Source organism: Oryctolagus cuniculus, chromosome X (genome assembly GCF_051225735.1).
Source record: "Oryctolagus cuniculus isolate XC-2025 breed Fujian yellow rabbit chromosome X, ASM5122573v1, whole genome shotgun sequence".
In the NCBI taxonomy this organism is placed as follows: Eukaryota; Metazoa; Chordata; class Mammalia; order Lagomorpha; family Leporidae; genus Oryctolagus; species Oryctolagus cuniculus.
In genome coordinates this window covers 71,467,617-71,538,599 of record NC_142888.1, presented here as the reverse complement: position 1 = coordinate 71,538,599, position 70,983 = coordinate 71,467,617, and the positions used below count along the sequence as shown (strand labels likewise).

General features: G+C 44.0%; 2 protein-coding genes and 1 pseudogene across 3 annotated transcripts; 2 read left to right on the top strand and 1 right to left on the bottom strand.

Moving 5' to 3' along the window:
* The first annotated feature begins 23,428 nt into the window (after positions 1-23,428).
* On the top strand, positions 23,429-42,391 carry PGK1 (phosphoglycerate kinase 1). Its single transcript, XM_002720132.6, has 11 exons — positions 23,429-23,596; positions 29,272-29,322; positions 31,691-31,846; positions 31,963-32,107; positions 33,581-33,684; positions 34,243-34,362; positions 39,018-39,132; positions 39,365-39,544; positions 41,072-41,249; positions 41,495-41,593; positions 41,907-42,391. The coding sequence occupies exons 1-11, from the start codon at positions 23,532-23,534 to the stop codon at positions 41,945-41,947; spliced, it is 1,254 nt and encodes a 417-aa protein (XP_002720178.1). The 5' UTR covers positions 23,429-23,531; the 3' UTR covers positions 41,948-42,391.
* Positions 42,392-47,236: 4,845 nt separating this feature from the next.
* TAF9B (TATA-box binding protein associated factor 9b) lies at positions 47,237-55,744 on the bottom strand. Of its 2 annotated transcripts, none has more exons than XR_016228265.1 (7): positions 55,679-55,744; positions 54,984-55,065; positions 54,670-54,806; positions 54,458-54,592; positions 52,519-52,594; positions 50,247-50,760; positions 47,237-49,210 (listed from the first exon to the last, which is right to left on the bottom strand). XR_016228265.1 is itself a non-coding variant. In XM_017349950.4 (7 exons), exons 1-7 carry the CDS (start codon positions 55,727-55,729, stop codon positions 49,047-49,049), a joined length of 756 nt encoding a protein of 251 aa, XP_017205439.1. In that variant the 5' UTR covers positions 55,730-55,744; the 3' UTR covers positions 47,237-49,046. The 2 variants fall into 2 exon arrangements, 1 of the variants encoding a protein (XP_017205439.1); XM_017349950.4 differs by having other exon boundaries at positions 50,247-50,357.
* A 3,812-nt stretch (positions 55,745-59,556) lies between these two features.
* On the top strand, positions 59,557-59,613 carry LOC149119671 (U6 spliceosomal RNA; annotated as a pseudogene).
* The last annotated feature ends 11,370 nt before the right edge of the window (positions 59,614-70,983 follow it).

Here is a 70,983-nt window from a genome sequence, read left to right as displayed (position 1 = left end):
GTGGACTAGCTAGATGGACTCTTTTTTAAAAGATTTATTTATTTATTTGAAATTCAGAGTTACACACAGAGAGAGAGGAGAGGCAGAGAGAGAGGTCCTCCATCCTTCTGTTTCACTCCCCAATTGGTTGCAATGGACAGAGCTGAGCCGATCAGGAGCCAGGAACTTCTTCTGGGTCTCCCACATGGGTGCAGGGGTCCAAGGATTTGGGCTATCTTCCACTACTTTCCCAGGCCATAGCAGAGAGCTGGATCGTGAGTGAAGCAGCCAGGACTTGAATTGGCGCCCATACAGGATGCCGGCACTGCAGGCAGCAACTTTACCTGCTATGCCACAGCACCGGCCCCTCGATGGACTCTTACATCTACATGGTAACCTACTCATGGCGGTAATATCCCATCATGTTTGCCATATTCTATTGGTTAGAAGTAAGTCACAGGCCTAGTTCACATTCAAGGGGAGGGACTTATCCAAAGTTGTAAAGAGTAGAGGGTAGAGATCATAGGGGGCATCTTAGAATTGTTCCCTTTATTCCCTGGGAAACAGGCCCTGAGATGGAGACGCGTGTGCAGGTGGACTATGGGAAGGGGGAATGCTTCAGGAAACACACTTGTAAAGGACCAAAACGATCGGATAGAGTGGGGGGGGGGGGAATTGCAATAAAGGCTTCAGTCAACCCCAAAGACAATTCTGGACCAAAGGTGTTCCTTTAGAAATGTCCAGAAATGAGGGCTAGAACTGTGGCATAGTGGGTAAAGCCACTGCCTGCAGTGCTGGCATCCCATATGGGCACTGGTTCTAGTCCTGGCTGCTCCACTTCTGATCCAGCTCTCTGCTATGGCCTGGGAAAGCCCCTGCACCCCCGTGGGAGACCCGGAAGAAGCTCTTGACTCCTAGCTTTGGATGGATGCAGCTCCAGCCTTTGCAGCCAACTGGGGAGTGAACCAGCAGATGGAAGACCTCTCTGCCTCTCCTTCTCTGTGTAACTCTGACTTGCAAGTAAGTAAATAAATCATTTAAAAAAAAAGAAATGAAGCAAAGAAGCCAGGCTTTATGGCAGCCATTGGCAGCTATTGGCAGCTCCTTCCCACAGAGTGCAATTTCTGGGGAGGCACTCAGCTGTGAGAATGAGTGACTCAGTTCTGAAGGGGAGAATCTGACTGACATGTCACATCATCATTATACCTAGTTAACTAGAACAGCTCTTTAAACACTATACAAATTTCCCCAGTACTATGGATAGAAGTCAGCTGAATTTATAACAAAGTGTGCTAAGTGTTATGGATTGTATTGGCAGGTGGATCAATGGGCAGAGAGATTCAGAAAGAAAATGATGATACTGACCCATAATACCAAAGGTGGGTGAAGGGGCTAAGTTTGGTGGATGAGAGCTCTGCCATGCCTTTCAAAAAGGTTTTCTCAAACTAGAAATTTAGCTTTTTTTTTTTTTAATTCGAGAGGAGAGAGAGATCATTCCCCAAATGCTTGTAATAGCTGAGGCTGGGCCAGGCTGAAGCCAGGAGACTGGAGCTCAATGCAGATCTACCACATGGGTGGCAGGGACCCAGGTACTTGAGTCATTACTGCTCCCTCCCAGATCTGCTTTAGTAGGAAACTGGAATTGGAAGTAGAACTGGATATCAAAACAAGCACTGGGATATGGAACACAGGCATCTCAAACAGGGTCTTAACTGCTGGGCCAAATGCATCTATGCCCCCCCCCCTTTTGACAGGCAGAGTTAGACAGCGAGAGAGACAGAGAGAGGTCTTCCTTCCATTGGTTCACCCCCAAAATGGCCGCTAAAGCCAGAACGCTGTGCTGATCCGAAGCCAGGAGCCAGGTGCTTCCTCCTGGTCTCCCATGCAGGTGCAGGGCCCAAGCACTTGGGCCATCCTCCACTGCACTCCCGGGCCACAGCAGAGAGCTGGCCTGGAAGAGGAGCAACCAGGACAGAATCCGGCGCCCCGACCGGGACTAGAACCCGGTGTGCCAGCACCACAGGCGGAGGATTAGCCTAGTGAGCCGCAGCACCGGCCCGCATCTATGCCCTTTTTAAAAACAGCATGCAAAAGAGTATCAGAGGCTGGGGCCCACATTCTGGCACAGTGTGTTAAATCACTGCATGTGATGCTCACATCCCATATGAGCAACTGTTCGAGTCTCTGCTGCTCTACTTCTGCGTCTATTTCTACTTCTGCTTCAGCTCTCTGCTAATGCACCTGGGAAAGTAGCAGAAGATGGCCCAAGTGCCTGGGTTCCTGCTGCTCATGTGCCAGTTAAAGATTCCTGGCTTTGGGCTAGCTCAGCCCTGGCCATTGCAGCCAGTTGGGGAGTGAACCTGTGGATAGAAGATCCTCTCTCTCTCTAACTGTATCTTTCAAATAAATAAATACATCTCTTTTTTTTTTTTTTGACAGGCAGAGTGGACAGTGAGAGAGGGAGACAGAGAGAAAGGTCTTCCTTTTGCCGTTGGTTCACCCTCCAATGGCCGCTGTGGCCGCAGCGCGCCAGCCACACCGCACTGATCCAAAGCCAGGAGCCAGGTGCTTCTCCTGGTCTCCTATGCGGGTGCAGGGCCCAAGGACCTGGGCCATCCTCCACTGCACTCCTGGGCCACAGCAGAGAGCTGGCCTGGAAGAGGAGCAACCGGGACAGAATCTGGTGCCCCAACCGGGACTAGAACCCGGGGTGCCGGCACCACAGGTGGAGGATTAGCCTAGTGAGCCACAGCGCTGGCCCAATAAATACATCTTAAAAAAGATTACGGGATGTCCAGGCTAAGACATTAAATGGCTCAAAGACAACAATGCATTTCAGTTAAATATAGGATAAGGGCAGAAGCAAGATTAGCTTTAATGGGGAAAAAATCCTGTAAGTTTAGAAATTCTTTGTAAAGATGAAAGGGGAGTCATATCTAAATAGCAGTTCATGTGGAAAATATCTCAGAGGTTTAATTTACCACACAGTTTAGTGCAGGGTCTTAGTCCACCCAAAGGAGGATGGACTGGGTCCGAAGAAAGGTAAGTGCGCTGCTCGCCCATTCCCCAGCCCCCCCCCCCATCCCGGGGACAGTCAGACACAGCGGGGAGTCAAGTCAAGTAAGCAAGAACTCGTTTATTGGGCACGTAGTGAAGAACCTTAAAAATCAAACCAAGATGGAGTGACTTAAGCTAACACTATTAAAAACAAGAAGTCACCTTTGCCCCAAATAAAAAATTAAAGTTTAAAATTACAGCCCTAAACTTTTTTCCCCCAAAGCTAAAATTAGGTGCAGCTATAAAAATAAGGGACCCTATGCTTAGCTAGCTGCGACACTTGTGCCTGGCTGTGCTAAGACCTAACCCAGTTTGTATGCCTCCTAATACTCAAATAACGGTGTGGGAAGCAGGAAGCAGGACACAGCTCTCCCACCAGGGGAACAAAGGGAGCGAGACGTCGCCCCCCCCCCCCCCGCCCCGGGTGAACAAGATGGCACTAGCAGGGAAAGGAACTACTAAAGAAGTAAACAACAAAATGGCGATGAGGTGCATGCCTCCCGTGTGATCCCGTAGCTGATTGGATAGAAGATGCATGCCCTCCACATGAACAACTCGCGGATTGGACTGCTGTGTGCATGGACTCTATAGTGCTTTTGATTGGTCGCTGCGGGTATATAAACCGTGTGGCTTGTGCTGGGGGCGCTCTCTGGACTCCCGAGTTCAGGAGGCCTGTTTGCGCAGACGCGAAATAAATCCTCTTGCTTTTGCATCAGCTGGTCTGGATTCTGAGTCTTTGGGGTGTGCCTCTCGACGTGTTAGCATCCTCACTCCGAGGGTCTAATAGTAGCAAAACCTTTTAAAGCACAAAACTGCAGAGTCATTGGGTCAGGACATAAGGACCAACCAATTACTTAAAAGGTCATTTTACGGGACGATTTTTTACAGGACCAGCCACATGTCTGTACACTCATCATCAATTTTCACCTCCCCTGGTGCCACGTGGCCAATCATCTTTGGTGGTAAATAACTTTGGATACCGCCTACCTTACTTCCTTTGGGTGCCATCTTAGAATTGCCTCCTGTGCCTAATTGCCTAGTGTGCCTAATTTCCCTGCAGGCGCCATCTTTGAATTGCCTCGTGTGCCTAATTGCTGGCTCCAAGAGCTAGCCGCCTGGGGCATCTGGGGTCCTGCATGTCCTGGGGCGTGTGAGTGGCAGACTAAGCCCAGTGCAGCCAGGCCTGGTGTCCTGACTGCGGGCTTTTCCTAATTTCCCCACAGATTCCCCCTTTTTTGTTTTATATTAAAGAGAGAGAAAGAGGAGCTGAGTGGAGAGTGTGCCTGTCTTAGGTTGTCCCCTCTGACTGGGATCAGCCCTTTAGGGAGCATGTCTGTCTTAGGTTGTCCCCCTCTGGGAATCTTACCCGTCTTTGACTACTACTCCAGCTGTTAACGGCTGCCCCCAGGGGATCTTACCCATCATTGGCTACCACCTCAGCAACTCAGGGTGTTATGTATTATACCTCTACATCTTGGCCGTGGCCATGGGCGAATGTATAGGGTTTCCAATCTGGCTCTTGAAGAGCGGCATAACCTGGTTTTTGAAGAGTGGCATATTGTTGTTGGACCACCATTAACTGGACCACAGCGATGCGATCTTGGACAAATTTACAAGGAAGACCAAGGGGCCCACAAGGGGGAGGAGATAAGGAAGCCATCCCCCAAGGCCCGACCACAGGTAATGAGAGCTTAGTTCACTGCAACATTTTTCAAGGTCTTCTTGGAGGGTCTTGATCTTGTCCTGGACAGCGCTGGCGTGATTAGCATAGAAGCAGCACTCCTGATATACCAGGATGACCCAGTCACAATGAGGCAGAGGGTCTAATATGGTCTTTTTATCACTGTAAGAGAAAAATCACTCTTCAGGAGGGAGTCCTCCTGGGTGACCTTCTTTGGCAAAGGGGGGATATTTAAGGTTTCTCACAGGTACCCATATGGGATTGGAATTCCCCTGAGAGAAGACACATCCAAATCCTCTACCAGCACTTATCAGTGGGCCTGGTCCTTGTCAGCATCCCGTTAGTGGGTCCCTCCATTTTACCCTAACTGAAAGGGACCAATGTTTGTAAAAGGCTGACAAGGGCTGATGTTTTGGAAAATTTAAAATATTTAAGGTGAGCATGGCCATTCGTAGCTGGTCTTGTGGGGGTATGATTCCCCCTTTTTGTTTTATAAGTTGGTATTTTGTTTTTTGATGATTGCTTGTCCTTGTGGGTTGTGAGGAATTTTAGTAGAGTGTTGAATAATTTTACATCTTGGCAGCACTTTTAATTTAAACATTCCGATTGGTTATTATCTCTGCAAGATGAGAGGTATCTTTTGACATCTCTAGGGGCCCTTCTGGAGATACCAAAAGTTTAGAGAATTTAGAACTTTGATTTTTAGAAAGTCTGTTAAAGGTGCCAAGAGAACTTGGTTAGAGTATTTGGTTAGAATAGAATTTCTTAACATTTTGAAATGACAGTCATTTACCGTGGCAGAACATGAATTTTATGTCTCTTGTTGTGGAATAAACCAGAAATAAAAACCTTGAACATAAGAGTCAGCACATGAAATCATCACCTAACTCAGAACTACTTAACAGAGTCAAAAAGAGCTTACAGGACCTAACTCTAGAAATGGCAGAGTAACCAATTAAGCAGACACTGTTAAAAAGAGACGTTACAGTTTTTGCAAAAACAGATCTGTAAAAGATAAAGTTTAAAGCATATTAAAGACATGTAAAATTGAACAAGCGAACCAAGTAAACCGAAGTATGTTTGCATTAACCCAATTTTCTGAACCAATCTGTATTGGCTTACTTCAATTAACATAATACACTTTGCATAATTTGAATTGACTCAAACAGCTGTTACCTTAACAAATTTAGAGTCTCATCCTTTGAGAGTTCCAGGGATCCGACTGGAAGCCCCAAAGTTGGAAGACTCGTTTTAGAATTTAAAATTGTTAGAGAGTCAAACTGTTTAGCCAAAAATTAGTACGTTTACTAATTACCCATTGCTGTTTCATTGAGTACTGATTACTCAGAAACCTATTAAAATAAATTGCAAAATAACTTCAGCAAGTTACAAAGCAATATTTTTAAGGGTAGTGAACTTCCTAGATTCAAAGAAAAATTAGTTACAGTTGCCCCCTTGCTCAAGATAAAACAAAAGAGCCATCAGAAGGGTGGGATACCTAATTTGTTTCTCAATAAGCAGGGAGCCCAAAAGGATGGGATTACCACTCCCTTGCTATTCTTATGGTACAAAAGACCAGTTGGAAATCATGGAGACAGCCATTAAGACAAAGAGAGTAGACTTTGGACCAGGCCTTGTTCTAAGATAAAGTCCTAATTCCTAGGCAGGAGGGGAAGGTATAGTGAGCTGAGATAGTGAAGTTGGGGCCACAAGTATGGAAGGCTGAGGTTTTGGCTTAAACTTTAGAGGCCAATAGGACCTTGACCAGAAAGCAGTACACATAGAAGGTTTAGATCAAAGACAGAAAAGCTTGAGCATATGGAATTTCCTTCCATTTTCCCAAATGCTTACAGAAGCGATAAAGATCTTCAATGTTATCAGGGTCAAACTACTCCAACTTTGAGCTGATCCCTCAGGGCCAAATGCATCACCATGGAGGGGCCACTTTAAAGATGAGCGTGTCCCTGGTTACAATCATTAGAGCTCCCGCATTCAGGTAGTCCCTTCCAGTTTAGGTACCCAGTCTCCCACATAACACGTCACTTTCTGGGGTTGATATGGGTTCCTTGGAGGCTTGGCCAGGGCCAGATGAATCAGGAAGATCAGCAGCCAGAGTACTGCCATCTGTAATAGTTAGTGAACACAGAAGTTTCTCAAGGGCTGGTGGCCCCTGGGATGAGTTAGTTACTTTTTTGGTCCTTTTTCCTTTGAAAATGAGCTGTGTCTACCATAATTGTTTCCTCTCCTTGTTGGTCATTCTGTTTTGGGGCATCTTCCTGTATAGAGGAAACGGGCAGAAACAAGGTTTCTGGCTGGAAGCCATATTGGGGCTGTCTCCCCTTTGGGGAAGATGCATCCAAACCCTCTGCCCATGGTGATTAAGGGGTCTGCTCCCCTCCATTGTTGTGTTAGAGGGTCCTTCCATTTAAGCTGAACCTGGGGCCTGGGGTTTAATTGGCCCCAGTGTCTTAGGAATTTTGATTCAATTGATCCCTTGGAAAAATTTAAAATATTAATAGTGAACAAAGCCATTTGTAATTGGATTTGGGGGCTAATTCCCTCTTCTTGTTTTAAAAGTTGTTCTTTTAGCATAGGGAGATTACTGATGCCATAGACAGGAGTGTCAATTTGTAAAGTCAACAACAGGAGTCACTGTGCACTTACTCCTCATGTAGGATCTCTGTCCTTAGTGTGCTGTACATTGAGATTTAATGCTATAACGAGTACTCAAACAGTATATTTCACTTTGTGTTTCTATGGGGGTGCAAACTGTTGAAATCTTTACTTAATGCATACTAAACTGATCTTCTGTAAAAAAAAAAAAAAAAAAAAGAAAGAAATTATCAATTCCCAACTTGACTCTCACTGGGATTAAACATGACAATAGGTCTGATCTGATTTCATCATCATTTAAAAAATCATCTATCATTTTTCACTTTATGTTTCTGTGTGGGAGCAAACTGTTGAAATCCTTACTTAATGTATACTAAGCTGATCTTCTGTATATTAAGATAATCGAAAATGAATCTTGATGTGAATGGAAGGGGAGAGGGAGTGGGAAAGGGGAGGGTTGCGGGTGGGAGGGACGCTATGGGGGGGAAGCCATTGTAATCCATAAGTCGTACTTTGGAAATTTATATTCATTAAATAAAAGTTAAAAAAAAAGTTGTTCTTTTAGGCATTGATGATTTCTTTCTACAATTGCTTGGCTCTGAGGGTTATAAGGTATTCCTGTAATGTGTTTAATATGCCATCTGTTAAAAAAGTCTGACATTGCTTTACTAATAAAGCAAGGCCCATTATCAGTTTTAACTTGTGCTGGCAGGCCTAGAGTGGCAAAGCATTGAAGGAAATGTGATTGTGAATGTTTAGCCTTTTCTCCTGTTTGTGCTGTGGCCCAAACAAGTGTAAGTATAAGTATAAAAGTATAAGTATAAGTATAAGTATCAATAGGACAGAAACATATTTAAACTTACCAAAGGCTGAAAAATGGGTGACATCAGTTTGCCAGAGAGTATTGGGTTTGAGGCCTCTAGGATTTACTCCCTGTGTCTGTAATGGGGGCACTTTCAGGAAGGGTTGACACGTTTTGCAAGTATAGATGATTTTTTTGAGGTCCCTTACAGGGACTTGGGGAAACCTGTATTGTAGGCCCCTCCAATTGATATGGGTTAAGTCATGTAGTTGAGTGGCTTCCTGAAAAGTTAATGCTTGTGGGCCGGTGGCTAGTTGATCAGCCCAATTATTTCCAGCAGACAAAAACCCAAGAAGCTTGGAATGTCCTCTTAGGTGCTGAGCATGAATGGGAGCCCTCTGCCCATCTAATAGGCCTTTGAGGGTAAACATAAGGGGGGAAATAGGGTTACCGTCCAGTCTAATATGTGCTTGAGGGACATGGGGCAGCAAGTTAACCATATACAGTCTATCAGAATATAAGTTAAAGGGCCCTTGAATGTCCTGAAGAACCATAATTACAAGCAAGCATTTCTTTATATTGTGCCTACCCTTGGCAGGGTTGGAATCTCTGGCAACTCGGGGTTTCCTGTTGACCCTCGAAGGCCACATATGCAGAGCCTGCTTGACCCCTGTCGGTGAAAACATGAGGGGCATTGAGGATGGGTTTGGAAGAGAATAAAGAAGGCATTTTTAAGAGAAGTCGCCATAGCATGATGGTCCATTTGGATGGCCCATAATGGCAATCGTTGCGTCCCAAAAATCCCTCCAGGGAAAGGGCAAGACAGGCATTTGCTGGGGGAAGCCATTCAACATCTGAAATCCGAAAGGGGAAAACAATGGAATGGGGGTCAGAGCCATAATGCCTCTGGGCCTGAGTTCTGCCCTTAATTATAGCATCAGCAAGCTGATCAGCCTGAGAGTATACCCGAGGTGTGTCCCCCAAGGGGGTGTGAATGCATTCCATTGGTTCTCCTTTCTGAGTCAGGACTGCAGAAATCAAGCTAGTCTCTGAAAACAGCCACAGAGAGAAGGGCTTATTAGCAGAATACCTTTTTAAAGAAACTTTGTCTAGGGCCTCTTGAAACTGTAGAAACATCGCCCGATGGCTATCAATAAGGATAATATTATCTTGTGGCATTTTATTTTTTAGCAATGTGAACAAGGGCACAAGCCTATCCTCGGGGATGGGTACCCAGGGCAGTAACCAATTAATTCTCCCCAGAAGACTTTGAAGTTGAGTTAGGGTCATGGAAGTTGGGATATCCAATAGAGGTTTAAGGGGACTGACTCAGGTTAGAGTTAAATGGGACCTGAGAACCTTAAAAGGGGGTACCTTCTGAATCTTACTATGAGCCACCATAAATCCTCCCTCTGTGAGTGTTGTAAGGACCTGGGTTAAAAGGCCCTCCAAGAGGGTAGGGTCCTTGTGTCCAAGGATGATGTCATCCATAAGCATAAGGGAGGGAAACGTCCGAACTTAACACGGGCTCCAAGAGCGTGGCCAGGTATAGTTGGCAAAAGGCAGGGCTACTGGCCATTCCTTGTGGTAATACCATCCATTCATACCGTAGATCAGGTCAGGAAAAATTAAGGGAGGGGACAGAAAAGGCAAATTTTTCAGTCATCCGGGGGTAATGGGATAGAAAAGAAACAATCCTTGATATCTATTACAACTAGAGTATACTCTGAGGGTATGGTGGGGGTCCAGGGCATGCCTCTCAAGGGGGTGCCCACCAATTCCATCCTTTCATTTATTTTACGAAGGTCCTGAAGCATGCGCCAGGCCCCAGATGCCTTTTGGATAACAAACACTGGCATGTTCCAGGGGCTCACGGAAGGACACAAGTGTCCAAGGGTCATTTGTTCCTCCACCAGAAGGCAGAGTGCCACGAGTTTAGGTTGAGTTAACGGCCACTGCTCCACCCAGACGGGATTTCCTGGCCTCCACCTGATAGGTGGCAACCGGGGGGCAGTGGCCCTTAGAATTGGGGGTATACTCTTGGGTTCCTCCTTATGATTGGTGATACGATCCTTTTGCTTGACCCCTTCCATGCCCCAGTCATGGCCCTGGGCCCCTCCTTCTTCTAGAACACCCTCATGAAAGGCCTGGTGGTCCATGGTAACCATAGTGTCCATTTGCCCTAGCATATCCTGTCCCAACAAGTTGGCTATGAGATTTTTTGCTACCAGGGGGCATATTTTTCCCTGTTCCCCATCAGGACTGGTCCATTTCATGAGGGCAACTGTTTCCTTAGATTGGAAGTTGCCCGCCACCCCCAGTATTGATGGTCCATCAGCTAGCTCCCAGGTGGGTGGCACCTCCTCTTCTCAGAGTACCGTCCTGTCCGCCCAAGTGTCGATCAGGCAGTGAAACCTTTTTCTGCCTATGACGACACTCATCTTGGGATGGAGCCCCTCCATGAGGGGGACAGTCCAGTGGGCTTGGATCGTCCTAGTACAGGTTGCCCCCGGTTTCCCCTTGGATGGGGTTCCTCCTTGAGTTAACAGGGTTGGAGGACGCCCCCCCTCTAGTTTAAAGGCTTCCCTTCTAGATCAAATTTGGACCTGCAGTTCTTTTTCCAATGGTATCCCTTCCTGCACCTAGGGCAGGGGGCAGGGGGCGGCTTTGACCCTCCTGGTCGATTGGCGGGGAGAACCTGTGGACATTCCCTCTTAAAATGTCCCTCCTGTCCACATTTAAAGCAGGTCCTCTTCCCTGCAGTCTTTGAAACTCCTTGGCCTTGGGCTACCAATGCCTGAGTAATAGCCTCAGCCATCGCGGTTGTTTGAGTTAGTAAAGCTAGGGCCAACGATGGAGACTGATGCTGTTGTGCACCCACATCCTGGGAGGCCACCACCCACCTGCTTAAGGAAGCGTCCCTTAGTCCTGCACAAGCCGTGCCATGGTCCGTGTTCATTCCTTCTCCCGCCGGTAGCTTGCGATGAGCACTCTGTTGGACTCTGTCTATAAAATCTGGCAATGGCTCGCCCAGTTTTTGTCGCACCCCAGCTATGGGTGACTCGGTGGGCCCCTCATCTAGTTTATACCCGGCCTGTCTCACCTGATCATGGTACGGGCCAGGTGTACCCCAGTGGAATACCCTTCTCCTGTCCCCGACAGCATAGCATAAGTAATTGGTATCGAAGGCTGGGCTTGCCGATTGGCTTCAGGCCGCACTCAACATTCTTCTTTAAAGAAGGCACACCATTTGATGAACTGAGAGCTAGTCAGGACAGCCTTGGCCATGTCCAACCAGTCCTTAGGGACGCACACGTGATAAGCTGTCTTGCAGCAGGGTTTGGGCCCAGGGGGAGTTTGGACCATCCTCTGCTACTGCCTTGCAGAGTTCTTTGAGGTCCTTGACCTCCCAAGGGTACCATTCCAAGGGCCTATTAGCCCCCGGGGCTAAATTAACAGGCAGCAGGTCCTCAGGCCCAGAGTTCACTTCCCTATGCTGCTTTATGTCCACCGGATAAGCTTCCACATAGGTTACCTCCCCCAGCCCCTGTATTTCGGTGGAGGGCCAGTCATTGGGATCTAGGTCACACAGGTCCCTCCACGGAGTCGCAGAGGGCGACGCTCCTTCCTCAGTCCCAGGTGCGTATGGCGAGGGCCTGGAATCCTTCAAAATGTAGGCGTTGGGGGGAGGAAATTTTACTTTCATCCTAACTCCCACTGTCTGTGTCTCTTCGTCGAGTCTAACCCATTCCCTTTCTCTCCTACTGTCGGTGTTATCCTCTGTCCCTTCCATATCCCACACTGCCTTAAAGATAGAATTACCCATAATAAAGGTTTCACTTACCCTGAGAGACCACTTAGCTTGGGCTGAAAAGTTACTGCTGGAGCCCCATGTTGGGCGCCAGATGCAGTCTTTTTTTTTTTTTTTTTTTTTTTTTGACAGGCAGAGTGGACAGTGAGAGAGAGAGACAGACAGAAAGGTCTTCCTTTTGCCGTTGGTTCACCCTCCAATGGCCGCCGCGGCCGGCGCGCTGCGGCCGGCGCACCGCGCTGATCCGATGGCAGGAGCCAGGATCCAGGTGCTTTTCCTGGTCTCCCATGGGGTGCAGGGCCCAAGCACCTGGGCCATCCTCCACTGCACTCCCTGGCCACAGCAGAGGGCTGGCCTGGAAGAGGGGCAACCGGGACAGAATCCGGCGCCCCGACCGGGACTAGAACCTGGTGTGCCGGCGCCGCTAGGCGGAGGATTAGCCTAGTGAGCCGCGGCGCCGGCCCTAGATGCAGTCTTAGTCCACCCGAACGAGGATGGACTGGGTCCGAAGAAAGGTAAGTGCGCAGCTCACCCGTTCCCCAGCCCCCCCTCCCCCATCCCGGGGACAGTCAGATGCAGCGGGGAGTCAAGTCAAGTAAGCAAGAACTCACGTAGCAAAACCTTTTAAAGCACAAAACTGCAGAGTCATTGGGGCAGGACATAAGGACCAACCAATTACTTAAAAGGTCATTTTACGGGACGATTTTTTACAGGACCAGCCACATGTCTGTACATTCTGTCATCAGTTGTCACCTCCCCTGGTGCCGCGTGGCCAATCAGCTTTGGTGGTAAATAACTTTGGATACCGCCCACCTTACTTCCTTTGGGCGCCATCTTTGAATTGCCTCCTGTGCCTAATTGCTGGCTCCAAGAGCTAGCCGCCTGGGGCATCTGGAGCCCTGCATGCCCTGGGGCGTGTGAGTGGCAGACCAAGCCCAGTGCAGCCAGGCCTGGTGTCCTGACTACGGGCCTTTCCTAATTTCCCCACAGTTTAGCGCTATGACATGGCTGAGGAAAATAAGAATGCCACCTTAAGCCCAGTTAACAGAAGTCTGGGTCACTGCAAATAACAATAATACCATACACTGTGCTAACCAGAACTTACCTGTGCCCACTTCAAGGTGCAGTTTTTTATAACACGAAGGGGGGAAGATGCATAAGTCATAGTCACAGCTGAATTAATTTTCACATGTAACTGCAAGGGTGATTAACTGTTCCAGTTTCTTTCTTCTCCAGGGTGGTCCTGGTTTTAGCACTGAAAATATTGCATCCTGGAAAATCGCTCTGTTCTGGGCAAACAAGACAGTTGGTGACACTAGCCCACCAAGTTATTTCTTAATAGGAAACTACCAGGCCAGCGCTGTAGCATAGCAGTTTAGGCTGCTGCCTGCCATGCCAGCATCCCATATGGGTGCCAGTTTGAGACCTGGCTGCTCCACTTCTGATCCAGCTCTCTGCTATGGCCTGGGAAAGCAGTAGAAGATGGCCCAAGTCCTTGGGCCCCTGCATCCACGTGGGAAGACCCAGAGGAAGCTCCTGGCTCCTGGCTTCAGATTGGCCCAGCTCTGGGCATTGTGGCCATCTGGGGAGTGAACCAGCAGATGGAAGACCTCTCTGTCTCTGTCTCTCTGTCTCTCTGTCTCTCTCTCTGTAATTCTAACTTTCAAATAAATAAGTAAATCTTTTTTAAAAAAAATTCATGACATGAGATTCTGTGAGACACAGTTGCTCTATATACCATATCCCTTAGAAAATGAGAAAGGAAAATAACAAAAAAAATTTTTTTTTATTTTGACAGGCAGAGTTAGACAGTGAGAGAGACAGAGAAAAAGGTCTTCCTTCCATTGGCTCACCCTCCAAATGGCCCCCACAGCCAGCGTGCTGCGCCGATCCAAAGCCAGGAGCCAGGTGCCTCCTCCTGGTCTCCTATGCGGGTGCAGGAGCCCAAGCACTTGGGCCATCCTCCACTGCCTTCCCGGGCCACAGCAGAGAGCTGGACCAGAAGAGGAGCAACCAGGACAAGAACTTGGCGCCCATATGGGATGGTGGCACCGCAAGGCAGAGGATTAACCAAGTGAGCCACAGTGCCAGCCCCCCAAAAAATTTTAAAAAATAGGAAACTACCAGCACCTAGAAACCTCCATTTGGATAGTCAGTTATGATCCACTCCTCCTTCTCAAATGAAATAATTATCCTCACTTCCAACACCATAGATTATTTTGAGGCACTGTATTTTAATATGGGTACTGTGAATTAAAGAGCAGAGGTTACAGTCTCTTGGCCCATGGGCTGAATCCAACTGGCAGACACATTCTGTTTGAATTACATGATACTAGCCTGTAGAGTTTTTCTTCCACACTTAATTTAGTTCGTGGACAGTTTTATAAGTTTTCACACACATATAGATTCATGCCATGCCTTCCACAATTGGGGTATAGAAACTTGTGAGGAACAGGATATTTATGTAGACTTATAATATCTCTCCACAAGTTACTTACTGTTTATAAGGGAAAATGAGTAGCCTTGTGGTAGTGAAACTTGTCAGACCTGCATTAACCAAATGACCAAAGTTAACATCACCAATAACGATACCAACCAACTTCATATGTCTCTTAGCATGATCGCACTGAGAAGGATACAACATCACTTACGCAGTATTCCCATCAAAAACACACAGCCTGAATTAAATCACGAGAGAACAGGACAAAGTCAACCGAGAGAGATTCAACGAGACAAGTGACTTGTACTATTTAAGACAAAGAAAGACTGAGAAACTGTTCCAGATCAAAGGAGATTTAGGAAACACAGAAATCAAATACAATGTTTGATCCTGGGTTGAATCTGGGACCAAAATATCTGCTATAAAGGACATTAAGACAATCAAAAAACCTGAATAATGCATTCCCTTGCCAGCTCTGAGTGTGATTATATTGAGGATAAACTTACTGATTTTAATAATTGCAGCATGATTATGTGATTGACTTTTAAGGGAATATGATATCATGTATGTGTGTACATACATTTGTATTTTAAGATTTGTTTATTTATTTGAAAAGCAGAATTACAGAGAGAGAGAGGGAGAGATAAAGATCTTCCATCTGCTGCTTCACTCCCCAAATGGCTGCAACAGCTAGAGCTGGGCTGGTTTGAAGACAGGAGCCAGGAGCCAGGAGTTTCTTCCAGGTCTCCCGTGTGGGTGCTTCAGCCCAAGAACTTGGACCATCTTCTGCCACTTTTCTAGGCCATTATCAGAGAACTGGATCAGAAGCAGGGCAGCTGAGACATAAACCGGTGCCCATATGTGTTACCGGTCACTGAGGGTAGGGCTGTTGCCAGAGCGAGTCTCATGGGTTCTTTTCTTCAGCTAAGTATAGAAATAAAAAGCCAGGAAACAATTTGCAAAGAGGCAGAAACTTTTATTAGAAAAGAAACTTTTATTTGCTTGGCATGCGACAGGGAAAGCGTCTGGTCTGAGGAGACTAGGCAGAGTGCCGGAGTAGGACACTGGCTTTGAGGAAGTGTCCTAGATTTTTAAGGCATTACTACCTGTTCATTGGGTTATCCTATTGGGATACCCATTAGACAGGGGGTTTCACATACATGTGTTGATTGGCTTGGGGCTCATGGAGATAGCGGGGGGTCTCCTGGAAACTGTCTCCTTAGAGGCTCAGCACCCCCTTCTCTTCTAGCTCTGGGTGAAAGATTGCAGTCACATTGGAGGTGTGATTTAAAGCCATAAGGTCACACAAGATAGCTTGGGAACCAGTCTGACTCTCTCCAGGGGTCCAGCCCCTTCCCTTGCCAGCTCTGAGTGAAAAATTGCACCCACCTGAAGGTGTGCTTTAAAGCCACAAGGTCACACATGCAGCACAAGAAGCTATTAGTGGGGGAGATGGCAATTGGTCTGGGGACAGGCTTTCCAGCCACAGTTGACAGCTTGCTTATGAAGGACATTCTAACTGTGTCTGAAGGGGCCCACAGACTCCCAGCCCCACTGGCCGGCCTCAATATGGAATGCCGGTACTGCAGGCAGCTGCTTTACCCGCTTCACACAGCACTAGCCCCTATACATATGTATATTTAGCTGCAAAAACATTTGAAACCCATATATAGATTTTTCATGACACCTAGTTTTCATGACCTTTTTGAAGACCACCTCATACACATGTACCAAAATAAAGTTACTTTTACTTCCCACAACTTTTTGAGATGCTTTTACATGTATGGGGAGATATGTGTGTGGAGAGATTGAGAGACAGAGATTGTGAGGGAGATAGAGAATATATATTAAAACAAATGAATCGAGGCCGGCGCTGTGGCTCACTTGGTTAATCCTCCGCCTGTGGCGCCGGCATCCCATATGTGCACCAGGTTCTAGTCCCGGCTGCCCCTCTTCCAGTCCAGCTCTCTGCTGTGGCCTAGGAGGGCAGTAGAGGATGGCCCAAGTGCTTGGGCTCTTGCACCCGCATGGGAGACCAGGAGGAGGCACCTGGCTCCTGGCTTTGGATCAGTACAGCGCCGACCGTGGTGGCCATTTGGGGAGTGAACTAACGGAAGGAAGACCTTTCTTTCTCTCTCTCTCTCTCTCTCTCTCTCTCTCTCTCTGTAACTCTACCTGTCAAATAAGAAAAAAAAAACCCAAATGAATCAAAATGTTGATAATTCATAAATCTAGATGAAGGGTACATGGGAGGTTTTTTTGGTATCATTTTTGCAACTTTTTGAAAAAACATCTCAAGAGAAAATTAGCCAGAGCCGGCGCTATGGCACAGCAGGTTAAGGGCCCAACTTGCAGCGCTGGCATCCCATATGGGTGCCAGTTCGAGTCCAGGCTGCTCCACTTCTGATCCAGCTCACTGATATGGCCTGGGAAAGCAGTGGAGGATGGCCCAAGTACTTGGGCCCCTGCACCCACGTGGGAGACGCTCCTGGCTCCTGGCTTCAGATCAGCACAGCTCCAGCTGTTGTGGCCATATGGGGAGTGAACCAGTGGATGGAAGACCTCTTTCTCTCTTTCTCTAGCTCTCTCTCTAACTCCTTCTTAAAAAAATCTACCATAACAAGAAATTGGGTGGTAGGGCAGTGCCAAATTCTGTTAACTGAGTAGATCATTGATGTCATCAAGGGTTTAGGCTTGTTCTACAGTTCCCTTTTGCCATTCTCAATGTTTGCATGATTATTTACAATGGAAAAAGTCATTCCTGGAACTCCATATTAATTATCCACTGTGAGTAGCAAAACACAAGGACACTTCAAAAAGTTCACAAAAAGGGAATCAAAAGGGAAATTTTATTTTGGTGCAGAAAATTTTTGAAATTCTTTTACTATAATATACATTTTTTTACTATAGTTTCACCATAATATACATTTTCCGTGACCTTTTTGAAGACCCATAGTATGCATGGATTTTGTACTAAAATAAACTTTTTTCACACAAATAATATGTAGTAAGAGAAGGAAAAAAAGAGATGGTGTAATTTAATTGATGTCTTCTTTTTAGCAAATTGCCTTAATATGTGGCTAGATTTTCAGTAACAGGATATTTTGAAATCTAAGGAATTATAGAAGAAAAACCAGAGTAATTTCAATTTTCATAAATGTTCCTACTGTTTACTTTGGATTTCCTTTGTACTTTTACTGGGAGATTTCTGCCTTTACCTTCTTTCATAGAGATGACTATGTTTCTGTGCATTCTTAAGCATCTTTTGTAAGGCCAGACGAGTGGTGACAAATTCTTTCAAGTTCTGTTATGGAAGGTCTTTATTTCACCTTCATTCATAAATGAGAGCTTTGTAGGGTACAGTATTCTGGGTTGACAATTTTTTTTTTCTTAAGACTTAGAATATATCTCACCATTCTCTCCTAGCCTGTAGGGTTTCTGATAAGAAGTCTGCTGTGAGTCTAATTGGAGATCCTCTGAAAGTAATCTGGCATTTCTCTTGTGCACATTTTAGAATCTTTTGTTTATGTTTTACTGTGGAGAATTTGATACAATATGTTGTGAAAATCTTTTCTGCTCATGTCTATTAGTAGTTTTATGTGCTTCCTGTACTTGGATGTCCCTTTCTTTTTCCAAATTAGGGAAGTTTTCTGTTATTATTTCACTAAAAAGGCCTTCTAATCTTTTCTGTCTTTCCACACTTTCAGGAACTCCTAAGATCCATATGTTGGGTCATTTGATAGTACCCCATAAATCTGCAGCACTGTTTTTTAGTTTTCTAATTTCTCCTCCTCCTCCTCCTCCTTTGGTCTGACTTTAAAATTTCTTGTGAGATTTGTCTTCTAACTCATATATTCTTTCTTTGGCCTCACCAAGTCTGTTGTTAAGGCTTTCCACTGCATTTTTTATTTGATCTATTGAATTCTTCATTTCCAATATTTCATTTTGTTTTCTCTTTAAAATCTCAATTTCATGGGAAAATATTCATTCACGTCTTGTATGGATTTCTTGAATTCATGGATTTGTTTCTGATTAATTCTTAGTAATCCTACAATCAACTTTTTAAATTTCATTTCTGGCATTTCTTCAATCTCTTCATTTGTTGTGTTCCTTTGGGGGTGTCATGTTTTCTTCCTTATCTTTGTTTCTTGAGTTGCTGCATTTATTTTTGGGCATTTGCATTTGTGGAGATACTTGTTGGTTTTTTCCTAGCCCTGTGATGGCTTTTGTCTTTGAACTATGCCTCTGTGGCTTAGTGGAGTGTCTGATCTTTCAGTGAATACCCTGAAGTATGTGCTAGGTATGGCCAGGGAGCTCTGTTCAGTGCTCCAGGGTAAGGGGATTATCCAAGGTGACACCCAAATTGGGTGTGGTAAATCTCTCTTTTTTAATCAGAGGGGAGGATTAATCTGTTCTGTTGGCATAGTCTCATGCTCAGCTCCTCTCCTCCAAGGAGACCAATGCTTAGTCATAACCCCAGTGGGTATAATATTCATTCACTCTGCTACGAGAACCACATAAAGGATCCGTGCAGTCTTCAGTATGACCATGGATCCTGCAGCAATGACCCTCACCAGGGAATCTGGGAGCCCCAAGCATGTGGAGCTGCCCACAGTGACTGCCCAAAGACCCAGCCACACCCTGCACCCTCACATGCAGCCACAGTGTTTTCACAGTCCCAGCACACAAGGCTCCCAGAGTCATACGTGCCCAGCCCCTGTCAGTTCTCGCAGCCAGACTAAGGTATCTCCGCTCTGCTGATTGCTGGGCATTCGGACATGAGCTGGCACAGCTATTGTGTATGTCCAAATGGCAAGTGCACTCTCTCAGCTAGTCACAGGACACCAGTGCTGGGTAGTCGAGGAGAAAGAAATGTGCCCTTTTTATCCCTCTAGGTTGGCAGGTATACTGTCCCCCACATGGCTCCAAACTGGACTCCCTCCAGGCTCTTCCTGCAGGTTTATCTCCAGTGGCTTGGGCTGCTGCGTCTGGTCTGATCTCTCTCTCCAAAGCTGCTGCTGAGGCTCTCGGCTGCTGGGGTCCTGAGTTGTGCACATCCACATCCTCCACGTAGATCCACAGTGTCCTTCTAATTTACGTGGAGTTTCCTCTGCAGTTTTCTCCCTAACTCTTCCCTGAGATTGCGCTCTCTCCATGATTTTTTTTAAACTATCTCCCCCTTGACTAGAGTAGTAAGTGCCCTCCCTATTCCACCATCTTGGTGTCCAAAATAAACTTTTAATTCTACTCTCTATGAACCTCGAAATTATTTTTATTTGAATTTTTACTTATGTATTTGAGAGGCAAGAAAAAAAAAGAATCAGAGAGAGAGAAAGAGACAAAGAGAGCTTCTATCCTCTATTTCACTTCCCAAATGCCTGTCATGGCCTGAGATGGGCCAGGCTGAAGCTGAGATCTGGGAACTCAACTCAGGTCTCCCACGTGAGTGGCAGGGACCCAGCTACTTGTGTCACCATCTGTTGTCTCTAAAGGTGCACACGCACAGTGAGCTGGAATTAGGAGCAGAGCCAGGACTTGAACCCGGGTACTCTGATATGGACATGGGTATCTCAACCAGCATCTTCACTGCTAGGCCAAGTGTCTGTATCATCCACGAACTTTCTGAAGTACTGCCATACCTCAGAATTTAGCATCTGAAAACAACATCTATTCTTAACAATTTTTGTGGGTCAGGCATTTGGTAACAGCCAACCTGGGTGGTTCTAGCTCAAGGTCTCTCAGGAGACTGCAGTCAGCACGTGGGCTGGGGCTGCAGACATCTGAAAGCATGACTGGGGCTGGCGGATCTACTCCCAAGATGGCTTATTCACACAGTTACTGGTTGGAGGCCTTAGTTCCTCACCAAGTGGACCTCTCTCTAGGGCCATTTTTTGCAGATTTATTCATTTATTGGCTTATTTATTTGGAAAGTAGAGGTGACAGAGAGAGGGGGGAGACACATAGAGAGATCTTCAATGCACAAATGGTCCCAACGGCCAGGACAACCTGAAACTGGATCCAGGTCTCCGATGTGGGTGGCAGGGGCCCAAGCACTTGGGCCATCTTCTGCTGCTTTCCCAGGCCATAGCAGAGAATTGGATTGGAAGTGGAGCAGCCAGGGTACAAACCTGCACCTGTATTTTTAGGATGGTGGTGCTGCAGGCAGAGGTTTAGCCTACTATTCCACAGCACTTGCACCTTGGTCCTCTCACTTTTAAAGAAACCCTGCCCCTGCCTGTGTATGCTGTGTCTCCACTTAGAATTTTTTTTTATCTCCATGTAAGAAAAGGACCTGGATTGGAAATCAATATGCTGATATGCACAGTATAGTCATCAGAAGCAAGTCACTAAGTATAGCCCACACTCAAGGAGAGGGGATTAGGCTCCACCTTCCAAAGGAGGAAAGTATAAAATAATTTATGAACAGTTTTTAAAACCACCAAGAATTCTAAACTGAATGCTTGCACAGGACGGCATCCCTAGCAAGAAGATCAGGGGTGGGGGCAGAGGACAAAAGGCCTTGCTCCACTAGCTGCTCTCTGTTTTATCAGAGAGCAAAGTCTTTTCCACAACGTGTCTGCCTACTTCCCTGTATAGCTCACTGGCCCAAATTGGGTCAGTGCCCATTCCCAGACAATCTGTGACAAAGAGGAACAGGATTAGCATGCTTAGTTTAAGTCAATCAAGATTCCCCCTTTGGGGCTGGGAGATAAGACTATCTTCCCTGGACATTTGTCCCTGGCCCAATACTCAATCAAATCAGGTTTCTGCTATGAAGGTGATGGGTAGCAAACAGTTGTTTGCAATAGTAAATGAACAAACAGCTATCCATATGTCTTAGGGTAAAAATCAGACCTTTAATGTAGTTATAAGGCCCAAAGGATTTGGCCCCAGCTTACCTTCTCTCACCAACCTTATTTTAGATGTCTTTATTTTTCAGCACATCGGACTGTTTGTGTTGTCCCAGGCTCCATCCCCCTTTAGTATTTTTGCTCCTCTGTTCCTGTCCTGTCACTGTTTCAGATCAGTACTGATGAAGTTCAATGTTCTCATCTATAACAGAGATGGCAATAGTAGCTACTTCACAAAGCTATTGTGTGGAGTAAACGAGTCGTCTATGCTCAGCCCTCAGCAGTGTCTAGCAAATAGTAGGTGCTTAATAATTGGGAAACACTGTTAAGTGCAGGCTCTCAGACTGTATGCTGCTTGTTTCCTGGCTGATGTCTTTTGTTGCAATTCCATTTTATCAAAAAAGAATGGCTTGGCCTATCTCTCTGCTTCCTCACATGTTCTGCCATCCATCACTCTCATCAGACCCCAGAGTAATGGTGCTGCCTGATCTTGGGCTGTAAGCCTCCAATGCTGTGAACTGAAATAAACTCCTCTTTTATAAGCTAGCTTTTCTCAGGTATTGAAGTTACAGCGACAAAAAATTGACTAATACAGAATTTATCTTTAAATTCCACTTTTTATGAACGTTTTGAAATACTCTAAACTTCTAGGTCTTTGAGAGACAAATTAAACATTTTTTCCTCACAAACACATGGAATCATGCAAACAATTAAAAAAAACTGACACGTGGCAGGTGCTGTGGCGTAGTGGGCAAGCTGCTGCCTGTGGTGCCAGCATCCCATACAGGCACTGGTTCATGTCTGGGCTGCTCCACTTCTGATTCAGCTCTCTGCTAATAACCTGGGAAAGCAGTGGAACATGGCCCAAGTCTTTGGGCCCCTGCACACATGTGGGAGACCCAGAAGAAGCTCCTGGCTTCAGATCAGCTCAGCTCTGGCCGTGTCAGCCATTTAGGGAGTAAACCAACAGATGGATGTCCTTTCTCTCCGTCTCACACTCTCTCCATCTGTAACTCTATCTCTCAAATAAATAAAAACATCTTTGAAAAAAAATGGCTTTCCACTACCACGATAACCCAGATGGAATGAACAAAGTGCTAGATATACCCACAATTGATCATGAGAAGGCCAGGAGGGTCATCTGGGCCTCGAATGTAGACTCATTTAGAAGGAACTCCAAGAAGTTATTTCCTAGTGAGGTTTACCATTATAAACAGGGACAGGCTCAAAAGAAATGGATGTGCACCTTGTAATTTTAAATTGTGTCTTGCAATAAAACTTATCTGGACCTCAAATGCCAAGTGTGGGAATTTTTGCTTCAGATTCGATTTACTTCATTCCAGCTGACTGGAAGCATGCTGGACACAGAGTACCTAGTTCCTAGCAGTGGCGTCTGAAATACAGTTTAGTTTATGGACCCTAGATCCGGATGGTCTAGGTTTGAAATCTATTACACATTCTGAGACCCTGAGCTAAATCTTTGTGCATCACTTAGCTCGCCTGCAAAATCAGGATGACAGTTTATCGCAAGTTTTACGAGCACTGCATTCCTTAATACATGAACAAATGCTATATGGGTTTGCCCTAGCATTAACCACGTAGTAACCGGAACAATTACATTGAGCTTTTCATTCTAAACAAAAGGAGGAAGGCAGGGGGATCTGGATCTTTCCTGACTTCTGAGAGGTCTGTATTAATAAATAAGGGCTTAGTATCACAATTCCATTTGGAGGAGCCATACGGAGGTGGTATTTGCATTGATCCTGTTAGGGTTGCCTGGAATTCCATGGCGTCATAGGCCTGCTCAGCGCTGCGGCTGTTCTGAGCACAGCTCCGGGGACGGTGGCAGAGGCCGCTGCCTCGGGCCTGGCACACTCTCCGCCCGCCCCTCGGCACCACTCGGCCCCTTCCGCACCACCTCCGGGGCCCCGCGACAACGCCGCAGCTCCACCCCTAGTCGGGAAGATTCCCTGCTGTCGCTGCGTGCCGGACGTGACAAATGGAAACTGCACGTCCCACCAGTGCCCTCGCAGACAGACAGAGCCTCGGAGCAATGGCATCGCATCCGCCCCTTCGGGCTGCGGCCAATACCCGCTGCTCTGCTCGGCGCGCCCAGAACAGCAGCCGGGAAGGGGCGGGCGGGAGGCGGGGCTTCGGGCACGTCGTGGACCCGGTCCCGGGCGGCGCGGCTCCCAGTCTGCTGCACGCGTCCGGCCTGATCGCACGTTGCCTGCTCTCTTATCCCCATCCCGCCGCTGCCTGAGACCCCGGCCTCTCGCCTCTGCTCAGTCGCCAAGATGTCACTTTCTAACAAGCTGACTCTGGACAAGCTGGACGTGAAGGGGAAGCGAGTCGTGATGAGGTAATAACACGTTGGTACCCGCACGCCCTCGGCCTCTGCCGCAGCCTTTCTGGCCAGGGCTGACTTTTTCCCTTGGCTGCCCAAAGTTGCTTGTAGCCTTCAGCCGGGGCTCAGGGGTGCTAGGCTTGCAGGGCGAGGCTGCTGTCCGTTGTGGCTAGGACGGATTTGAGGTTTGTAACTGCATTTTTGCCCGCTGAGAAAGCGGCTGTAGTCACTCTTTGGGCGTGGATTCCACTGAGTGAGTGAGGGTTCTGATTGCCAGGACTCGTTTTGCTCTCTTTTTTATTCTTGAAATGCAATTCTGTCGCCTCCAGCTCCTAGTCGGCATGGTGGGACTTAATGCTTATCCCGCAAATCTGTAGGCCCCAAGAAAGGGACCTTGAAAGGTCATTGGGTAAAATTTCCCTTCCCCCACGGCCCCAGACCATCCCAGACGAAAGAGAAATGGCTCCCATTTCAGAGGTCCCTGCACAAAGGGATACCTTTCCCAGAGGATGCCGATTTAAATATTCAGTAGAACGCCTCTGAAGAATTGGGGGTGGGAGGGTGGGGAGGGGCGTACCAGAGGAGGCCTTGCAAAGCTTATGTAACAGGCCGCTGTCGCCATACCTTGTAGGACTCCAGGCCCCGAGGTGTGCATCACAGTTGTGACACATGCTGGGTAATGGGAGAGCAGGGTGTGGCTCCTCATATTTGCTGTTCTCCAACCTCACACTACATGTTCTAGAGGAGTTGGGTATTAGAATTGGGGAAGGCTTTTCATGCACTTTGGGGTCTCTTGCTCTGCACATGTGGATCCCAGGTTACTTACCAACATGGCTTCTCGCTTATATGCCAGAATTCCTGGTGTGATGTATGAAATTTTTACATTTCTTCTTTTTGTAACTTTGCCCAGAGCAAAGTGTAAGAGGATGGTTAGGTGGGTTACTAAAGCACCAGCCCATGATATATCTTGGCTACCTCCAACAGTGGGCTTTTGAAGGGCTTCAGGGGCTTGGATTAATTGTGTTGTGCAGCACTGACCTTTTCGAGAAGTGGTTGATTGATGGACAGGCAGATGAATGGTGTGATCCAGCCCTTTTCCCATTTTGGGCAGGTTCAAGTGAGGGCACTTACGGATGTTAGCAGACACATAAGGCAAGTGAGGATCTCCCTCCCCTAGCTTTAAACATTTGAGGGTACTTAAGACTTAAGAGAATTGTATAGATACTCTAAAAAGTTCACATAGCTCTCTTTCCCTATAAAATTATTATGGCCAATATGGGTTTATAGATGGTCTTTTCTGCCTTGCTATCAAGACCCCAATAGCTTAGATCCATGAGAAACACGTGGTGTTCACATTGCCCCAAATGACATAGGCCCTTCCAGTCTTGGCAAAGTCGAAATCACAGCCATTTTAGTATTAGATAAGGGCCCTTTCTGACCCTCCTGTGATACTAAAGAAAGGGAGTAGGCCCAATGGAGAATAGGGTGGATGGATATTGGTGTAGGGCTAACTGTTAAGTTTGAATTATTTCCTTTTATCTCCACTGTGCTCCATGCTGACTTTCCAGATACATGCAGCAGCTGAAAGACAGGATGGGCATCGTGCTGGTTTCTTTCCTAGAATTGCAGTCTTGAGCTTTGTCTGCTTTTCTCCAGGGAAAGTGGTCTGAGGAATTAACTCAGCTCTCTTGGGGATAGGACTGGAGGAGGTGCTTATCTTTTCTCCCTGTGCAACTAATAAAGTTACCTTTAACAGAGATTAATCCTGAGCTTTGAAATGATTGGCTAGTCCTGTTTAGTTGATGTAAAGTGACCTGTTCAAGGTTACTGAACTAACAAGTTGGTGGCAGAGCCACGACTACAATTTGGGCCTCTCTGGCTACCCACCAGATCCTCCAAATACAAGGGGACTTTTAAAAAGCTCCTTGAAAAATGAAATTGCAAGATCAAAGTGTCAAAAAAAATTAAAATCTATTCACAGGTGTTTAATAATACACATTTTCCATGAACTTTTCAAAGCCGGCTCCTTGGGGGAATGTAATGACCAAGCACAGGTTGAAATCAACCCTTTGTGTGCTGAAGGTTGCAGTCATTAATTCCACACCTCCCCCCCAGAGCCTAATCTGGATACATTCTGTTTATTTAGGTTGTGGACAGGTATTTCGTGCTCTGATTATTGATGCATCCCCTTTGACAAACAGGGCTATTTTTTTTTTGGAGGAGACCAGGGCAACCCAGCTTTGTCAGCTCAATTCCTTTTTGTTTCAATGCCTTTATGTGGTGGTTTCTGGCAGTGTTTCAGAAATGGGGCCTCCTGCGTAGTGGCTGCTTCATTTTCCTCCTCTCTGTGTACTGCAAAAAAGGAACTCTGGTATTTGCTGACTCTTCTGGCCCCCAGGCTTGAATAGGCAAGGGCAATTGACTGAATAGTGAAGGGCAATTGACCTATTAGTCAGAAGCCTCAGACTAGTTTATTACCATATTCTACCTTAATTTTTTAGGGCTCCAGTTGCCTCTCCTGCCCCCTTGGGTAAACTTCCTGCTCAATTATGCGGTGTCATTTCCTTTCTTTCTCTTATAGGTTGCCTGTCATCCTTTGCCTGCTTGTAAAAAACTTCCCTTATTTTGTTCCCTCCTTCAAAAAAAACCAACCCAGTGGTTTTCTCAAACTTGTTGTAACTTGTTAAGCAACAGCTTTGATGTCTTGCAGAATGAGAAACAGGAAAAAGTGAGAGCAAAGGAAAAAACCCGGCTCTAGACAGCCAGAATACCCAAATTTTCCAATCAGGAACAGTGAAGCAATGGACAGCATGGTTCTTATGAGAGTTTTACTGGTACTGGGCCTTGATTCCAAAATTTCAAGTAGTAGAGGTTAATACTTGAATTAAGTTGGTTTTTTTAAAGTTTCATTTTGAAGTAATTTTAGATTCACAGGAAGTTGCAGAGAATGTGCAGAGGGATCTCTCTGTTCACCTAGTTTCCCCAATGGATACATCTTAGATAATTAGAGTACAGTAGCAGAGGTAGTAAGTTGACATTGGTGTACAGTGTATATAGCTCTACAAGGTTTTATCGCATGTGTAGATTTAATCACCACCAAGATCTCCTTCATGTTACCCCTTTATGGTTGTGTTCCTTTCCCCCATTCCTAACTCTTGGCAACCACTGATCTGTCCTCTGTCTCCACGAGTTGCAATTTCAAAGCTGTTCTGTAAGTGGAATTAACAGTATGCAACTTTTTGGGATTTACTTTTTTTTTCTTTCTTTTTTTAACCCAGAAACCTTTTATTTAAGGTATACAGACTTCATGCATTTCATAAATACAAGGGGATTGACTTTTTCACTCAGCATAATGTCCTTCAGAATTACCCAAATTGTTACATGTATCAACAGTTCATTCCTTTGTGTTGCTCAGTAGTTTTCCATGGTATGGATGTGTCAGAGTTTGTTTTACCGTTCACCCACTGAAAGATATTTGGATTGTTTCCAGTGTTCAGCTATTCAAACAAAGTTGCTATGAACATTTATTGTATAAGTCTTGGTATGGAATATACTGTCTTTTTTTTGGGTAAAGACCTAGGAGTGGAGTTGTTGGGTCATATTGAACCTTTTGAGGGATCACCACGCTCTGCCAAAACTACTCCACCATTTTGCACTCCTGCCAGCCATGTGTGATTGACCATTTCTTTACAGCCTCACCAGCATTTGGTAGTGTCATTATTTATTCTAGCCAATTTGATGAGTGTGTTAGTGGCATCCAACTTTGTACCTGAGGCAAAGCTCAAGCGTGTTTAAGGGAAGTGTAAAAGGAAGGGGTGCAGATGTTAAATAAATGGAGCAGGTATGTAGGCAAGAATAGTTCCTGTCCTTAGAGGGGAAATAAGCAAAGCCATTCAGAGTGCAGAAGATGGCGAGGGAGAGATAATGCAGAGGGCAATGAGTAAAATCTGATGTTCATCAGTAAGCTGATGCCATGGCAACTTGCATAGAGGAGACAGATTCTGAGTGTTTCTGCGCCCGAATACTCCTTCGTGTAAGTCTGGGGGTAGAGAGCAGCACTGCAAAGGGGTGGCTTGTGCTCATCCTCTTACCATTAGCCCTTTTGACTACGGGCCTTCTGGGAGGCTGCGTGGGGGGAAAATAACCCAAGGTAATGGGATACTCTATCCTCTTTGGAATGTACTTTTAAGGCTGGCAAGGGCCTTGGTCAAGATATTTAAAGATGCTTATAATCAGAATCAAGTGGCCTGAAACGAAGTCGAGTGTATTTCTTTCTGCAGAGACGTAGTGCCTTTAATTAAGAAGACTTTAAAAATGAATATAGAATTATTGTAATAAAGAATTATTTTTGTTCACTCACTTTTGAAAAGGTTGCTCTCTTAGGCACTATGGAGGTAGACACTATTATACCCATTCTACAGATGAGAAAAAAATCATGAACAAATGATTTCAACAGGCAAAACTTAGACCTTGAATATAGCTGTCACATAATTGTTTTTACTCATATCAACGTAGGCTGAGTTTCCAAGGAGTTCCGAAGAATTGATTCTTAAAAAGAATAAAGCCAGTAATATGTTGAGTAAGAAAGGAGAGACTGCAGTAAATTATTAATTTGCTCTGGCCATCTTAGCTGGGCTGTAAGTCCCACCTTCTTGCAGACTATGAAATAGGCCATCTGATTTATATGGTGTGTCTATTGCTTGAAGGATACTATGTGAACTTGGTATTGGACACTGGGTTTCCAACCAGTCTGAAGGCCAAAGTTTTCTCCATAAAGAATGATATTCTCTCTTTTTTTTTTCTCTTCAGATTTTTTATATTTTCCTTTTTGAAAAGTGTTAATATTTAAATACAAAAACTTCCAAGAATGATATTCACTTGCTAAGTTTTATTCTTTCAGTTAATTTCTTCCTTTGGAGTGATGTTAATTAGCTTTACAAGGACCCAGAAATAGTATCAAAGGAGTCAGACTCAAGAGCATTCCTTATTCTTCACCCTTCCAGCTGCCACTCAGATGGAAATCACTTTGCCAGGCCACATAGAAATCTTTTTAGATGGAACTGGCTTTAGCTTCTCAAGTCTTCTGGGCTTCTTCCTCTAATTTAAGTTGGGTTTTGTTTTGTAAAATTTATTTTTAAAGGAGATACTTATTTAAAAGGGTACACAAAATAAAGCTCAAAGAATTACCACAAATAAGCACTTTTGTATAATCACCCGGGTCAAGAAATGGAATGTTACTGGGTCTAGCGTTGTGGCAAAGCCACCTGCAGTGCTGGCATCCCATAGAGGCACCCTAGGTTGGAGTCTCGCCTGCTCTTCTTCCAATCCAGGTCTCTGCTAATGGCCTGGGAAAGCAGTGGAGGATGGCCCAAGTGCTTGGGCCCCTGCACCCACATGGGAGACCCAGAGGAAGCTCTTTGTAACTCTACCTTTCAAATAAATGATAAATCTTCAAAAAAAATTGAACATTACTAGAATCTTAGAAGCTCCCTCTGGTGTTCCATCCCAGTCTCTATTCCCATTCTCCTCCCCGTGGCTAACTACTATCTTGCCATTTAGTGCTGCTGGTTATTTTTAAGGTGAGATTTGAAATTCAAATTTATAGAAGTGTATCATTAACAGTCTTTTCCTCTTTGAGACAATGAATAGTTGACCATGCTCCTGAACCTGAAACTTGTTTTCTCTTTCAGAGTGGACTTCAATGTTCCTATGAAGAACAATCAGATAACAAACAACCAGAGGTAAGGTCCCTGCTAAGCCTTGTGGGTGGTGAGAAGAAATGGGTTTCCCTTCATATTGTAGAACTATAGCAACTTAAACCATAGGGTTTTGGCTTTCCACTAGCCTATCAGCTGGCCTGCTTTGTTTCTAGTTTCTGAGAATTAATAAATAGAAAAAAAATCACTTTATGATTTTTTGCATAAAAATGGAAGGGTGAACTCCTGTTTTTTTTTTCCTAATTTGAAGAATTTTGGGTTATTTTTAGAAAAATGCCAAGGATTAAGGTTAATTGGCTTCTCTTACAAGAAGGAACTGTGTATGAGAAGGATTTTTTAAATGTCAGTAATTATTAAGCTTATGTGGTCTTACAAGCCCCTATTCCAGATGGCTCAAATCAGTTTTGAGAATGATTTATTTTTGCTTCTGAAAAACAGAAGGGGGAATAATTCAGAAGTAACATTTTCAGTGGGTTAGCTGCTCCAATGTCTTGTGTCTTTGATTCAGGATCAGAAATTTTAAGTGTTGATAATGCTCTTGTTTTTACTAGATTGTAGAAGGTTTTTGTTTTACATTTTAGAGGAAGTGTTTGAGCTGGGAAGGTGCTTTTCAATGACCTAGACCAGTGTTGTAGAATAGAAGTAGAAGGTGAACCACATTTTCTAAAGTCTGAAATAATCACTTCAATGTGTAATCAATACGGAAATAATTTAAAGGAACATTTACCTCTTTGGTACCATGTCTTTGAGACCTAACCTGTATTTTACCCTTGCAGCTCGTCTCAATTTGTACTAGTCAGGGTTCTGGTATTCAGTAGGTACACTTGGCTAACGGCTGCCACATTGGACAGTGCACAGCTAGACCCAGAACATCTGCACTATTGGTCCCAGTACAGAGCCTAGTATTTTGTCAGATACATTCCTGCTGCACCAGGCTGGCAGAACCTTTGTACAAGGAAGCTCTGACCCCTCTTGATTTTTATTATCACACCTCGTGCAGAAAAGATAGGAAATGTGCCCAGTAAGGCATTTTATGAATAAAGGGCAGAGAAATATGTCTGGGTAAAGAAATCCGTGGAGTTAACAAAATGAAGCATTAGAAATAACAGAACTGGAGCTGGCATTGTAGTGTAGTGGTTAATGCTTGTGGTACCAGCATCCCATATGGGCAGCCTTTTGGGTCCCTGCTGCTATATCCAATCCAGCTCCTTGCTAATGGCCTGGGAAAGCATTGGAAGATGGCCAAAATCCTTGGTCTCCTGCCCCCAACGCGGGGGACCTGGATCTGGCTCCTGGCTCCTGGTTCCTGGCTTTGGTCTGACCTAGCCCTGGCTGTTGCAGCCATTTGTGGAGTGAACCAGTGGATGGAAAATCTGTCTGTGCCTCTCTCTCTGTAACTCTGCCTTTCAAATAAATAAAATAAGTATATAAAAAAGGAATAACAGAACTTACTGATAATGGGTAACTCTTAAAAATTAATTGGTTTTATTGGGCTAACTTTATAGCTGCTACATACTTATTTGTACACATGAGTTATATCTGCTAAATAGCATAGGCTATTTTAGAAAGATAGCTTGGTTTTTTATCATCCATTGTGTGCTCAAATGATACCTTCTGGGTTTTTCCCTTGCCAGAGTATCTAAAATCTCCTCTATCATTGTTCCCCAATCATTTTTGTTCCCCTACTTGGCCTTATTTGCTGTCTCTTATCAGCATCTGATATATTATGTGTATACACACATATATATTCATTGTCTCTCCCACCATTAGAATTTTACGTCCATGGGAGCATAGGCTGTGCTGTAATTTATTTCTATAGCCCAAGAACCTGGAATGTCTAGTACAAAAGAAACATTCAATAAATATTTGTTGACTAAAATCAATGTTTTTCTTTGTTATCAATTTTACTTTCTTATAAACTTACAAAAGTAGAAAGTTAGCAGATTTGTGCAATAATTTTAAATGTTTAAAGAGAGCTTAATTAATGTAATAAATGTGGTGCAGTATGGAAACCAAGTTCTATATAATGTATTTATTTTTTATCTACATAAAAAAGGATCGATAATTGGTATAGAAAAATTACTCAATATTTTAAATTTTCCTCCGATTTCCTTTGGTTTCATGATTTGGGGATTTTACATATTTTCCATAGTCATATTAGAAGGGTTTTCTAGGGGTCCCCAAGACCACCCACATGTCCATAGTGGTACAAGGAAGACTGGCATCATCTTTAACTTCTGAAAATGAAATCTGAGGACTACCATTAAGTTGCCAACAGTTGAGTGAAGGAACTAGGCAAAGACAAAGGGACTTTATAGTTTATGAGGTTGTGAATTTATTTCCCACTAGTTCCAATGAGTAACATTGTTCTGTCTGCTGTTTTTGCTTGCAGGATCAAGGCCGCTGTTCCAAGTATTAAATTCTGCTTGGACCATGGAGCTAAGTCCGTTGTCTTGATGAGCCACCTAGGCCGGCCTGATGGTGTCCCTATGCCTGACAAGTATTCCTTAGAGCCAGTTGCTGTAGAACTCAAATCTCTGCTGGGCAAGTAAGTGCCAGGCTCTGGTGCTGGTAGACTTCATATCAGGAGACATTGTCAGACATGTTGTTACTGGTTCTTAACTTTCAAATGGCTTCAGTGTGTTCATCTGTTACCCTCTGCAGGGATGTTCTGTTCTTAAAGGATTGTGTGGGCCCAGAAGTGGAGAAAGCCTGTGCCAATCCAGCTGCTGGGTCTGTCATCCTGCTGGAGAACCTCCGCTTTCATGTGGAGGAAGAAGGGAAGGGAAAAGATGCTTCTGGGAACAAGGTAGGGCATACGATTTTCAGCTTACTGCGGGTGAGGAGGGCTGGTGTCTTTCTGATTGAAGAATAGAGGAAGCTCATATTTATTTTTTCCTTAGAAACCTTTTTATTGAAGTATAACATAGATATAAAAATGCAACTTGATCGATTACTATTAAGTAAGCATATCTATGCAGCCACCACCCAGGTCATCAATAAAATGTTACTAGCATCTCAGAAGTCCTGCTCGATACCTTCGAAACAGAGGTCAACACCATTGAGATATAAAAGTACTCAGTGAATATGATGGTCAGGACATTGCTTGGATTCAAGGCATTTGCTGAAGAAATACAAAGAATTTTCCTTTAACTCCCCTTAAGATAAGTAGGTACAGATATTATCCCCATTTCATAAAGAAACTAAGTCTCAAACACATAAACAAACAACAGCTTACATCAGAAAGGAGGCATTGAAAGAGGCAGTGGTGATGTTGCTGGACTTTATAGCTCAGTCCATTAGATCAACAAACTTTGTCTATAAATGGCCAGATGGTACATATCTCAGGCTTTGTGGGTCATAGTTTAGTTGCGACCATTTATGGTCTGTGTGGGAACTACTCACCTCTGCCCTTCTGCCATGATCTGACAACCAGAATTCAAATGTCAAATAAGAAAACTAGCTTTTTGAGGATGATCTTGCATTTTCCAGTTGGCTAGACAGGAAGCTGAAGGCACGTTTTAGTACTTTTCACCCTTTTGATCTCTAGTGTATCAGAGAACATATGCTCTGAGGCTAGTAACTTCTGACATTTCTTAAGGTCATTGAAAGTGCCTGCTTTCAAGCAGTTTCTTTTCTTAGCACCACAGGCTCTGGCCTTGCCTTATCCTGTCTTTGGCATGGTTTTGCTACTGTAGTAGGAGTCAAATGCTGACCTAAAATTTGATGCCCTTTGAAACTGAAATTTAAGATGCACAAACTCTAGGGCCTTGAAATGACAGAAGGCAACTGGCAAATTGAGGCAAAGTCTTTTATTCAAGAAATGATGACATGACTATGTTAGTCTATATGACTGAGTTAATTGATATGTAGTGTCTAATGACTTTCAGTATCTGAAGTTTCAGGAGCTAGTCACAATTTGAAATGGATTTAAAAAAATTCCAAGTGAAGGCAAACATTTTTCCTTTATCTAATATACTCAATATTCTTTTTCTTTGTATTTTTAATTGATACATAATATTTGCACATATTATGGAATATAGTATGGCAATTGTTAGAAGCATCTTCCTTATAGTTACTAGCAGATCAGCAATGAGAAATGGTAATTGTTTATTTCTATGGTAACTTTTTCATGAAGAACTTTGAATTTACATCATTATTTCCCTTAATTCTTAGAGGGTTTTCATGCCTTTTTGCTGTCTCACCAACTCACGGTGGTATGTGATGCTTTCATGGTTTTCTTTGGAGTCATCAATATTTCCTGGGTTGTTTTTTCCTGCAGGTTAAAGCGGAACCAGCCAAAATAGAAACTTTCCGAGCTTCACTTTCCAAGCTAGGAGATGTCTATGTCAATGATGCTTTTGGCACTGCTCACCGGGCCCACAGGTATCAAGAGCTTTGGTCAAATGCTGGGCTGAGGACAATATGTGTGTTTACTTGAGCAGCCTGAGCTCTGGGTAGTTTTGGGGATTTCTGTATTGTACTGTGATCCTTTCAGTTTCTCTCATTGGAGCTACTGTGACTCTTGTTGAATATCCCTCATGCAAAGAGGAATAAAGGTTAAAAATGTTGGGAATTGTGAGCTTTTTGTATAGCTCTAGGTTGCCCTTTTCTCCCTTTACTGACTTCTCCCTTAAGGAATTTTATGAAATCAGAAGCTACGCTGTCATCAACTGGCCAGATACTTATTGTGATTATGCCCTGGGCGTGTTGAAGCTTCTGCTTAAGTTTATTGCTTTTTACTCTTTCATTTTGACCCTGCACTATTAGACAAAAACCTTGTACCGAAGTGTTTTTGTTGGTTGCTGTTGCTGTTTAGGGATAAAAGATAAGGTGTCCTGGAGTCTCAGAAATGAAAATATTTGGGTAATGAGGAAATAGCTTCTAGGACTGGAAGAGATGGTGGGGTTTGAGCAGAATTTGAATGTCTTTGGTCTTTCCTAGCTCCATGGTGGGAGTCAATCTGCCACAGAAGGCCGGAGGGTTTTTGATGAAGAAGGAGCTGAACTACTTTGCCAAGGCCTTGGAGAGCCCAGAGCGACCTTTCCTGGCTATCCTAGGCGGGTATGCAGAACTCCTTAAGATCATACTTTAAGTAGTATTTGCCTGGTAGTAGGCCATAATTTGGGTGGTTCATTGTCAAATAGCGCAATCACACTGTGGGTGACTGAGGAGAACCTTACTATAGTTGACTATCTATAAAGGTGGCTTAAGTTTAGGGAACCACAAAGAGACAGTGCAGTAACCTGGGGCTAGCACCATCCCAAGGCCTGAGGGAGCAAAGGGAGGGATGGTTACCAGAGTCAAGAGGACAGTTGTGTGGAGAGGGCCTTTGGATAGGTCTTTGGTAAATGGAAGCAGGGCTCATTACTGGCAGGGACAGAGCCAGGGGATATTGACTCTGAAGCAGTCTTCTGCTGTTTCACCCTCAGCCATCCCCAGTTGGCTGAAACTCGACTGGAAACCAGAGGGCAAGGGAGCCCTTTTACATGCTCCATGCAGGTCAGCCTCCTGGGATAGAACAGGGTAGAAAAGGATAGAAAATGGTGCTTAAGGGAACAATGGGGAGAGATCCACCAAAAGTGCTCATCTGACAGTTCTGAAGCTCTTGGATCTTGCACACACATTCAGCCTCATGTATGCTTAAGCTGTGGTTTAGGCTGCGTCTCTCTAGATCACACACCTACTTCATATTTTCTCCTACAGGGAAAGGCAGCATGTGGATAATGATACTCTGATGGTTTAGTTAAAAATAGAAACTTCAGAAGTGAAGGTCAAGAGGATAGATTTTCAGTGATAAAGTAGGAATGGGGAGCTTGGGACTGCTTATAAGATAACTTCTTGTCACTTGGCATGGCTGTCTAGGTAGCAGCCTTTTTATGGCTGAAGGACCATGAACCTTGTAAAGAGCAGGGTTTTTCCCCCGTGGGACTGCCACACTCAGCATTTCCTGATGAAAATTGACTCTGGAGTTGGGTGTCAATTTCAGATAGCATAGCTACTCTCCAGCCTTCATGACCCCAGTTTCAGTGTCCTAAAAATAATTCAGGTGTGTACAGGTTTCTGTGTCTTGTTCTTACAGAAGAGGTATGTTCCTAGAAGCGTGGCTCTCGTGTATTGAGTTATAAAGGTCAGACTCTGATCTTTGCTGACCTGGAGATTAGGATTTGAGCTGTCTGGCTTTGTTCTCCAGCTTTCTGTAAACATAGAATATGGGAATGAGTGCCACCTAATGATGATGGTTAGGTTTAAAAATTTTTTTTTAATTAATTTATTTGAAAGGCAGAGAGAAAGAGAGACTCCAAGATCTTCCATCTGCTGGTTCATTTCCCCAATTCCATCAGCAGCCAGAGTTGGGCCAGGTCAAAGACAGAAGCCAGAAACTTAATCTGGGTCTTCCACAAGGGTGGCAGGGACTCATCTGCTTACGCCTTCACCTGTTCCTTCTCAGGGTGTGTATTAACAGATAGCTGAAATTGGAGTGGAGCTGGGACTTGAACCCAGGCACTGTGATATGGGATGCATGTGTCCCAAGCAGTAGCTTAGCTGTTGTACTTATGGTTAGGTTTAGACATATGTTCTAAGACCCCCAGTATATGCCTGAAGCCACAAGTAGTATAAAAACCCTGTATGTAGTATGTTTTCTTCCTATACATATGTACTGATGATAAAGTTTAATTTATAAGTTAAGCACAACAGGAGATTAACAACAATAAGAAAGTAGAACAATTATAACAATATTCTCCAATAAAAGCTACTAGCATTCCCCATTTAATAGTTTTAGATCATAGTTGACTGAGAGTAATCGAACCACAGAAAGTAACAGTACAGATAAGGGGGACTACTGTAGATCTTTTGGGAAGTTGATGTGGAGGTTTCTTTTTACTGCCTATCTTGCAGTGTAGTGCCCCTCAAACAGTGTTTGAGGCCATGTTGTATTTGATTTTTTTTAAAGATTTATCCATTCACTTGGAAGTCAGAGTTACATAGAGAAGGAGAGGTAGAGACACAGAGAAAGAGGTCTTCCATCTGCTGATTCACTCCCCAATTGGCTGCAACAGGCAGAGCTATGACGATCCGAAACCAGGAGCCAGAAGCTTCCTCTGGGTCTTCCCATGTGGGTGCAGGGGCCCAAGGACTTGGGCCATTTTCTACTGCTTTCCCAGGCCACAGCAGAGAGCTGGACCAGAAGTAGAGCAGCCGGCTCGCAACTGGCGCCCATATGGGATGCCAGCACTGCAGGTGGCAGCCTTACCTGCTACGCCACAGCATTGGCCCCATGTATTTTGTTTTAAAACTTTATCATGCAAACACTAAAAACTGTATTGAAGTTGAGACATTGTATACATCTCCAGGTACCCATTACTCTGGTTCAATAATTAATTGTTTATTTCTAGCGATCTTTTATCTGTGCTCTAACCCTTTCATCTACACTGAAGCCTTAGACACTATATGCTTATAATACTTCTATATTCCTCTAGGAACTGCTCAGGATGTTTATTTTATTTGAAAGGCAGAGTGACAGAGTTCTTCCATCCACTGGTTCACTTCGCAAATGGCCACAATAGCTCGGGCTGGATCTGGCTGAAGTGCAAGCCAGGAACTCCAGCCCAGATCTAAGTACTTGGGCCATCTCCTGCTGCCTTCCCAGGTACATTAACAGGAGATCCGAAGCAGAGTAGCCAGGGCATAAACTGGTGCTCTGATATAGGATGCAGGTGCCTGAAGTGAGGGCTTGACCCCCTGCACCACAACATCCACCCCAAGAGATTTTAAATAGCCACATTATACTTAGAAAATTTAACAGTTTTCTTTCTGTCATCTAACATCCGGCCTGTATTCAGATGCTCTTGCTTATCTCAGAAGTATCTCTTTACTATTGGTTTGTTTGAATAAGGATCTGTATAAAATCCACGTACTGCACTTGGCTATTAGGTATCTTTTATTCTAGAATAACCCCCTTTTCCTTAGTGTTTTCATCCTGTTGATTTGTTGAAAAAACAGGGGCGGCATTTGAGCTGTAGACTATTCTACATTCTTTATCTTGAATTTCATTTCCCATAAACTTTGAAGCATTGTGTGTGTGTGTGTGTGTATGCATGTATTAAAAACAAATAATCCAGGGTAGGCATTTGGGGTAGCAGTTAAGCTGCTTGAGATGTTTTTTGCATCTCATATTGACGTGTCTGGATTTAATTCCTGGCTCTTCTGATTCCAGCTTCCTGGCAGTGTGCACCCTTGGGAGGCAGTAGGTAATGGCTTAAGTAGTTGGGTCCTTGCCACTCACGTGGGAGACCTGGACTGAGTTCCTGACTTCCGGCTTTGGCCTGGCCCAGCCCTAGCTGTCCCTGGGCATTTGGGGAGTGAACCAGGTGATGGGAGATTGCTATCTATCTGTCTCTGCTTTTCAACTAAATAAAAGAAATAGATTTATGGCACAGCAGGTTAAAGCCCCAGCCTGTAATGCCGACATCCCATGTGGGTGCTGGTTCGAGTCCCAGCTGCTTCAATTCTGATCCAGCTCCCTGCTGATGTGCCTGGAAAAGCAGTGTAAGATGGCCTGGAGGAAGCTTCTGGCTCCTGGCTTTGGATCAACTCAGCTCCGGCCGTTGTGGCCGTATGGGGAGTGAAACAGTGGATGGAAGAGATTCTCTCTCTCTCTCTTTGTCTTTCAAATAAATAAAATAAATTTAAAAAAATAGATTTAAAAAAATAAAAATAAGGGCCAGTGTTGTGTAGCAGGTAAAGCCACTGTCTTCATTGCTGGCATCCCATATGGGTGCCAGTTTGTGTCTCTGCTGCTCTACTTCCTGGCTTCTGACTTTAGAAGCTCCTGGCTCCTGGCTTCAGATTGACCCAGCCCTGATTCTTCCAACCATCTAGGGAGTGAACCAGATCTCTGTGTGTGTGTATGTGTTTCTGTGTCTATCTCCCTCTCTGTAACTCTTTCAAATATTTAAAAAAAATGAAAACGATCCATTCTTACACTTTGTAGTAGTCAGTCTTTGCAGCTGAAATAAGTAGTAAGTTGGCCGCCCATTTCCCCACATCACTGTTTGGGTCTTTTTTCTCTCACAGGGAGGGGAAAGGTGCATGTGTAGTATCTTATTTCCCTCACCTGGAAAATAAGCTCCGAAGGGATAGGGATTTTTCTCCTGCTCACTGATGTTTCACAAATACCTAGAATATTGCCCAATAGAGATTAGGTGCTCAATAAATTTGTTGAATAGGGTGGTCAAACAGAAAAAAAAAATGCTATAAAGCAAATGTCCCAGTAGCTGAGTGTGGGGTATGAATTCAGACTAGGAATATCTATTTTGTTTTTCAGAGTATACCTGTTTGGTATACAGTGTGATCCCTATACTAAGGTTAGAATAGTTCTGAGTGGCCTCAGGGATCCCACAGTTAGAAATCTTAAAAAGCCCTCTGAATTTTAGCAGGGAGGGCAAAGCAGACTTAATTTGGGACCTGTGGTTTCTTTAGACAAGATGAGGTCTTCTAAGTTCTTGGTCTAGAGTCATACCTTAAAATTTGACTCTCTTGGGTTGACACAATTTGACTCTCTTGGGTTGGAGAAACACAGGGCACAGTTAGGAAAGAATTTTGTCACTATGGGACACTGCTGTGTTCTCGTGGCTTGATATAAAAACTCAAGCTTTGTATAATGTTAGTTCCCTAGCCAGTTGTTCTTTTGGTGATGATTCTTGTTTTCCCTCTAGAGCTAAAGTTGCAGACAAGATCCAGCTGATCAATAATATGCTCGACAAAGTCAATGAGATGATTATTGGTGGTGGAATGGCTTTCACCTTCCTTAAGGTGCTCAACAACATGGAGGTAGGAAACAGTGGATGTGAAATCTCAGCTCTCCATGATAATAGTGGGTTATGTAAATAAAGCCAGCTTCTGCCATGAGCCTGAAAAACTCCCATTTTTATTTATTTCAATAAGTTGTTTGCCTTTTGTCTTTGCATTGTTCCTTTATTGTATCTGGTTCCTATCTGCTTTGCGAGGCAATCATGTTCTTAGTGAAGAGGCTGATCTTCATCATCTTGGCTCCTCTATATAGATTGGCACTTCCCTGTTTGATGAAGAGGGAGCCAAGATCGTCAAAGACCTAATGTCCAAAGCTGAGAAGAATGGTGTGAAGATTACCTTGCCTGTTGACTTTGTCACTGCTGACAAGTTTGATGAGCATGCCAAGACTGGCCAAGCTACTGTTGCCTCTGGCATACCTGCTGGCTGGATGGTAAGTCACTTGGGTCGTTGATAGGAGGAGTGAACAGAAACTTTTTGGTATCATTGATTCATTCACTGAACCAACCAACCAACCAACCAAAACTTTAAAACAATCCTTATATATGAGATCTGTGTCAGAGAGAACTCCAGATGTTGCAGTGAGTTACTCCTAGTGGGGAGAATCCATGGGGGAAAAGCAGTGGTATTAGATTTCTCCTGTATTCATCAATAATGTGGGAGCAAAACCATTTTTAAAATTTTCTTTATCTATTTAATGTTTATTAAGTACTTACTATGTGCTAGAGACAATGCTATATACTGTTTTTTTGACAGGCAGAGTGGATAGAGAGAGAGACAGAGAGAAAGGTCTTCCTTTTGCCATTGGTTCACCCTCCAATGGCCGCCGCGGCCGGTGCACCGCGCTGATCCGAAGGCAGGAGCCAGGTGCTTCTGGTCTCCCATGGGGTGCAGGGCCCAAGGACTTGGGCCATCCTCCACTGCCTTCCTGGGCCACAGCAGAGAGCTGGCCTGGAAGAGGGGCAACCGGGACAGAATCCGGCGCCCCGACCGGGACTAGAACCCGGTGTGCCGGCGCCGCTAGGTGGAGGATTAGCCTAGTGAGCCGCGGCGCCAGCGCTATATACTTTCATGATTTGGGCTCTTATGTTGCTAACCTATATAAGAAAACTTTCTTATGAAACTGTTAAATTAGTAGAAGTATACTTATTACAAGTAGGGGAAAGGGGTGTGTGTGCAAAACTAATATAAATAGTTGTTTGTAATGTTCTCTACATTATTGGTCATTTTGACAGCTGTATAAGATTATATCAAGCCGACATGCTAGTTTGCTTAGTCATTTTCCTTTTATTGGGCATTTGAATGTTTAGTTCTGTGTTCCTCAAAGTAAGGTCCCAAGACTAGTAGTATCAGCATCATTTTAAAACTTATTAAAAAATGCAAGTTCTTGGGCCCCACACAAGACGTACTGAGTCACAGTCTCTGGGGATGGGCCCAGTAATTTGTGTTTGAACAAGCTCTCCTGGTGATCCCGATGCACACCACATTTTAAGAACTACTGATCCAATTCAGTGTTTCTCAGTCTTGGCACAATGGGAGTCTTTAGAAAGTTCACAGAAAATGCATATTATGAAAAAGAAGCTGTATGGATTTCAAGTAAATTTAATTCCATTTACCATGAACTTTTGCAAGTCCCTTCACATTAACATCTCAGATTGTTTTTGGTGTGGGGGCTGTTGCACTGTAGGATGTTTAAAGCATCCCTGGCCATTAGGTGACAACCAAAAATGTCTCTAGATACTGCCACATGTCTAAGTTCTGAGGTTTTCTAAGAAAAGACTTGATCTTCCATAAAGTAGAATTTTTGGGTCATTGGGCATGAACAGGCTTCCAATTTTGAAGACTGGAGTGTACCTTTTTTTTTTTTTCATCCTTGAGTTCTTGTCTTGGTAGAGATGGTATTTGCTCCCCTAAGTAGTTTCTCTTGACAGCTCATCTTCTCTTTTAACTCTACCAACAGGGCTTGGATTGTGGTCCTGAGAGCAGCAAGAAGTATGCTGAGGCTGTTGGTCGGGCGAAGCAGATTGTGTGGAATGGACCTGTGGGGGTATTTGAATGGGAAGCTTTTGCCCGGGGAACCAAAGCCCTCATGGATGAGGTGGTGAAAGCTACTTCCAGGGGTTGCATCACCATCATCGGTAAGGGGTCCTGTACAAAGGTGACACTGGAATTCCAATCAGGGAAAGGTAGAAAGGAATAGTGAGCTTTTCTTGAGTTTGTTGGCTCCGAACTAAACAGGCTTGTAATTCAGGGAGGAGCCTCATGATGAGATGGAGCTGGGGGGTTCATGAGCTACCTATGGGTCAAGGAGCACAGTGCTTTAATGTCTTGGTGCCAATCATTTTCTTCTCTTTTCCTCTTTTACCTGGCTTTCATTCAACAGGCGGTGGAGACACTGCCACTTGCTGTGCCAAATGGAACACGGAGGATAAAGTCAGCCACGTGAGCACTGGGGGTGGTGCCAGTTTAGAGCTTCTGGAAGGTGAGGTTCTCTACATTTCGGCTTTTTGGGCAAAGGGTGGAGGACTGCAGTGAATGGTGGGTATAATAGAGTAGAGAGTTAGTGGATAATTACTGTCATTACTAGTCATTATTAGCTGGATGGTACAAATGGAAGAACTTGAAATAAAGCTCCTGATAATCCATTTGAAGTGGGGAGGGACCCAAAATGCAAAAGTTGCCCAACTCTTGTCCACAAAAAGATGACATGTTACTGGGAAGCTAGAAGGGGACAGATCTGGTTTAATGGGCCCTATAGTAATTCTGTCTCTGTATGTGTGCTCTCTCAAAAACAGGTAAAGTCCTTCCTGGGGTGGATGCTCTCAGCAATGTTTAGTATTTTCCTGCCTTTTGGTTCCTGTTCATAGCCCCTAAGTCAACTTAGTGTTTTCTGCATCTCTACTTGGCATTAGCTAAAACCTCCCCCCAACATCAAGATTCAGCTAATGGCCAAGAGATGCAGCACCAGGAACCTTTAAACAGTTGCACAGCATCTCAGCTCATCTTTACTGCACCCTGGATTTGCCTACATTCTTCAAGATCTCATCTAATTTCCTAGTGATGAAGCCATTGTACATTCTAGAGTGCATATATTTATATTTCGCCAGTTCAAAGAAAGTGAGCTGTGTTAGCTTAGCTGTCTTTTTGAAGTAGTTTATTCTGATTAGCTTTGTCGCTGCTTCACTTCAGCATGGAAACAAGATAAAATACTAGTTTTAGACAGGCAAACAAAATTGATGATCACGTAAATAAACAATAAAACTGTCCATTGAAACTGGGATTTTTTTTCCTTGTCATTTTTGTTAGGAAGTGTGAGAACAGAATCTCAGGGAAGGGACTAAATGTGTACACTCTGTCAAGGGCCTACTCTATAGCAGACATTGTACTACTGCTTTACTTCATCAGTTACACTTGATCATAATTTTTAAAATATTTATTTGAGAGGGAGAAAACCAGAGAGTTCCCATGCGTTGGTTCATTCCCCTAATGCTCACAATGGCCTTTGGCCAGAAACTCAATCCAGTATTCCCATGTGGGTACCATGAACCCAATTACTTGAGCCTGCTTGCCTCCCAGAGTCTACATTAGCAAGAAGCTAGAATAAGCAGCCAGAGCCAAGTGTTGACCCAAGTGCTCCAACATGGAATACAGATGTCTTAATTTGTCTTAACTGCTAGGTCATATGCTTGACTCATGCATGTTCATAATTTAAAAAGTCAGGGCTTTTAACAGAACAAAAAAAGTCCTAGCCCATCCATCCCATTCAATTCCCATTCCCCAGAGGTGACTGAGTTTTTTTCTGGTATTTACCTCCATGTTTCTAAGTAACATGCTTATACAAATATCTATTATTTTCCTACAATGGAAGATTGAACTCTTATAGCCTCTGTTCCAGACATATTTTCACTTCTTTATCTCAGTATAGTTTTGTCATTGTTATAGATCAGATCAGAAGTCTATACTATAAATACCATTCACAGCTGAGCTAGGTGGTATTCTGTGATTGTACTTACTTAGGAAACTTTTTCTGTGGAGCTGTTAGTGGTTTTTAAAAAGTTTTCTTTTTGCCACAAACCTGTCAGTTTCATCCCTAAATCTGCCAGAACTGTAAATGTCTCAATATAAGCATATCAGTTAATTTTTAGAAACATACTTAAGAGGTTGAACGAGTGAGCTGCCATTCATTTGTTCTCCAAATATCCACTATAGCTGGGGGCCTGAAGCTAGGAGCTAGGAACGCAATTCAATGATGTCTCCCAGGGCCTGCACCAACAGGGAACTGGAATCAGGAGCTGAGCTAGGGATTGAACCCAGGCACTCTGATATGGGTTGCAGGCATCCTAACTGGTCTCTTAGCTGCTAGGCCAAATGTTCACCTTTAATCTGACCTTCAATCTGTTAATTCTTATTGGAGACATACTTGCCAAAGTCCAACATACCTCTGCTCTAGTTTGTTATGGCTGCCCCTTGGGTTTTCTGCACAGCTGCTACTCTGGGAATTTTCACATCCTGTGTTGAACTCTCCCATTTCCTGGATCCCCTTCTCTTGGTGTACTCTGTGGGACAGAAGACTCCACTAGCTTCTTGTTGGGGCAAACAAAATTGTTGAGAGCTAATGTGTCTGAAAATGTCTATTCAACTCTTAGACTTGGTTGCTTATTTGGTTATATAATTACCTCCTTCATATCCATGGAAAGTTGGTTCTAGGAACAGCCCCCAGCAAGGATACCAAAATCTGCAGGTGCTCAAGGTTTGTGTAAAATGGCATAATATGTGCATATAACCTATATTATTTAAATCATCCCTAGTGTAAAAACTATGTGAAAAGTTGTTGTTTAGGAAATAATGATGAAGATAAAAGGTCTGTTTATGTTTAGGACAATTTTTAAAAAAGTATTTTATTTATTTGAAAGGTGGAGTTAGAGAGAGACAGGGACCTTCCATCTGCTGGTTCACTCCCCGAATGGCTGCAATGGCTGGGGCTGGGGCCAGGCCAGGCTGAAGCCAGGAGCCTGAACTCCTTCAGTGTCTCTCACATAGGTGACAGGGGCACCAGTACTTGGGCCATCTTCCACTACTGTCCCAAGCGCATTAGCAGGGAGGTAGAATAGAAGGGGAACAGCCAGGACTTGAACCAGGGCTCATGAGATGTCGATGTCAAAGGTGACGATTTAACTTGCTGTTCCATGACACTGGCCCCCATGTTTAGTACAGTATTTAAAATATATTTTCAATCATGGTTGAATCTGCAGATGCAAACCCATGGATATGAATAGGTGACTGTGTAGAATTTGAGCATGCATACTACTGTCTCAGACTTAAAGGCAGTATTTTTAAGATTTTATTTATTTGAAGACAGAGAGAGAGAAGGTCTTCTATCCGCTGGTTCCCTCCCCAAATGGCCGCCAACAGCGAGCTGTAGCTGAACCGAACCATCAAGAGCTTCTTCCTGGTCTCCCACTGGGTGCAGGGGCCCAAGGACTTGGCTTTTTTATTGTGCCTACCTTCCTGATATGATGCTCCTAGACTAGGACTTTTTGGGTTAACTGGAGAGAACAGCAAAAGAAATTGGGTAGCTGCTTTAAGAAAATTTTTTTGAAAGCTCAAGTTTTTTCTTAATTTGTGTTTTAGTTAATACTGTCCCCATATTTATAGCTAATTTTAAAATGCATGATGCTTCTGCTCACTTCTAAGGGTATTTTACCATGGTTTGAGGAAGCATGAATTCTGGTCTAGTCTTTTTGTAGATAAGGCCCAGAGATACCACCCACAGATCCAGCAAATTGTCATAGCTGGACTAGAACTGTAGCAAAATGATAACTTTTTTCCTTCTGATTAAGCTTTCCTGCCAACATTTTTATTGTATCAAGTACAGAATTATTGAAGGAACTATAAACATCCATCCACAGACTATACAATTGCCAATATTATCCATCAAGTTTTGAGTGTTCCTTTTAATTACTTTCTATTAGATTCTGCTTCCATGATCTTCCACTTATTTGAGTTGTTAATCCAGAGAACTAATGGGGAAACTCGTCTTAAAACAACTTGGGAATTAGCCAGATATTTGAGTATCAATTATGTGCTTAGGGTATGACTGAGGAAACAAAATAGCACTTTTATCCTGAAGGAATTTACGCCCTAAAGAAGACGTGGAAAACAAATAACTTACAACTATATAAGCTAGCATAGTGCAGAGTAGGGCTTTCTGATTTAATATATATATATATAATTTATTGATAAAGTACTGCAAAGGTATAGCCTTTGTAAACTGACTTTAACTCCCAGACAATATATGAGGGACTTAACAGTTCATGGAAAATATGTATTATGAAAAAACTACAAATGAATTTAAATTTTTTGTGCCAAAATAAACATCTCTTAAAAATTTTTTGAGAGGCAGAGACAGAGCTAGGAACTTAATTCAGGTCTTTCATGTGGGTGGCAGAAACCAAATTATTTGAGCTGTTGCTGCTGCATCCCAGCGTCTGCAACAGCAGGAAGCTGGAGTCAGGAGCTAGAATGAAATATTGAACCTAGTACTGTGATATGGATGTGGCCATTTTTAAAAAAGATTTCTTTATTAATTTGAAATGCAAAGTTAGAGAAAGGAGAGACACATAGAGATCTTCCATCCACTGGTTCACTCTCCAAATGTCTACAAGGCCAGGCATAAACCAGGAGCCAGGAGCTTCCTCTGGGTCTCCCACATGGGTGAGAGGGGTCCGAGCACCTGAGCCATCAGCCACTGCCTTCCCAGTCTCATTAGCAGGGAGCCCATATGGGATGCACCCACTACAGGTGGCAACTTAACCTGTTGTGCCATAGTGCTGACCCCTGATGTGGGCATCTTAACCATTAGACCAAAAGCCTGCCCCATTCACTCTTTTTAGCCCATTTTCTCACACACTTTTTAAAAGTCCCCTCATACGTATGCCTGTTTATAGAAAAAAATGTCAATCTCCAAGTAATAAATGAAGAATTCATTCTATTCTTTAGCTTATTTAGAGCTACTTAATGCAAATGGAAAATCTATGTGTATATCTACCTACACCCACGTTGACATGTAAGTGGTGGCATTTTACAAACATCGCTCAGTACCTGCTGTTCTGCTTCGTGTTTTCTTTCCTATGACTTGAGACCTTCCCTTCAGTTTGGATCCCTTAGACCTTAGAAAGCACCACGTCTTCCAGTCTTACTACATGCTGGCTGTATTCCTGTGCTCATACTCAGATCATAGACACTTGTTTTTTGCTAACTGTTGCAAAGGGAAGCACTTAAGATGACAGTGTCCTCACTCAAGTCACTGTTAAGTACATCTCTTTTAAAATTCCACCTAGAGGCTGGAGGCCAAGAGTGGAGGCCAAGAGGGCTGCCTGAAATTATTCTTGCAGCTAGATTTGGGAAGATGTGCAAGATAAAGCAGTCTCTGTGTGAAACAGCAAACTCATTACGGTCTGACCTGCTAAGTGAAAGAACACCCAGATTGTAACCTAAATTAAATGTATAATTTTTTAGAAGCATAAATTTCCTCTGAAGATAGCATGTGATATTTTTCAACATTTTTTTTTTAATTTTTTTTTTTTTGACAGGCAGAGTGGACAGTGAGAGAGAGAGACAGAGAGAAAGGTCTTCCTTTGCCGTTGGTTCACCCTCCAATGGCCGCCGCGGCCGGCGCGCTGTGGCCGGCGCACCGCGCTGATCCGATGGCAGGAGCCAGGAGCCAGGTGCTTTTCCTGGTCTCCCATGGGGTGCAGGGCCCAAGCACCTGGGCCATCCTCCACTGCACTCCCTGGCCACAGCAGAGGGCTGGCCTGGAAGATGGGCAACCGGGACAGAATCCGGCGCCCCGACCGGGACTAGAACCCGGTGTGCCGGCGCCGCTAGGCGGAGGATTAGCCTAGTGAGCCGCGGCGCCGGCCCTTTTTCAACATTTAAACCCATATTCTTTCACTCATTTTCGCTTCACTATGGTGAGCCACATACTGATTCCAAATAAAAGCTATCAAGTCTTGTTTTATGATCAGTTCATCCACTGAATAAACCTCAATTGCTTTATTGCCTTCAGAATGCTTTGGTCTTGTTCATTTTCCTTGAATCCTTTTAGTCAAAAATGAAAGATCACTGATTTGCTCAAAGTTTTATTAATAACCCTAGAACAATAATAATAATCCCTTATAGGTATATAGCATTTTACAGCTTTGAAAGAACTTTCATGTACACCAGTTATACCCTCACAACATCCCTGTGAGGTAGGCAGGGTAGGTGTTACTTTCCTATTACTAGTGAAGAGAACAAGGCTCAGAGGTGAAGTAAGGTCACACAGTTGGTAAAGGATGGAGCCAGGACTAGAACCTAGACCTTCTAACATGCTGCCTCCCTGAGAACATTCAAGTAATGACATCCTATGCTACATAATGAACAGTTCTCTCCTATGGTGTCGATCAGATTTGTTAAGTTTAATATCATCTTCCCTGAACATCCAAAAACATTCAAACTGTGCTGAGACATTTCTCTCTGATGAGACTCTCTTAGATGCATCAAGTACCATCCTAAGATGAAACTTACATTTAAGTTTTGAGGATCCTTAGCTACAAATTCTAAATTACGTTATAAAATTTTATTTCAGAGAAGTTTGCAGGTTTTTCTACATTGAACTTAAACTAAACAAAAACAAGGGCTGCCTATGTTCAAGAGCTCTGCAATCTTTCCCAACAAGATTGTTAGATGTGTACAAATGGAAAGCAGGATTATTACATTACTAGCAAACCTATGCAGAGTGCACCTAAATGTAAGTTGCATCAGACTACTTTGTTTTCCTTATTGGCATTACAGAGGAAGGAGAACCATTAGAGTCTACTTCCAGGTTTGATCCCTTATATGTGACATCCTCAGCTACAAGCTAAAAATATGATCTGAATTATACCAATAGGAGTGTTCAAGCAGTAGTGATTAAAGCATGTATGCATGTGGTAGAAAACAAGAAAATGCTCTTCAGTGGTTTTGCCTAGGTCCAGTGTAAATACTTATCATGGCAGATTTTAAGCTTATAGCCTCTCTTTGTTAAATTTAGAAACGTGAAATATGATGGAGTTATCAACTTGAAATACAACAGTGAGACAAATGTAACTGATCCAGAACTACCTGTCAAAGCAGAGTAAAGCTCAACAGGCATAAAGGCAAGGGATAAAGCCCAACTGCTCTGGTCTGGAGTGAAAAACAAGAAGCAAATGCAAATCTTCAGGTTAAAGTGAACCACAGACCAGCAGGCTTGCAGAGCATATTTTCAAAATATGAAAATGATAATTATCTGTATTATCAGGAATGATTTTTAAAATTCCAGTTATGGCCTTTTAAATTTAAGAGCAACAAGGAAAAACAAACTTACAGGGTAAGGGTATAGAATGGATGGAATCTAGAAAGGGAGTTGAGGTGGTAAGTTAGGACCAAGAAGCAACTTAAATACAATCAAAATGGATCTGTAATCCTTCTAAATCTGCCCTATCCAAAAATGTTCCTTAAACTGAGAAATTTGGTCAAAAAAGTTAGTGACAGTAAAAGTGACTATTTTACTTTACAAAAAAAGAAAGTAGTATTTAAATGTGGATTAGAAATTATGCTGTTAAAAATTAGTCCACTGACCAGGCAGTAGAAACAAATGTAAGTTCTGCTGTCAGTGACACATGGTGGAAATCTGCTTTCACAAATAAAATTGCCATAGTACGCCTCCACATTAATGAAACTATTCAGAAACAAGTACTTGTGCCTAATTAAAAATTGTACTCTTATTAAAGAACACCAACAGTTTCAATTACTGTGAAAAACATTGCAGCTACATTCTTCTAAGACAAAACTTAAGATACAGAATGTTCTAGTTCAGTATTCTGGGCTCAAAAACAACTTCACTTTTGAATTGCATCTAGTCTAGACTATATTCACAGAGTATCATTGTCATCATCATCTTCATGTTTTCTCTTCAGTGGGTTTGATTCATTGGCCGTGTTCTGTGATGAAACCATGTTGGTAGTAATAAGAATATTTTTGGGCCCAATCATTGAAGGATTAATCAGAACATTTGGAACTGAAGTTGCTGCAGGAACTGTAAACAGAGGGGAAAAAAGCCCCCACAAACTATGAATTAGCCAGAATCAAAAACATATGGTAAAAAATATATAAGAAAGCCAAATATAATTCTAAAATCAATTTAAATAGCATAAGGTGCAACTATATTATAGAAGAAACAGGTAACTATACCACATTAAGAGTTGAATTAAAATGTTAAATCTTTATTGTTTACTTATAATTGACAAATAATAGTTTATAATATTTATGGAGTACAATGTAATGTTCTGATTTGTGTATACAGAAAGACTAAATCTACTTAAACATATTTAATATGAGGTTAAAGAGATTTTAACCTAACTACCTAAAATTTCAATTAGGACTTAGTCATGGAAAACAGTATATTGAATTCATCATGTAACATACTAAAGGCACCTATTCAAGGTCAGGAATCAAGCTTCTCCTATAGGCCAATATTTTATAGGAGTTGTGTATGCAGTTAGCTTTCAGAAGATGTGGAATATAAACATGCATTAGTAAACTATGCTTTACTTAAATTCTACTTAAATTATTCCAACCTTGTGTATATATATGTGTACATATTATATATATATGTATATATATTCATGCTTGTATACACATACATATATGTATGTATATATATATCAGTCTCCTATGCAGAGAGTAAAGGTATAATTTGCATTTGAGTTTGTGTTCTGGTTTGCACACACATACTCATCACTAACTTGTAGTATTTTCTTAAGCTTCTGCCATATATGTTTTTCCCTGAAGATGCCTTAGATTTGTAGATCCTACTGTTTTTCTAGTTTACAACGTTGAGAATCTGATAAGCATGCTAAATACTCTCCCTTCTCCACCTCCAAGTGTTACACAGATGTAAAACTGCACATACTTTTTAAAGGGTTCATAGACCCCTCTAAAGAAACCAGATACACAATATTATGGCCACCCTTCAGTGACCTTAAAACAATTTAATTCTTTCTATAGGAACACAGACTGTTATACAATTGTAAATTATTCACAAATTTCACTCCCCGCCCCAATCATGTTACCTGGTTTGACAGGTGCGGACTGAGAAGGTGGAATCTGCACTGTAAATCTTTGGCTTGTCATTGACACTGGAGTTGCAACTTTATTTGGGACAGACACTGTTTGTGGGGTTGCTGTGGTTATAATTAACAGACCATGTTAGTTAGATGACTTACTATACAGATTTATACTCTGAACTCTTTAGCTTGCCAGGTACTACCTTCAAAGCACAGGAAGCCAATGAAAAATGAGAAAAAAAATCATTAGAATTAAGAGCAAAGTAATTTTTTAAAAGTGTACCAGGTTGTTTAGGTGCTACAAAATTCAGTAATAGTGTGGTGGTAAAGAATGTAGGCTGTGAGGCCTACCTGCTTGAGTTTGAATTCAAACTCTAATACCCCATTAGCTCAGTGTTCTTGGGAAAAAGATTTAATCTTTTTGTATCTCAGTTTTCTCATCTGTAAAATGGAGATAATAGTACCCATTTCATAAGTCTTGTGAGCATTAACACTCCATGTAAAGCTCTTCACACAGCATCTGGAATACAGTAAGCACTGAGTTTTAGCTACATGAAGCCAAGAAGTTAAGAGTTTGAATAAGATACCAGAATAAAGACCAAAGCTTTTTATTAATTACCTTAGGTGGCACTTTTAATCTCTGTCACTTGCTGAGAATTGGAATATGCCTACTGTGCCCATGAAGCTAAACCAACACACATGTAACAAAAGCAGCTGATCTTTGAGGTTGCTAGGTAGGCATGAAAAATTTACTGCTTTTCTATGTTCAGAGACTTTAAGCAGTCGAGCATCTTGAAGGAAATCTAGTCCAAATCTTTCATTGATGATCTAAATTCAACCTTGAGGTACCTTTAGAAAACTTTCCTTGATTTGCTTAGTCAAAATCCTACCTCCTGCCTCTGAAATTTCCTTAACATGTTATCATAGGAGTTGTCTTATTAATACCTTATCTCATTTACTAGATTATAAGCCTTGGTTAACATGTTTTAGCCTTGTGAGCACATTGCTCTTGTGTTTTGCTCCTAATAGGCCCTCAACAAATGTTTGCTTAATGAGTGAATTTTGCAAGACTCCAAGACTTAATAGCAACACTGATGTCATTGCTCTCTCAACAAACAGATTCATGGAAACATGTCTGTTTCCAATTTTTCCTTTGGAGATGCAGGCTCTACATATGTCCCTTCTTTCTGGAAGCAGCAGTCCATTCAGGGATAGAGTTGCTGAAGACAAAGGTACCCAGAAATGGGTTCTAGTGTTTCTCTCTCAGACCTAGAAGGTGAGACCTTACTCTGACATATCACCATCCCTAGGCAAGTCTTCCCACGTATTAAAGAGTGTTCTAATACTTAGAACAAAAAACTTTTTAGAAATAATAGCTTCTCTGACTGCATTTTTATATGTTGAATACATGTGTTCCAACATTAAAAACAAAAGATTAAGGGGAACTTAAAAAAAACAAAAGAGCACTCCAAAGAATTTGGTGAAGGTTAGTGAAGCAATGTAAGTATTTTATTTTGTCAAGAAAAGAAAATTCAGAGTAGGTAGATTTTTTTCTTCACTATTACCAGAAGGACATGCTAATTTTAGGTGTGGAGTTTAGGCTTTAAAACTAAATAGTGTAGATTCTCTTAAGATTTACAAGGCTCATTTAAAACATTTTTAAGGTTGCATAAGTGGCTGGTTCTAGGAACAGGGCAGGAAAATTTAAGATAGGCTCAGAACATCTTGTGTCAGAAAGAAGTGCTCGCACTGTGGAGCTGTGATGGAGCTCTGTCAAAGAAGACGCAGAACACAGCCTGGAGGGGCTCCCAATGACCAACAGAGGACAATCAACAATATGCATTAAACACAGAATTATTTTTTTCTTTGACCGCCTTAAGCTTTCTGTCCATTTTAATCATCTTTCAACTGCATTCTCACCAATTTGGTCAAATTAATTTTTGATAATAAATAGGCTATTGCCATGAGTGTGCTGGGCAATTCCATTTACATAGAAGGCAGACAGCATGCGGCTGAGAGTAAACTGCTGTTTCTGGTATCACAGTTTATACCAACAATGCTGAGCAATGCCCAATTTCATACCTACTTGGGATCAGATATTCCTTGTGGCTTTCTCATTTTGAAATTTGGTTGTTTTAATAGAGGAAAAATAAAATTATCAATGGCAACACACATATAGGAACTTCTAACTTACCTTTTAACTTAAGATTATAGTTCAAAACCAAGAGCTGAGGCACTTCTTTACCAGTCAGAAAAGTTATTTCCCTCTCTCACTTACCTACAGTAGGAGTGGTAGGCCTGCTATTGACAGCACCAACATTTAATCGTGGAACTAGTCGGCCTTGGTTAGGTCCCTAGGGGATTCAAGAAACAAACTAGCTTTAATGTTGTTAATGCTTTGACATTTAAACTTACCCAAGAGTGAAAGGAGGATTGTTGTGAATTACTAATGGATAAGCCATGGCAACAAGAATGTTCTGTTTTTATTCTATCAATGTTCCAAATCCAACATTCAAACTAGGAATTTCATAAACATAATGTATGTGTTTATATAAACATAGTAGAAAAATATATATGGCCTTTACAATATTTAAGATAGAGTCTTATTTGAATGGGCTTAACAGCTGACTTCCTTGTGATTTTTAATCTTTTTTTTTAAAGGATGTATTTAGGGGCTGGTGCTGTGGTGTAACAGCCTGGAAGAGGCTCCTGGCTCCTGGCTTCAGATCGGGCCAGCTCTGGTATTTTTTTAAAGATGTATTTATTTGAAAGGTAGAGGTGCAGAGAGAGGGAGAGACAAAAAGAGAGTTCTTCCATCTGCTGGTTCACTCCCCCAAATGGCTGCAACAGCCAGAGCTGGGCCTATCCGAAGCCAGGAGTTTCTTCCGGGACTCTCACATGGGTACAGGAATCCAAGCACTTAGGCTATCTTCCTCTGCTTTCCCAGGCACATTAATGGGGAGCTGGATCAGAAGCAGAGCAGGCAGGCACTGCGGCTCAATAGGCTAATCCTCCACCTAGTGGTGCCGGCACACCGGGTTCTAGTCCCAGTCGGGGCGCCGGATTCTTTCCCAGTTGCCCCTCTTCCAGGCCAGCTCTCTGCTGTGGCCAGGGAGTGCAGTGGAGGATGGCCCAAGTGCTTGGGCCCTGCACCCGCATGGGAGACCAGGAGAAGCACCTGGCTCCTGGCTTCAGATCAGCTCGGTGCGCCGGCCACAACGTGCCAGCCGTGGCGGCCATTGGAGGGTGAACCAATGGCAAAAGGAAGACCTTTCTCTCTGTCTCTGTCTCTCTCTCACTGTCCACTCTGCCTGTTCAAAAAAAAAAAAAAAAGGCAGAGCAGTTGGGACTTGAATGGGACTGCTGGCATCGCAGTTCACAGCTTAAACTGCTGTGCCACAATGCTGGCCCCTTGATTTTTAATCTTCACTAGTCAATGTGTTAAAGCAAAAACAACAGAACAGAAAATAAAAACCACCCAATGGGGGTGGGGAGGAGACTTTTTCAGTGGTGGGAGAGTCTGTGGTTGTATTTCAGAAAATAGGCTCAATTCCTAATGGTGTATCATTCATTCTGTTATCAGGCCTCACTAGAAAATCATGGTACAGTTGAAAGTTTGGAAATTAGAGGAACTGGGAATCAGTCCTAGCTTTGTTACTAACTCTAATAAATGTGTTTAGGCTCACTTTCCTGATATTAAAAAAATAAAAATGTTGGGTTATATGAACACTTAAAAGTTCCTTTTAGTTTTAAAAATTAGAAAAAAAAAACCCTACATTCTAGTAAATTATCTGACTTTAATCTGGGGGTGGGTATTTAGAGTAGCAGTTGTCACTTGAATGCCTGCATCTCATATCTGAGTGCTTGGGTTCAAGTCCTGGCTCTATTCCCAATGCCAGCTTCCTGCTAATGCACACCCTGGGACGAAGCAGGTGATGGCTCAAATAGTTTGGTCCTTGGCACACCTGTGGGAGACCCAGATGGAGTTCCCAGCTCCTGGTTTTAGCTTGGTCTAGCTTAAGTTGATGTGGGCATTTGAGGGAGTTAACCACTGGATGGAAGACCTCCTTGTCTCTGTGTTTTTCAAAAAAATAAATACATTTAAAAAATTATCCTAACCTTTAATCTGCACTGTATACAAGAATTTGCTTTCTACGAATTCCCCTTGTATTCTACCTTTTTAAAAAAAGGAATACTTTTTTTTTTAACATTCTTACCTTTTTAATTAAGGACTTCAGCCTGTAGTTTGGAGCTGTTAAGCAGTATCTATCAGGTGGAAGTCTGGGTCCTGCATATGGCTTAATTAGTGGCAAAGGGGTTTGATTTTTCTGTCTTGCAATATCCAGCAAGAACTAAAGAAAAAAATCCTTATTAGAACTATAGTTTAAAAATGTTAATTAAATTTAACTTCAAATAAATATTTGCTCACATCTCTTGGAGGAGGAGAGGTAAAAGACTGGTCAGCACGACACTGGATTGCCAGTCTCACATCATCTGCATCAACATTAGGTTTCTTAGCATGGCTTGAATAAATTTTTGCATCATCCAGAATTGTAGTCACATATCCTTTAATAACAAAACAATTTTTTCTTAAACATGAAGATAACTTAATATTTACAGCCACTGCCTTAATAAAAGGTTCTACTAGTTTCTAAAAAGTTTATGAATTTTGGTTTTGAAAGCCAATAACACAAGCTTTTCAAATTCACAAGTCAGACCAGTTTTTGGTGTTTGTGAACTTACGGAAAGCAAATTCCAACATTTGATTTATGACCCTCGGTTCATACTCTGTGATTCCCATATCCTTCAGGATCTGTGCCATCACCTGTGGAGTCCAACAGAAATGCCAGATGCATAATCCAGGTATCAGAAATGAAGGCTGGACAAAAGCTAGCTAGTATTTCTAATTATGAGACAAGGACCCCCTTCTCCGGGTTTCAAACTCCTGCTCCTGATTGTGCTAACAAGTGTCAGTGATCACCCAAATCACGTCATACACTCTCGCCAAAAAACTTCTATTTTATTTTATTTTAGCGGGGGTGAGGGCTCTGAGAGAGAAAAAAGGCCAGGGTTGGCGTTCCCAGAGGAGGTAGGGGTGGCTCCAGCTGGTTGTCATTTTCGATGTGGCAGGAGGGGAAGCCACTCTATCAGAACCCAGGGCTGGCGGACTGGGCGGCGGGGGCCCGAGGCCCAGGAGATAAAATCGGGCGGCCGGCCAGTAAACTCGGTTGAACTGCTACCCTCCGGCTGGGCTCGGCCAGGGCGGCAGGAGAGCTCCTCAGGGTCCAAGGCGAACCGTCATCACACTCTGCCGCCGGCCGCCCCGGCTGGGCTGAAGCGAGCGCGCGAGCTCGCGCTCAGGCCCTCAGCCCGGGCCTGCCTCACAGGTGCCCTGCCGCGCCAGGCTCCGCGCCCCGCCTCTCAGCCTTCGCACTTACCAAAGCATCTCTCGGAGCGTTCTTGGGAGGCGCCATCTTGCCCGACTCCATGTTATCCTGACACTCGTCATCCGGGGAGAGCGGGCTACTCACAGTCTCCTCGCTCTGGCTCCACCCCTACGGGGGCCGGGAGGCGGGGTTAGCTCACCCGCCCGCGGCCGGCCAGGCAGCCAGTTCTCAGGCGCTGCCTCTGGGAAGCCGGGGCAGCCTAGAGCCACTCTCGGGCGCCCCAGACAGCGGAGAGAAGGAGCTGGATCGGGAGGAAGACAAGAAGTGGGAGAGCCTTCCCTGGGGAACACTTCCGGGAGCTGAACGACTTAAGAGTGCCGAGAAGTTGTTCTTCTTACAGCTGGTCACCAGCAAAGGGCACCACATGAGCCACCCTCGTATCTCCCCTGCCACCACCGTGGCCCCTCCCTGCTCCCACCTGCCCCAGCGTTGGGCTCCCATGATCAAACAGAACCCAGGTACATTTGAACTTCACGTCAACAATGAGCATGCTTTTAGTGTTAAGTATATCCCAAACATTGCTTGGGCTATACTTACACTACAGATTTAGTTGTGGATCTGACATTCAAATTTAGTAGGGTGTCCTGGTTTCAAATTTGCTAAGTTTGGCCATCCTGCCTGGTTCTCCACACAATAGCACAATAGGACTTGGGTTAGCTCTTATCACAGGAAAGGCTAGCGCCTCGCCTCTGACGGGCATCATGGGTCCTCCTGGAGCCCCTCCAGCTCCATCCCGTGGTCCGTGGTCCTCAGCAGCTTCCTTTCAGTCCCAAAGGAGACTCTCAGAGTCCTTCCTTACCTCACAGATGCCGCCACTCCCGCCTCACTAGAATCACCTAAGAACTGTCCATCTAGCCCGAGTAACTTTCAAGAAATACGTACCAGCCAACCACCTGGCTTAAAATGACTCAGAGAACGCTTTCTTACTTTTCTGCATCTACCAATGAATGCCCTAGCATCTGCCATCTTAGACTGCAAATGGAGGAGGCAGCCATGTTGCTGCTTTCCCTCAGCGGCCACACACCAGCAAGTTCAGTTAGGGAGATCTCTCTCCGAATCTCTGCCCAGTTCCACCACGATAACAAGTCCAAGCCAACTGCCTTACTGAAATTACAGAAACTGACCCCCCCAAATACTCATAGTGCTCCTCCAGTTTTCGTACAACCACAAATTAAATTTTGACTTCCTTAAAGCCCTCCAAGGGCTTCCCTTTCTTTCCCTCTCTCACACTCACACACAAATTCATACTGATTTCCCAGGCTTAGCAGACCCTGAAGTTTTGGAGAGTGGTTTACCTCAGAGGAGTCTTCAGACTCGGTTTTGCTCCAGGAAGCCATCTTGAGTTTGATTAGCAGCACCCCTCCGCACCCCTAACCCCCGCCCCAAGAACCACGTGTTCCCAATACATTGTTTCCAGTGGGAACATGCGTTCCCTCTTCCCAAGAACGCCTTTCTCCATCTTCTCCATGGCCAACTTCTGTGTGAAGCTAGTTAATGATGTTCCTTGTTTGAGTAGTAGAGTCTAAAATTAAAAAAAATTTTAGGAAAAAGCAAGGAAAAGCAAGCCTCTTTCACCTGTTCCAGCCTTTCATTTTGCATTCACAGAAGGCACCACTGTTTAGCAGTTTCTTGTTTATGCAATTTACAAATAGTACATTTCCCTCACCCAAATGTACTATAATCCTAGGGTGACCAGGCTTTAGAGAGCCAACTTGACACAGCTGTACTAGACACAAAAACAAGGTAAAGCCAACCCTCACAAAGCCACATAATATATATGTTTGTTATATATGTGTAATTACTTGAAAATAAGTGTTCTCTTGAAACTATATGCTTTTTTCTGCTTTCCACTGTGGAACACACTCAAACTACTGCTCTCACCTGCATGGACCTTCCCAATAACATGTCCTTGTCATGCACAAAGATATGCATTGCAGGTGCTGACACAAATTTTTTTTTTATTTTTATTTTTATTTTATTTATTTTTTTTTTGACAGGCAGAGTGGACAGTGAGAGAGAGAGACAGAGAGAAAGGTCTTCCTTTTGCCGTTGGTTCACCCTCCAATGGCCGCCGCGGCTGGCACGCTGCGGCCGGCGCACCGCGCTGATCCGATGGCAGGAGCCAGGAGCCAGGTGCTTTTCCTGGTCTCCCATGGGGTGCAGGGCCCAAGCACCTGGGCCATCCTCCACTGCACTCCCTGGCCACAGCAGAGGGCTGGCCTGGAAGAGGGGCAACCGGGACAGAATCCGGCGCCCCGACCGGGACTAGAACCCCGTGTGCTGGCGCCGCTAGGCGGAGGATTAGCCTAGTGAGCCGCGGCGCCGGCCAAGTGCTGACACAAATTAAGTGCACAGTGTGATAACATTTATTTAAAAGATTTTTCTAGGGGCTGGCATTGTGGCCCAGTGGTTAAGCCACTGCCTGTGACATCGGCATCCATATGAGCACTGGTTGGAGTCCTGGCTGTTCCACTTCTGGTTCACTCTGGGAAAACAGCAGAAGATGGCCCAAAGTGCTTGGGCTTTGCCACCCACAAGGGAGACTCAGATGGAGTTCCAGGCTCCTGGCTTTGGCCTGGCAGCTATTTGTGGAATGAACCAACAGAAGGAAGATCTCCCTCTTTCTCTCTTGTCTCTCCCTCTGTGTAACTCTGCCCTGCAAATAAATAACTAAATTTAAAAAAAAAAAGTTTTTGTTTTTTACTTCTCTGTTACATAAGTGCTATTATCTAAATAAAACAGACTAGTTAATAGTGACAATTGGTGGTAACTAATAGTAGGACTAATTAATATGTGTGAGAAGAAATAACCACTTTTTATAATATTTGTGTCCTTTGTCACAGTGATTTATTTTGACTCTTGTGAATTTATATTTTAAGTCATGTCATTGTGCATTATTTTATTTTTTTATTTTTTTTTGACAGGCAGAGTGGACAGTGAGAGAGAGAGACAGAGAGAAAGGTCTTCCTTTGACGTTGGTTCAGCCTCCAACGCTGATCCAATGGCAGGAGCCAGGTACTTATCCTGGTCTCCCATGGGGTGCAGGGCTGAAGCACTTGGGCCATCCTCCACTGCCTTCCCGGGCCACAGCAGAGAGCTGGCCTGGAAGAGGGGCAACCGGGACAGAATCCGGCGCCCCGACCAGGACTAGAACCCGGTGTGTCGGTGCTGCAAGGCGGAGGATTAGCCTAGTGAGCCGCGGCGCCGGCCCATTGTGCATATTTTTTAAAAATATTTATTTATTTAAAAGTCAGAGGTACAGAGAGAGAGAGAGAGAGAGAGAGAGAAATACCTTCCATCAACCCACTGGTTTACTCCCCAGATGCTCACAATGGCCAGAACTGGGCCAGGCTGGAGCCAGGAGCCAGGAGCTTCTTCTAGGTCTCCCACAAGGGTAGCCGGGGTCCAAGCACTTGGGCCATCTTCTGCTGCTTTCCCAGGCTTCTTAGCAGGTAGCTGGATTAGAAGTGGAGCAACCAGGACACGAACCAGTGCTTATATGGGATGTCACCATCAAAAGCAGCGTCTTTACCTGCTATACCACAACGCTGTACCTTATTTTGCATTCTTAATACACATAAATCTCAACCTTTAAAAGGAAAATGTAAGTACAAGACAAACTAAATAGCTGTTACCTGTATTTCATAAACAATTAACAATGACTTGTTTCTTTTGGGCACATGGTACAGTTGGATATTTTTACTCCTTCTGTTTCTTTTCCAGTAATACTTCTTTGAACTGCTTGCAGCTTTTGGACACCTTTCTTTTATATAGTGGTCAAGCAATATAAGCAAATGTAATATTCACTTGTGGTATTCGTCTCTGCTCTTATCAAGAACACATTTAACTGCTTTCTGATGTCGTGCCATGTGCTCACTTGGGCAGCGCATATACTAAAATTGGAACAATACAGAGAAGATTAGCATCATGTCATGCCAGTGTGATGACATTGAGTTAAATGTCCTTTCAAAAAAGCGAGTATGGGACATTTAGAATTTGCTTATGAGGAGAAGCAGGATTTTAGACTTGTGGGAATCAGTTCCTGGTTCTCCAAAACTGTCCTTAAAACTAGAAGCTTGTCTTGGTAGACCACCTATTAGGGTCCTTTCTATCTATACATCATGTGTTCCAGGAGCATAGGGCCCAGGACAAGCAGATCCAGATTCCGACAGGTCAGAGAACAACTCAGAGTCATTTGTGGGTTTATTTCTCCCTTACTCACAGTGGCAGTGAGAAATGCACAAGGGACAGCTGCTTGTTCCTAGTAGTGGGGTCACAGGAGATAGCCGCCTTTGTGTCCATGGTGGCAGTGGGACATACACACAGACATCTACACACAGCCACACAGCCACATAGCCGCAAGCGGCCACATCTAGCCATGTCCCCCCAGTTGTTTATGTGGGCTTACTGACAATAGTGGCCTGGAGCCAAACCATTACATAACAGGGCTGTAGACAGCTAGCCATGCAGGTGGATCTGTCCTTGCCAGGATACCAGTTACCATAGAGACAGAGATAGGGGAGCATAGAGAGCAAAAGGCTTGGTAGCTTGGTAACTTGATAACTTCACCTTCCCAAGTTCATCTCCTCAAGATATCATCATATTGGGTGTCCATGACCAAAAAGCCTATCATTTTTTAAAAATCTGAAATACATTGGATGTCATCATAAGTTAAAGTTCTCTCACGGGAGAAGGTTTATTTAAATTATTTTCTAATGAGCTACTGATATACTTAATACATGAAAACAAAAACCCACATGACTATTAAAATGAAAAATTGTTTACCCAGATGCTCTTGTGCTCCCTGTAGTCTGCATGTAGCCTGCGTAATTCCTCTGAGGCTTCCAGACTCAGCTGGAAGCTAATTCTGAGCAGAAAGCTTGGCTTGGGGCTGGCGCTGTGGTGTAGCAGGTAAGGCTGCCGACCACAGTCCCATGTGGGCACTGGTTTGGGTCCCGCCTGCTCCACTGCTCTCCATAGCTCTCTGCTATGGCCTGGGAAAGCAGTGGAAGATGGTCAAAGTGCTTGGGCCCCTGCACCCACCTGGGAGACCTAGATGAAGCTTCTGGCTCCTGGCTTCAGATCGGCTCAGCTCTGGCCTATGCGGCCATCTGGGGAGTGAACCAGCGGATGGAAGACCTCTCTCTCTCTCTCTCTTTGCCTCTGCCTTTCAAATAAATAAATAAATAAATCTTTAGAAAAATAAGGAATAAAACTTGACTTGAAGGAGGGGAAGGAACCCTCTAAGTTGGCCATTCATAACTTGGCAGCAAAACCACTTCATGGGACAGAGAGGAGGTGGAAGGCCCCTGGGGTGGTGTTGATTTGAAGTGTGATTGACACATGGCTGGAGAGACACTCCTCAAGGGATGGTGCCCAAATATATATCAGGGGGTGTAAAGGCAGGGAGGCCTATGGGGCTTCTCCAATGCCCACGATATGCTGCTGGTCTACTTGGATGACCCCTGCCAGGGGCCGTGCCCCTTACCAGGACCCCATGGGCAAACCTGATGAATGATCCTTATTTCCAAAAGCGCTTTGGTTTCTGGGTGTTCCCTCTCTTTGGAGAGTTACTGACACTGAAACATTAAATTGAGAGAGCCTTGGGCATCACCAGGGGACTCTAGAAGGTCACCCCTGACATGGCAGGACAGGGATCGTGAGGTCCATTTGTCAACGGGCACAGGGGGCCAAGTGAACAGTGCTGGGAACACTGAGATGGATGAGGGAATAGGAATGTGTCTACCTCTGAGGGCATGGGGAGCCAAACCCGCCCAGGGACATCTTCCAGGAATCTGCTGCCTCCCTGGACTTCAGGGTACCAGTTGGGTGGGTGGCTCCTGGAGTGGGGTGAATGGCTGCCTTGGCAGTAACTGGCAGTGTCCAGAAGAGAATGTGCAATTTTGTAGTGTTCCCCTTCACCGTCCTTGGGGCCTCCCAGCTGCTGCCTTCGGGCCGGGAGCCAAAGAGCAACTCATCACAGTAAGATGGATCGTGGCTGATCAGTCTACTTGTTCTTCCCTGGTGTGAGGTGTGAGGCTTAAGATGTTGCCCCTGCACAGGATAGTCTCACAGGTCTCCTTAGCTCCTGAGGCCTGGGAAGCCCCTACACCCACTCTTCTGGTTGTGTTGGCCTTCTCCACTCAGAGTGGGTCAAAATCTAGTGGGGTGGGAGCTGGGTGCCTGAAGGGCTGCCAAAGAGAATCTCATATGACTTTCTGGCCTTGACCTGCTGCTCTGCCCTCTGCAGCGGCTTCAAGGGTGCTGAAGGTAGAGAGCCTGCATCTCACTGACAGTCAGCTCCATGGGGGGACTTCATGCAGTTTGCAGTCCCAGGTGATGACAGGTGTGCTCTATCCACCAGGCCCTGCCTCCAGGGCTCCCACATGCAAAGAGCTTGGCAGGCATAGTCTCATTTAATCCTCTCAAAAGCTTTGTGAAGTAGCTTCTAGCACAGCCATTTGATGAAACACTAAGAGTGAAGTGGCACGTGTAGGTCACACCTATATAGCTGAGCATGTTGGCTCACAAGCATTGGACACAATCCTCAGAGCCTCCTTCCCATCCGGCAGGGGACCAGTGGCACACACTGCATCTCAAATCCCTGTTGATCTTCAATGCAGAATCCCCAGGGCCGAGGACCTCACTGTATCTCTGACTGCCTGGGGAACCATACGTAGGCCAAGTGACCCTGGGCAGCCAGGCCCCAGTGACTGGTGTTGGGTGCACGCTGACACCCAGGAAAAAAAGGTTTTAAAGCACAGAAGTAATTTGAACTTGTGACATTGAAGTTGAACTCCAAATAAGTTAACATTTTAGTACAGTAGTCCCCTCGTATCTGTGGGGAATATGTTCCAAGACCCCCCTGTTGATTCCTGAAACTTCATAGTCCTGAACTATATATGAGTATACTGTATTTTTTCCTATGCATACACACTTATGATAAACATATACCTTTTCACTTAATGGAAGCTCTTTATGGCTTTTCTTTGGCACATTTGAATTGCCAGCATCACACCTTTTGTGTTTTAGGGCCATTATTAAGCAAAACAAGGGCTACTTGAACACAAGCACTGTGATGCCCTGACAGCTAATCAGATGATGAAGATAGTACTACCAAGTGTCAAGCATGGATGATACTGTGTGAACAGGCTGGACAAAGGGTTGATCCACATTCCCGGTGGGATGCAGTGGGATGGGGCAAGATTTCATCATGCTGCTCAGAACAGTGCACACTTTAAAATTTAGGAATTATTTACTCTTGGATTTTCCATTTAATAATTTTGGACCATTGTTGATGGAAATTGAGACCACAGAAAGTGAAACTGCAGATAAAGGGGTGAGGCTTGTGAAGAAATGAGTAAGTCCTGTTTAGCTCGGATGCCTTTTCTGGTGACCTTTTTTTTTTTTTTTTTCTTCTTATTTTAGTTCTGAAGCAGTCTTATTTCTGAAGACAGTCTTTTTTTTTTTTTTTCCTGCATGAGTGTTTTGTTGCAACCTACAGATAACATCAAGCAATTTGGGCTCAGTTAATCCTGTTCTAGCCTCTTTATGGACTCTTTGAATATTATGATTCAGTTTTGGAGAAATAGCATATAAATCCCCTTTAACATATTTTTTTCCTTCATTCTCTTCCTTAATGTATTTCCAAAGTAAAAGACATTTTTCTTTTCCTATCCAGGCTGGACCAAAGCTAGGAGGTGGGCACTCAATCCTGGTCTCCTATTTGGGTGGCAAGGACTCAACTACTTGAGCTATCATTTGCTGCACCCCACAGTGCACATTAGCAAGAAGCTGGGTTGGAAGCTGAGCTAGGACAAAAACCCAGTGACTCTGGTAGGGGATAGGGCTTCCTAAGCTGCTTAACAAAATGCCCACCATTTGTCCCACATTTTGAAAATATGAATTTACAGTAGGCCAGCACTTTAACATTTTTTCTCTAGTCAGGAATAATAACCACTATGTAGGCACATTTTTTTAAATTTTTTTAACTTTTATTTAATGAATATGAATTTCCAAAGTACAGCTTATGGATTACAATGGCTTCCCCCCCCATAACTTCCCTCCCACCCACAACCCTCCCCTTTCTCGCTCCCTCTCCCCTTCCATTCACATCAAGATTCATTTTCTTTTCTTTTCTTTTTTTTTTTTTGACAGGCGGAGTGGACAGTGAGAGAGAGAGAGAGAGAGAGAGAGAGAGAAAGGTCTTCCTTTGCCGTTGGATCAGTTTAGCATATATTAAGTAAAGATTTCAACAGTTTGCACCCACACAGAAACACAAAGTGTAAAATACTGTTTGAGTACTACTTATAGCATTAAATCACAATGTACAGGACATTAAGGACATGAGGAGTAAGTGCACAGTGACTCCTGTTGTTGACTTAACAAATTGACACTCTTGTTTATGGCATCAGTAATCACCCTAGGCTCTTGTCATGAGTTGCCAAGGCTATGGAAGCCTTTTGAGTTCACCGACTCTGATCGTATTTAGACAAGGTCGTAGTCAAAGTGGAGGTTCTCTCCTCCCTTCAGGGAAAGGTACCTCCTTCTTTGATGACCTGTTCTTTCCACTGGGATCTCACTTGCGGATATCTTTCATTTAGGTCATTTTTTTTGGTAGGCACATGTTTTAAGTAGGCTATTCCTTGCATTTCAGTAAGAAAAAAAACTCTCTTTTTTTAAAGATTTATTTTATTTATTTGAAAGGTAGAGCTACAGAGAGAGAAAGAGAGATATCTTCCATCCACTGGCCTAACCCCTAAATGGTTACAATGGCCAAGGCTGGACCAGACTAAAGCCAGGAGCCAGGAGTTTCCTCCAGGTCCCCCATGTGTGTGCAGAGGTTCAAAGACTTGGGCCATATTGCACTGCCTTCCCAGGCACATTAGCAGAGAGCTGGATTGGAAGTGGATCATCTGAGACTCAAACCGGCATCCATATGGGATGCCAGTGTTACAGGTGGTGCCCCCCCACCCGCCACAATGCTGGCCCTCAAAAACATCTCATTAAGTGCTGCTTCTGCATTACTTAAGGACATTGACAGTGACCAAGAAACTTTCCTTATGGAATATTCAACATCCCAGTTAGACAAATTGCATTCATTTTTAGTAGAATTATGTGCATTTGGTAGGTTAAGATCTTTTCATTTTTCTGGATCAACTGAACGATTTATTTTTGGGGGTCAAATTCTTCAGTTGATTCTTCAATTGAACATTGTATTCCTGAAGATCAAATCCTTCAAATTCTTCTCTAGAGTGTGAAATTTGGTTTTTTAGTATTATATATACTACCATTAACCAACTATTTGTTATTTGGAAATTGCAGACAATAGTTCTGCCCATACTTTGCAGCCTATTTTACAAAATGTAGTTTAGCCTGGTTCTAATTATTCACTCTCATTCATGGGCCACTCTTTGGTTTTCAACAAGCTCAAGTTAACAATAAAAACCCTCACTTCTTTTCTATGCCACTTCTTGGCATGTATACTCCAAACATAAAGTCCTATTGGAAAAATGTAAAGCACAGTACAAGGGTGTCAGAGGAGTTTTTCATAATATGTTGGACTCATATTTGGCCAAATATGAAAATAATGCTTTCAGTTCCTCCTAACTACATGTTATCAGAACAATTTCCTGTTAACTAATAGGATGTTTTGAATTTTATTTTTATTATTTCTTATGAAAAACATCCAAGGGCAAATTAAAAGATATGTTGTTCCGTGGATTCCATTTCCTCTGATACAAAGTTTATGAACTGAATGGAATGTGCCAACATTTATATTTGTACTCTCTGCTTGAATATGAACAAAGATAAGCAAACTATTGTTTGCATTTCAACAAAATAGTAGCAATCCTTTCTTTTATGTTTTCTGAAGCTTTATTAACATCTCCATAAGGTCCAAGAAGAAAATTTGATACTCTATTTCAAGTCCAAGTTCCTAAGAACTGAGGAGTGGGGGACATTTGTTGTTGCCATTATTTGATGTAATAAACTTGTAGAATATGTGATTTTTGGTAAGACACTGTACTCAGCTATACAGTGTAAGAGGCCAACACCTCTATTGTCAAAATTTTCCTTTTTGTTTGCTGATAGAACATTTTAGTTGCAGCCTCTGAGTCAAGAAATGTAGCTTAGTTTTGTAATGCAGTCAAGGGAACTTTTCAATAATATGTGTTAGTTCATGTGGACTCTCCAAACTAATTCAACAGCTGCTATTTTCAGCTTAATATTAGTGTCTTATTGTGAGATGAGAAAAACTTGATTGGGAGGGACAGTCTCCATATGTGCTTATATATCCTGTTCTCCATGATGCCCAATCCCGTATTTTTTTCTTTATATTATACAATATGCACTATTTTGGTTACCTACTTTCCTAATCCAGTTATGTGTATCCTTCCATCTGTCATTAATGTAGCATTTTTTTTTTTTGCTTTCTTTTTGTGGTAATATCTGGGTCATGCTGGTGCTGGCATGGTAATTTCTCTCATGATCACTATGAATATTTGAATTCCTAGGAAGCATGGTCACAATGTTCACAAAGTTGAACATTAACCCAACATTATCTTGATTCAAAGCATAAACGGTTCAACTACAGGCCAAGTCAAAAATGAACTGTTAATGTTCACAATTACAACTCACTTTATTTGCCCATTTAAATCATAAGATTTTTTGTGCTGATAATTTTGGAATTATTGCAGTTTTTCACAACATACATTTCCCATGAACATTTTGAATGCCCCTTGTATGCATATACTTCAAAATTCTAAATAAGCCTATTTTAATTCCATTTTTCATGGACCTTTTGAAGTACCCTTGTATTTTGGGATTTTTGTAGCCATCTCTCTCTGCCATTGATCTGCAGTTTAATTCTACTGTGGTCTGAGAACATATGTTATGTGATTTCTATTCTTTTAAAGTTGCTATTTGGAGCTGGGGAAGGACTGATATGGACAATTCTTTCTTGCTTTCTTCAGTGCAAGTTTTATTATTGCTGCACTGAAACCAGTCTCTGATCTCTCACCTGGCTGGTCTGACTCTTTTTTTAAAAGATTATTTATTTGAAAGAGTTACATAGAGAGAGAGGCAGAGAGGGAGAGAGAGAGAGAGAGAAAGGTCTTCCATCCAATGGCCGGAGCTGCGCAGATACAAAGCCAGGAGCCAGGAACCAGGAGGCAGGAGGCAGGAGGCAGGAGCCAGGAGCCAGGAGCATCTTCCAGGTCTCCCACGTGGGTGCAGGGGCCTAAGGACTTGGGCCATCTTCCACTGCTCTCCCAGACCATAGCAGAGAGCTGGATCAGAAGTGGAGCAGCTGGGTCTCAAACCATTGCCCATATGGGATTCGGGCGCTGCGCCACAGCACTGGCCCCATGGTGTCTTTTTTTAAAAAAAGATTTATTTATTTACTTATTTGAAATTCAGAATTACAGAGAGGGAAAGAGAGAGAAAGAGAGATCTTCCATCTACTGGTTCACTCCAAATGACCACAACAGCTAGGGCTGGGCCAGGTAGAAGCCAGGATCCAGGAGCTTCTTGGTCTCCCATGTGTGGCAGAGACTTAAGCACTTGGGCCATCTTCCACTGCTTTCCTAGGCACATTAGCAGGGAGCTGGATTGAAAGTGTAGCTCCCAGGGATCCAATTGGCATTCACATAGGATGGCCCCAGGAGTGTCTTATTCAGCTGCCATCTTGCTCCTCTTCTTTGTTCAGGTATTCTATTTTTTCATGATTCAGTCTTGGTAAGGTGTATGTAACCAGAAATTTGTCTAGTTATTCTAGGTTTTCACAATTGATGATGCTAGTAAAATGGCACAGGTCTTATCTGTGGTGCAATCTACATCCCAGACATGATCCAAGGCTCTAGCCCCCGCTGCCATTGCTAGAAGCCAGGTGACCAGATGGCCCAACCACAGGTATCAGCTTCACCCCCACCCTAATGAGATTCGCTGCTCCTATTTCTCTGCCCCCTGCAAAGGTATAACAGGACCTGTTTTTCCTAAACATCTTTTTCCTGATCTCTCTCACTCTTACTCTCACCCTCTCTCCCTGGCCTGTTGGGCTTCCCCTACCAGACAATAAACCTTTCCTTTAACTCCTGTGTTTGGTGTGTTTTGTGACGGCCTTACAGTTGGTGTATAGTTGTTCATACTAATCTATAATGTCCCTTGGTATTTGTGTGGTATCAGTTGCAATGTCTTCCTTTTCATGTCTGATCTTATTTATTTGAGTCTTTTCTCATTTTTTCTAATTAGTCTGTCAATTTTGTTTATCTTTTTGAAGAACCAATCCCTTGCTTCATTAATTTTTTGCATCATCTTCTTTAGTTACTCTTTCATTTACTTCTCTAATTTTTATTTCTTTCCTTCTACTAATTTTGGGTTTGGTTTGTTCTTGTTTTTCTAGTTTGTTAAAGTGCAATGTTAGGTTGTTTGAGATCCTTGTGACTTTTGGTGTAGGAGTTGATTATTATAAACTTCCCTCCTTAGTAATGCTTTGCTGTGTCCTGTAGGTTTTTTTTTAAAGATTTTATTTTTATTTATTTGAAAGAGAGTTACAGAGAGAGAGAGAGTTCTTCCATTCTGCTGGTTCACTCCCCAAGTGACAGCAATGTCCAGAGATGAGCTGATCTGAAGCCAGAAACCAGGAGTGTCTTCCGGGTCTCCCATGTGGGTGCAGGGGGCCCAAGCGTCTGGGCCATCTTCTACTGCTTTCCCAGGCCATAGCAGAGAGCTGGATCAGAAGGGGAGCAGCCAGGACTTGAACCAGCACTCATATTGGATGTCAGCACTGCAGGCGGCAGCTTTACCTGCTACACCACAGCGCCTGCCCCATGTCCTGTAGGTTTTGGCATTTTATTTGTTTCAAGAAATTTTAGAGGGCAGAGCATTGGGACAGACAGGGACACAGCAGCTACAGAGCTGAGTGAGAGATGCAGTTGAACATGGGCTGTGGTCAGGGAGGTGGCTTGGGCATCGGAAGTCCCCTTCCCCCCACCTAAGTCCAGGTATTAGAGGGGTTCCTCTCAGGGAACCTGATTGAGAACTCCATCTGCAGGGGGAGAAAAAGAATACTTGGGTTCTTCCTGGTGAGGATGGTTTTTAAGCATAGTTTTGGGGAAAAAAACTGACAGCTAGCACTTACAAGGTGGAGACAAAACCCATCAAAAGACCTGATTTGTAATCTTATTTTCCCTATCTGGCTTGCTCTTGATAAAACAGAAGAGCCATCCTGTGGGTGGAATCACCTCTCTCTTGCTGTTCTCATAATGGGTTTGGAAGCCCCCTAGGAGAGGGGCAGGCACTTTTGTTTTGCTAAAGGCAGCTTTTGGGGGAGAAACACGCAGTGGGATTCAGCACTTTGATCTCGCTAAAGATAATTTTTGGGGAAGCATGCATTTTGCACCCTCAATATCCACCAGGACCACCCTGACTCCTCACACTAGGATGAGACTGCCTGTTGCCCTTCACTGGCAGGACAAGGGGAGAGAGCCAGGCTGGGGTGGACCCTTTTTGCCTACCTCCCTTGGGAGCAGAGGTAGAGAGAGGTTGATATTGGAATTTGACCCCTTAAAAATATATCAGAATGTGGCCTCAGAAGTCCCATCAGGGGTGCCACATATGTTATTGGAATTTGGGGTGCCATATGATATTTCCAATATTAATAAGCCCAAGTGTGTTCTTGCCTAATATTTAGAAAAGAATTCTAAATACCAGCATAAATGAATGAGGCAGCATGGTATATTTTAAGCTTTTATTCAGTGAGAAAGATGCATAGGAGAGTGAGGGCTTTATCTAAGAGAGAGGGGTAAATCTGGGTTCATACCGAGCACCAGGAACCAGCCGTGTGGAGGAGCATCTAGGCCAGGAAGCCTAGGGTGGGTGGCCTGAAGGCCACGCACTCTGGAGGCACAGGGCTACAGCCAGCCCCTACTTGCAAGAAGCCAGGGCCAGGGAAAGGAAGAAAAGGGGCCAGACACACCCTGTCCCAGGCTTTTAATCCACTCTCAAAGGGGAGTGGTTAATTAACCTGATTGGCTGGTGGGCACTGGGGTGTAGCCAGGTAGGGGCATGAGGTCACACAGGGGTGTGGCGAAGGCGTGATCTTTCAGCTCACAAACCTAATCAATTTTAGCCTGTATGCCTGCCTACTTCAAAGTGGCTGGGATGGATTCTTGGCTGTGCTTCTCTCCACGACTAACCCTGGGGACTCAAGGCAAGGGGCAGCTCTGTGGATGAAGAGTTCCAATTCGTTCCCCGTAGGAGGTTCTGTACAGGAGAACTGGCAGGGGGCACGAAAACTCCCTAATCATGTCGGTCTCTCCTGCTGCCTTACCCCCTCTGTTGACTCTGGGAGGTCTGCTGGAGGGAGGCGGCAGGGCCCCACGGCTGGGCAGGACCCCACAGCTAGGCAGGACCATCTGTCCTCTTCACCTGCGTCTCTGGGCCCCAGCGAGGGAGGTGGCTGGAGAGGCAGGGGCGGGACCCCCGGGCTGTGGGTGGCGCCGCAGGGCAGCTGGCTGCAGAGCAGTCCGTGAGTGGCGGCGAGTAGGGGGGGAATTTGCTTTAGCAGGCGAGCTATTCTCCTGTGGCTGCTGCAGCCTGCGCGACCAGAGCTGAGTGCTAAGCGGCCTAAGGCAGCAACAGGGCTCAGGACGGAGCCTTGCAAGGAGCCTGGCTACCTGTGCACCCAACAGCCCCAAGACCCGTGCTGACCCTGGCCAGTGCAGGGGAAGCACTTTGGGGGTATATGCTATAGGGGTGCATCCTCGGTTCCCTCAGGGGTGGTACCTGCCAGTTGGGGCATCAGCAACCCTCTGCTTTCTCCCCACTAGGGGTGGGGCTTGTGGATCCAGCACATCCACTGGACAGGAGACCTCTGGGGCCATCCTGTGGCCGGCAGCACTGTAGCTGGAGGGAGAGGGACCTGCTGTAGTCACTTCGGGAGCCTGAGAGAGAGAGAGAAGAGCTGGTGGAGGAGCCCCAGCGGGAAGTGCTTGGAGAGAGGAGGAGGAGAGGAGGCTGGAGAGCAGCCCTTGAGCCTTAACTCAGTGGGGTTGACTTCCAGGCCCTGCTTAGTCACCCCACTTCTCTGAGCACCTAGGCACTTGTGCGGGGAGGGAAGAAAGGACCCCAGGCTCAAAAAAGCGAACCAAGGTAGCACTCTTGTGAAGTGGCCAAGGCAGGTCTGTCGCTCAGGGTGTAAGGTATGGAAGGGCCAGATATGTGGGACCAGACTGGGAGCCACCAGAGGGCCTCCTGGTTGCAACTCCCACTCCCACTCCCACCCCCACCATCACACT

Excerpts from the sequence above, each read along its gene's own strand:
- PGK1 (XM_002720132.6), top strand. The coding sequence starts at position 23,532 with ATGTCACTTTCTAACAAGCTGACTCTGGACAAGCTGGACGTGAAGGGG. Across the intron at positions 29,323-31,690 it reads CAGATAACAAACAACCAGAG|GATCAAGGCCGCTGTTCCAA; the intron begins GTAAGGTCCCTG and ends TTTTGCTTGCAG. Across the intron at positions 41,594-41,906 it reads CAGTTTAGAGCTTCTGGAAG|GTAAAGTCCTTCCTGGGGTG; the intron begins GTGAGGTTCTCT and ends TCTCAAAAACAG.
- TAF9B (XM_017349950.4), bottom strand. The coding sequence starts at position 55,729 with ATGGAGTCGGGCAAGATGGCGCCTCCCAAGAACGCTCCGAGAGATGCT. Across the intron at positions 54,593-54,669 it reads CCTCTCCTCCTCCAAGAGAT|TTCTTGCTGGATATTGCAAG; the intron begins GTGAGCAAATAT and ends TTTTTTCTTTAG. Across the intron at positions 52,595-54,457 it reads TGAAGTCCTTAATTAAAAAG|GGACCTAACCAAGGCCGACT; the intron begins GTAAGAATGTTA and ends TGAATCCCCTAG.